The sequence below is a fragment of the Haliotis rufescens genome, unplaced genomic scaffold, assembly GCF_023055435.1.
Source record: "Haliotis rufescens isolate VD_foot unplaced genomic scaffold, xgHalRufe1.0.p SCAF_62, whole genome shotgun sequence".
NCBI lineage: Eukaryota > Metazoa > Mollusca > Gastropoda > Lepetellida > Haliotidae > Haliotis > Haliotis rufescens.
In genome coordinates, this window is record NW_025964353.1 from 290,967 (window position 1) to 355,739 (window position 64,773).

The window sequence follows — 64,773 nt, forward strand, 5'->3', positions numbered from 1 at the left end:
CCACAGCCTTAATCCAGGCTATTTGGTCGATATGAGAGGCACGCCGGCACAAACGTTTGGGTTAAGAGACCCTGCTTACTCTGTGTCCCTCCATTTCCATCGTTACAATAAACTGGCATTGTAATTGTCCGCAAACTCGCCTATAGCGCAGATGTCAACGTGTGGTAATATGTTTAACAAAAGCTAGAAATTTGTTAATTTGTTGTGTGTTGGTCAACCTTCGTTTGTAGACGCAGAAGTCACATGCCGACAGAACAGACGATTCTGAGTACGCCAACGGATGTTTCTAGTTGTTCTCAAGATCAGAGGTTAATCGCACCGAAGACTTCCCCAGCAGTTTTGTAAGAAGCGTTTGTTAAGGGAGTAGAACTTTAGCCTGCCCAGTGTGCAATATGCATAGGAGTTAAGACGGGCATTGGATGCTAGGAGGTAAAGTAGGTGGGTCTTAACTCGGATGGGCTCATTCTTGGCAGGGGTAGAGCTCTTCTTCATCGTCAGGTTCATTCGTAAATTTTCGCTTTGCAATTCTTTTAATGTTTGCGGAAATCAAGCAGGCACAAATTAAGTGCGGTCCAAAGTAAATATAACGAATGCATGTTAAGCGTCGTGGTATTACGAGCGTATTTCCACTGTCGTGGAGATAGAGAAAATTGAGCAGACGACAACTTGTAAGCAGCAGAACTGACAGTTGTGAGGTATTCCCGCCCTCGTCCGGTACTCCCAATCAAGAAACTTTGTTGGCTGAGAGGAATTGATGAGACAATTGTTTCCTCAATGGCTTTACGCTCGCCGAATTGTGTTTTTGACTGAACAAGAATTTTAACGCGAGCAAGCATCGGTTTCACCGCTACTTTCTCTCACACATTTCAGCTGTATTGAAGGATTACTTTGTCAGACAAGTGGCGCTTTTCATAGCGGAGGGATACATATCACATCAAAGTCGTTAACAGGTGAGTTGTTACTATTCACACATATTACTACTCGGAAATTAGTTTAGAAAGTTAAAATAAATTATAAACGGCTTGATTAACATTGTTTGATGTAACTTTTACCTGCATACTGTGTTTTTGTGGCTCGGTAGTATGATTTTGTTATTATGTATTTGATACATGCTCAATCGTGATTTTTTAGTTGCGATACTTTCGTAAGTAAAAGGCGCTTGGTTCTTATAATACAAACACTTTTGTTTCCACTATCTTCATATGACGAGTGTATGTGAATCTTAACGTGAACCATGAACTTACATGAATAAAACACTAGCGTCAACCAATTCAAATAAACTAGGGTTTAGTTCTATATTCATATTCAAAATCATGTCTGAATATCACATCCTTTTAGAAATAATAACGCGATTCATAAAACAGCAATATTACCGTATACCTTAAAATTGAAGATGAACATAATTCTAAACACACCAACCAACACGCCATGAGATTGAACGCAGTTGGGCGCATTCTCATATAGGCAAGGCAAATTCATTTCGAAATATCACACAGAATATTTTTTTACATATTTGTGGTTCAGTAAGTACATTATTTTAATATTTCGCAATAAATAAATAAAATATCTTGATCAAGTTAAAAGTAGTAATTGTGGTTTCAGTGTCATATAAAAGCTATGTATAACAGAGATATACATTCAGAACTGGTGTACACTTAAATAATCAAAAGTTCTATAAGTGACATCACAGGGAGTACATTAAACTGAAATGAGAGCGGATCTTAATCTCTCAAGGTTTTCTGAAGCAGGACTTTTTAAGATCGGGGTATTCTGTCTGGGGCTGTGATCGCACTGTTAAGAATCCGGACTTCCTGTTGGACGTGTCTTGCGATTGTTCTATGCGAATGTTCTGTGAGAACCGAGGTAAAGACAGAGTCCTTCCTAGCTGCAACATAATTTAAATGTGATTCACGTTGAGTCGAAAGAGAGATGTCGTAATCCCTTCTACATAGCGACATGTCGCAAATAGGATCAAGGCCGTTTGAAGTCACTGAGTGACGTCAGAACAGACACCATTTTCGGCAACACGTGATGAATTGTTTCATGGGGGGCCTTCTGCTTCACCCCCTTTTTTCACTCACGACAAACGGAAACCAGCAGTTTACACATTGAGAAGTGTTCCACGATCACCTGCTTCGTGTCCATCATCATCTCAGCCGCGCATGGCTTCTCAAAGAGCAGTTTTTGTCCTTGAATCAAATAATTCTTGAAATCAGAGAAGAAACGCTGACCCCATCTTGCCTTTTTTCGGTCCATTAAACAATCTTAATCAAGCGATCCCCAGAGCTACCGCTGTAAGAAATATACATGTCGGTGGCGATAAAGCAATTTTTTAAAACTGTCGATTGCTTCTACAATACAATACTTGTGACCCGAGCTACAACACCGAGTGTAATGATTAAACGTGTATCTTCTGTGTTAAACACGGAAAATTGTCCATTGATATCTCCCTCAAAACATTTTCAGTTGTGCCACAAATAATTCATTACTAATGAATATATATTTCCCTTGGCTTTGTCATCATAACGATATTAATTTTACTTTCTTATATTTGACTCTGACCCATGTATAAAAAAATCAAACTTAACATCGACTCACTTAACTTAACTTAACGTCAACTTGAATTTAGTCCTGTTACATGTTTCCTGGGAAGAGCGTTATATACTCGTCCCAGAATGTTGTCGTGCTATGTATCTGATCTCCAAAGATGCAACATTAACAAACTGGAAATTCCAAGTTTTGGTTAACTTTTGTGGTGGTTGGGTGTTGAAGGTGGAACGCTCGTTCCACAACCGATAATCCGAGACCGTAAACGTTATCGCGAAAACCTGGTAGCATCACAACTGGATAGTGATTCATTAACACATGCTTATGATATTGTCGGAATCGTAAAACGGACTCTTTTAGCAGATATTTATGATTATGGAAAGGGTTTTCGTAGCTATTATTATTATTATTATTATTATTATTATTATTATTATTATTATCAAAGCTGTGTTGGACCAAACTCACTCACGTGCATACCTTTCAGACTGTTAGTGCTGACATTATAGATATTGTGACTCGAAAAAGTAAATTTCATCCTGCTTCTAATACTACTACTTCATTTTCTTAAGACATTTTCAGCGGCACACAACATTTCCTCGCGTGATTAAAATGAATGTCTGGAAAGCAATCCCTGCTGCCATCCATTGACATCTTCAGTGCACATTGCGTGATGGACATACAATTATTTCCTGTACACCTAGTTTAATGTAACTGATCACCGCAATGATTCAACGCGAATTAAACAAGGCCCGTGTCTCTCAAGCATTAAAACATCTACTCCGTTTTCCCTTTTGGTGTTGCATGGACGGTTCATAAAACACATCAAGTACTGTCCTTTTTCTCACAGGGGAATATTTCATCGTCTCCATGTCACTGGTATTTGTGAAACACCTTCGTCAACTATTCACTTAATCACATGACAAAATGCAGATTCTTTGAATTCCCCATGTACATCCAGGCTGGAATATCATACAATAGATCTGTTAGTTGTTACCAGAACCAAATATTCCAACCGATGGATGACCAGCCAGTCGCATATCGTGGTGTATGTTAGACATACGTCAGTTATCCATGTAATATGTTAGGCTGAGTTTAGGTGCGGTGTGTGTGCGGTTGGAGTCGGTTTTACACGCCTTGCGATATCACACATCTGTCATAGTGATTGTTTCCTAGCTATTGTCTCCTGCTTATCCGAGGGTCGACGCCAGAAGCAGCCTAACACGTTGCATCCATTTTCCTCACCATCCATAGAACGACTCGGGCGTCAGCTGACGTCATCCGTTCGTAATTCGACATGCTCGCATTTCCTGGCTGTAACTTTATAAATCTAGGGTTAAAATCGGGTTAAAGGTTTCAGGTTTCAAATCGATAAACTGTTAACACAACCTTAATGTGCACGTTGAACTTTAGTATATAAAAAAGACTTTTTGTTTCTATTTTCTAAACTTTTATTGTTCCCAGAGTTGTAGAGTAATACAGTTTCCGTCAAAAACATATTTCGGACTGCATAGAATGACACGATACACTCACTCATTAAACATTCAAAGGGTTTGAAACAAACACTGTCATATTTCAAACCAAAAAGGTTGCAACACACAATCAGACTCAAGCATAGCATGTATCAACAGAGAGGTAAGAATCAAATACTGCGAATAAAAGTGATAATATTTTGTTAAAGTTATTTTTGTGATCCCTTTTTTATAGCAATAAATTTCTCGATTGAATATATGTTTTTAAGTAGTTTTGAAAATATATCTATTTTCGGTTTGTATAAAAATGACTTAGTAACGTATCGCCTTCGATATGCTTAATATCCTTTGTAAATTCACACTTTTCTCTCAAGTACGACTGTTGTAGTCTGTCCTGTGATTATTATCCAGTAGGTATTCACCACAGCAACACAGTGTCCACGTCAGGTTGATCGACTCGAAGCATCCCAAAATGCGAGTCAAGACTCCTTTAGATAGTATTTCATTGATAATACTGTCTGTGTTGTGTCAATGTTGTACAGTCACGGCATAAAGGGAATATCTTTTCAAATTGGCATGTATAATGCACCTACTTCACTACAGACGTGTAAAACTGTAACCAAGCTCACTAATTGTCCGTAGAAGATGCGAAGTGGACCACTATGCGTCAACAGCACAACGCCCGCGATGGTTCAAATACGCATATCAATAAAGTCACAGTCGAACACATATCTCCTCAACTCGATGTTTATTTTTAAAAATTTAAAATCTTACGTGTACTGTTTCCTGTGAAAAACAATACACTTTCATCCCCATCAGTTTCAGTCAAAGACTAGCAAAACCTTCGTTTAGTCAAAGTATTTTAAATTGAATCGAGTTGATTTAAAATTCTTCATGTTGTCTTATCGCATTTGATCAAGAAACTAATCAAATAATCCGAATGTCTCTGATAATTTTATTCCGATCCTCAATCTTATATTATACGAAAATCGATTTTGTGCCAAAAATTCCAAATAAGAATAATTTGTATTTTTTATGTTACTTTTGTATGTCTTGTCTGGTAGGCAAAAACAAGTTTATCCCTGAATACACGCATCCATTTAATTTATAGATTGTGTTATTCTAAAGATAGCAAATACTTTGATTAAAGTAACATACATGCAATGTATGTTTATCCGATATACGTATTACATAGTTAACTATAATTAGCCGGATCCCTCGTGAAATACTCAGTTGATACGGCCTAGCATCTCTGAGGGTAATCTTTAACCCCTTAAACAATCATCAGTAAACAATCAAGTACACTCAATCTGCCGGCTCTAACTAGGAGAGAGTACAGGAAACATGTCTCACAGTGAAGACTCGTGGAAGCCAGTCCCGAACACCTGTCTACTTCTCACAGATCTTTGAACTGGCGCCAGACCCATGCACGTAATTCTCTTCCATAGCATCCCGGAGAAGCGCGTGTTTATTGTGTACACATAAAGTATGCCACAGCACACAACGACGACGGACTATCACGCTGCTTAGCCGTTACTGTAGCCGTCGCAGTTACTAAGGGCATCGGACGTCCGTGACCCTTCGCTGCACAGAGATGGCTCGAATCGTTAATCGTTGCAGGCAACTCAAACTTCTACAGACGGGAGAGTAAGGACTGAGATTTGAGGATTTGATCGGAGATAAAGCACAGTGGTTGATTGATTATCGTTTAATCTGGTGATTATGGAGGCTGCCCTCTTTCGGGTCGTGCTACACACCTGAATGTGAAAATATTATCCCCTAGATTAAATACCTGCTGTCAATAGGGTACGATTGTGTTACTGATTGGAGAGCCAACGTGACCAGTTTGGTTTTTATGACTTCCAGGAACCAGTCGCAGACTCGAGGATGAAGACACATCTGACTACAATATTAGCACTCATAGCAACTTTGGAATATGTTCAAACATTCCCGATGAAGGTAAGTCCTAAGAAATATGTTACTATTAAGTGTGTGTGTGTGTGTGTGTGTGTGTGTGTGTGTGTGTGTGTGTGTGTGTGTGTGTGTGTGTTGTGTAACGCCTCACTCATCAATATTCCACTACTGCTAAAGAACATTTAATACCAATATATAAAACTTTAAAAAAGTTAAAAAGTCACATAAAGAATATCATACCTGTTCTGATTTTACATATTCACAATAGTCAGTATATCAAGGAAAGAGAATGTAAACATGTTTAAGGAACGTATAGAAGGTGAGTGTGAACTCCATGTCGGCACACTAGTACGCCGCGTACAGCTATAGGCCTCCCGCTTCTGAAAGCACTCACTGAATGTTATTTCATTGCAAAGTTTTCTCAAGACATTTTAAGTCACACTGACTACCCTTGAATTTCCGGAAATAACTTGACTGTTAAGCAATAGGGCGCTGACACATTGTGTGTGGTATGTCTGCTACTGACAGAACTATGCTGAAGGATTCCACTCCCCATACGCAGTTGGTGTGTAGTTTAAGTACAGGATTAAATTCTCTGGAAATATTAAGGATTTATGTATTCATATTGTAAGCTGGCATTTATTTTTAAAATCACGGCGAAGGTACTCAGTACATCACGTGTTCATCATGAACGAGTGGAGAGGCATTCACCCGCATGTACTGTAGAAAGTGTTTTATGAGATAAAGGTTGAAAGAATGTGGAAAAGAAATAGAACAGAAATGGAGGAAAAGTATTTTAGTGTTAAAGGCTAACATTTCCTGTCTGTGTAAACTAGCACATATATGTGTGTATGACTGAAATATCACGCATATACCAATAATGTTTTAATGGTATGTGCCAGCAACCAGCAACCTACAAGTACTTCGTACTGAATGAGATGTGGCTAGTACAGTTGTACTGCGTACTAAGCTACATGGCAACTCTCCCCACGCTCATTGCTCCAAGCAGCTGATTGCAGTGTTCACGTGGTAAGGTACAATGAGGTGGGATCAGCACGGCAGTTGTCCATGGGAGGACTGCAGTGCACGCATCTATAATAGTCGTTGACGCAAGTGTCTTACTGAGTAATTTGGTTGATCTCATCCTTGTAGTTGACCTCAACTCACTGTGTCGTATAAACAATAGTGTGCCTAAATCTGCTCCTGTCTAACGCCTCCTTAATCTTGTGGAGCATTTCATTTTCTCTTAGTTCGTTCTTCTTTGATGAAGATGAAGTTGAGCTGACGTGAAACTTTCACCAGGGAAACACTGTCGGGAGGTTTCTCCCAAATTACCCTCTGACCTCTCGTCGTGGTGCCAATGGGAATCTCCCCTTTACCAGATCGCGGGAGATGTACTTGGTACATAAACACCTGGGGAATGAAAGTATACACCCATATTTGACGCTGTCTAAAATGAAACAAGAAATGGTTATCCGATGGTGATGTGTTTGATACGGGTATCATAGTTGTGTTTTAGACCTTACATTTGCTGTGTTTCGGAGTTTTTTTAGCCTAGTTACTTTTTGTCACGGTTCTTATTTTTTGGTCAAATCCAGTTTTCAGGTGTATGCTTTCTTTTGTCCGACAGTTGATTACTATGGCCTGTTATAATTGGCATGTTTTAAATACGAATTTCTATGTTGGGAGGTCGGGTAGCCTAGTGGTTAAAGCGTTCGCTGGTCACGCCGAAAAGACCAGGGTTTGGTTCCCGACATGGGTACAATGTGTGAAGCCAATTTTAGGTGTCCCCTGCCGTGATATTGCTGGAATATTGCTAAAAGCGGCCTAACCATACTCACTCACTCACTGTCGTCAATGTCCAGTGCAATCAATGTAATGCAACGTATGCACAAATACGTATAAGAAGTTCAAATGAAACTATAACCACATCATTATCATTTTTTTTTCTTATCCCATATCATCCAAAACCAAATTATCATCTTATTTGAGACATAAGATGAAATTAAAACTATTTGGCAAAGGAAAGTATACATAAGAAAATTGGATTTGACAAAACAATTACAAACGTCATCAAAACGTTAGTAGCCTACAACCAGTCTCCGAAACACTGCAAACCTAAAGTCCAGATCATTATTATACCAGTATCAAATACACCACCATCGAATATCCATTTCTTGTTTGTTTCAGTTTTAGCCGCCATCAAACATAGGTGTTTATCCTCTTTAGCCAGCCAGTAAATTCTACACTGATGCAAATGTGTGGTTCATTACACTGTAGTATGTAAAGAAAAAAAGGCTTCCCTACATTATAGCCTTGCCGCCAGAGTTTGTCAGTTGTCAATAGTTTTAACTTAATTCCAGCTGTAATTAAAACAAAATAATAGTGTTTTGAGTGTATTAAATGGTGTTAGTTTCAGCTCAATTTAGCACATTTTATAAAGCAACAAGTACACACGGTAACCCCCTGGATACTGCTAGCACACGTGGCGCGTTATGTAAGATGTACCTCAGAGAACAGTGTCCACACCTCCGATTCGCTTTAAAATTCAAGGCTGTCATGCGGAATGGCCGCCAGAGCTCCCAATGTAAACATGGGTAATTTTCTCAACTGTGCGAACCAAACGAACTATTTTGTCCACTGTGTTTGCGCGAGCCTAATCACGACCTTTACAGCCATCGCAGGAATACCTGCATGGGGGACCCGAGGAATGAGTGGCTTGGGCAATGAGGGATACGAATACTCCGCATTGTTCACTGCATGTAACACATGTCTCTCACTGATAGTTAAATTGTAAAACGTAGTCAGATCTCGTTTACATTGCATGGTTTGAACGACTAGTTTGTACACATCTCGCGTAAAATACATCGTCGAGGTTAGTGTGGTGTTTATGTATTGAGTACTATTTCTAATACATAATAATATTGTGTATGATAATGCTGATTTGCATTTACCTTTTTTAGAATGTCCATAAAATTGTCTTATTTGTCAGTACCTTTTGTTTTAAGCGTATGTGATATCATTACAGCCTTACGTAATACTGCTCAATGTCACTGTGAATGCTGAATTGTACATACACCCTCACGCATTGAGACACGCAAACACGCAAGTATAGAGACACGCATACACGCAAGCACGCAATCATAGAGACACGCATTTACGCAAGCAATACTCGCACGCATTCAGACACAAATACGCATGGATACACGCACCACGCATGTTCCGTCATATTGACAAGAACAATTCCAAATTATTTGATTCCCCTGCACTGCATAAAGAACATACCAACGACGAACTATTGACATGCTAATCAAATGCTTCAGACACCTGTTCTATGTAAGTTACCCACGCCGCTATTTGTGCCTTCCAACATGTATTTACTTTCAATTACTTCACAATTGAGATCGTTGTTTTTACTTGTCTTCATTTAAAACGACACAGTCTATACAAAGAGCGACAGCGCTGTTGCATTCAATCTAGCCATACAGTTATGTATTGCTGGCTTGTCCCACATTTCATACCAAATGTAGTTTTTGTCTTGTACAGAGTTAGGTATACGGCTAACAATGAAGTAAAGAGTTAGTGTTTTTTTTATCAGAAATACTATCAGCAACCTCTGCTGGTCGTGAGGATCGGGTGGTCAGGCAGGGTGACTTACAGGCCATCATATCCCATTTCCGTGGATCGATGCTCATGGTGTCAATCACTGGGTTGTCTGGTCCAGACTCGAGTATCCACATATCGCAATCATCCGGCTGGAACATTGCTGAGAGCGTCGTTAAACAACACTCTTACATCTAAGCTAGGTCTTACATTATATGGTGGAACTCCCAAACTCATTGATATTGTTAGCTCGAATACGTTGATATCGTTAAATCGAAAACGGGACAACGTAATTATATCGTTTAAACCTTTGTAACTCTGTAGTCCTGACAGCATCTTATGAATAATATGACCAAACATCGGCATTCCTCTTGTCCTGAACTCCGGGTACCTCGCCATCGTATAGCTGGACTATTGACGCGTGTGGTTACCAACAAACACACACACAAAAGTACCACATCAGTACTGAGTTCTGTTCGAGATATTTTCTGAAGGTCTATCATGTCAGTATATTTTAGTGGCATTTGTTGGTAAGAGAGGCTTTCATCCACATTCGACAAGACCAGCCTGTTTCATTTCCACTTTGTTGTTATCTCTTGTGGCTATAAAAAACAACAAACAACTATAACTTTGAAAATGTATAGATTTTCTACAACATTTCTGAATATGTTTCTAGGTATTTTTAATGCCCATAGAACATTAAGTAATTGTTAATGTACCTTCCGTGGCTCATACACATAAAACAGAGTTACGAGTGACGTTAATTATTAGTCCATAATACAGAAGTAGGAAATAACAGGTATATATGAATATCGGAATTGTAATATACATCTGACATGTATTCTTCTTCCACATACATTATATATCCATGTATGGCGATTTGTAAATGCTCTACACACGCACACACGCACACGCACATGCACACACACCTGCGCGCACGCACGAGGTGAGACACTCTCGAAGTGACGTTACAACCAGTAAGACACTCGTGGGTGATGTTACAGTCAGTGAGACACTCATTAGGTGATGTTACAATCAGTGAGACACTCGTTAGGTGATGTTACAATCAGTGAGACACTCGTTAGGTGATGTTGCTGTCAGTGAGACACTCGTGGGCGATTTTAGTCAGTGAGACACTCGTTAGGTGATGTTGCTGTCAGTGAGACACTCGTGGGCGATTTTAGTCAGTGAGACACTCGTTAGGTGATGTTGCTGTCAGTGAGACACTCGTGGGCGATTTTAGTCAGTGAGACACTCGTTAGGTGATGTTGCAGTCAGTGAGACACTCGTGGGTGATGTTGCAGTCAGTGAGACACTCGTGGGTGATTTTAGTCAGTGAGACACTCGTTAGGTGATGTTGCTGTCAGTGAGACACTCGTGGGCGATTTTAGTCAGTGAGACACTCGTTAGGTGATGTTGCTGTCAGTGAGACACTCGTGGGCGATTTTAGTCAGTGAGACACTCGTTAGGTGATGTTGCTGTCAGTGAGACACTCGTGGGCGATTTTAGTCAGTGAGACACTCGTTAGGTGATGTTGCTGTCAGTGAGACACTCGTGGGCGATTTTAGTCAGTGAGACACTCGTTAGGTGATGTTGCTGTCAGTGAGACACTCGTGGGCGATTTTAGTCAGTGAGACACTCGTTAGGTGATGTTGCTGTCAGTGAGACACTCGTGGGCGATTTTAGTCAGTGAGACGCTCGTTAGGTGATGTTGCTGTCAGTGAGACACTCGTGGGCGATTTTAGTCAGTGAGACACTCGTTAGGTGATGTTGCTGTCAGTGAGACACTCGTGGGTGATTTTAGTCAGTGAGACACTCGTTAGGTGATGTTGCTGTCAGTGAGACACTCGTGGGCGATTTTAGTCAGTGAGACACTCGTTAGGTGATGTTGCTGTCAGTGAGACACTCGTGGGTGATTTTAGTCAGTGAGACACTCGTGGGTGATGTTGCTGTCAGTGAGACACTCGTGGGTGATTTTAGTCAGTGAGACACTCGTTAGGTGATGTTGCTGTCAGTGAGACACTCGTGGGCGATTTTAGTCAGTGAGACACTCGTGGGTGATGTTGCTGTCAGTGAGACACTCGTGGGTGATTTTAGTCAGTGAGACACTCGTTAGGTGATGTTGCTGTCAGTGAGACACTCGTGGGCGATTTTAGTCAGTGAGACACTCGTGGGTGATGTTGCTGTCAGTGAGACACTCGTGGGTGATGTTGCTGTCAGTGAGACACTCGTTAGATGATTTTAGTCAGTGAGACACTCGTGGGCGATTTTAGTCAGTGAGACACTCGTGGGTGATTTTGCAATCAGTGAGACACTCGTGGGTGATTTTAGTCAGTGAGACACTCGTTAGGTGATGTTGCAATCAGTGAGACACTCGTGGGTGATTTTAGTCAGTGAGACACTCGTGGGTGATTTTAGTCAGTGAGACACTCGTTAGGTGATGTTGCAGTCAGTGAGACACTCGTGGGTGATTTTAGTCAGTGAGACACTCGTGGGTGATTTTAGTCAGTGAGACACTCGTGGGTGATTTTAGTCAGTGAGACACTCGTTAGGTGATGTTGCAGTCAGTGAGACACTCGTTAGGTGATGTTGCAGTCAGTGAGACACTCGTGGGCGATTTTAGTCAGTGAGACACTCGTGGGTGATTTTAGTCAGTGAGACACTCGTGGGTGATTTTAGTCAGTGAGACACTCGTGGGTGATTTTAGTCAGTGAGACACTCGTTAGGTGATGTTGCAGTCAGTGAGACACTCGTTAGGTGATGTTGCAGTCAGTGAGACACTCGTTAGGTGATTTTAGTCAGTGAGACACTCGTGGGTGATTTTAGTCAGTGAGACACTCGTTAGGTGAAGTTGCAGTCAGTGAGACACTCGTTAGGTGATGTTGCAGTCAGTGAGACACTCGTTAGTTGATTTTAGTCAGTGAGACACTCGTGGGTGATTTTAGTCAGTGAGACACTCGTTAGGTGATGTTGCAGTCAGTGAGACACTCGTGGGTGATGTTGCAATCAGTGAGACACTCGTTAGGTGATTTTAGTCAGTGAGACACTCGTGGGCGATTTTAGTCAGTGAGACACTCGTGGGTGATGTTGCAGTCAGTGAGACACTCGTTAGGTGATTTTAGTCAGTGAGACACTCGTTAGGTGATTTTAGTCAGTGAGACACTCGTGGGTGATTTTAGTCAGTGAGACACTCGTGGGTGATGTTGCAGTCAGTGAGACACTCGTGGGTGATGTTGCAGTCAGTGAGACACTCGTGGGTGATTTTAGTCAGTGAGACACTCGTTAGGTGATGTTGCAGTCAGTGAGACACTCGTGGGTGATGTTGCAGTCAGTGAGACACTCGTTAGGTGATGTTGCAATCAGTGAGACACTCGTGGGTGATTTTAGTCAGTGAGACACTCGTGGGTGATTTTAGTCAGTGAGACACTCGTTATGTGGTAAAATAATATGCATCTCTATCAGAAACAGTGGTGCAGTGATGCTATATATCTATATCAGATACAATACCATACAAATTGTACGATATATAATCAATTAAACTGCTGGGCAAAAGTAAGCACTTAACACTTGGATTTGACCAACAATTACTAACAAAGGAAAAGAGAATTCCTTTCGGAGTTTATGCTTACCCCATCATCAGGTGAATTCACATTTCGGAGTTTATGCTTACTCCCTCATTAGGTGAAGAATGTGATTATTAATACTGACCATATAACAACAGTATCACCCATTCCTCGATACAAATTAATCGACCAACATGCTCTGAAATATAAACAATTACTACAGTCTATTGATATATTTGAAGAATTTTACACAACTTTACAAACAGATGTAAATACTGCAGTCAAGACATTGGGAGATATACTGATCCACATTGCTTGTTCTTCTGGAGGTTTTTGTACACTATTCAACAATAAATCCAGAAATCAACCAATTTGGTTTGACCATGAATGTACTCAACTGAAAAAGGAAAAATATAGGTATCTTAATTTATTTAAGCAGTTCAAATGTAATGAAAATTTGCAAAAATATGTTATAGCCGAAAGAAAATTCAAAATATGCTGTGGTCAGAAAAAGAAACAATTTGATGGTAAAATAGTTGAAGATTTGAAAGATGCTGCAAAACATGGTAATTGTAAAACATTTTGGAACACCCTTAAACGGGTTTTATGTAGCAAACACTCTAAATGTGCAATATCTCCTGATGTTCTTCAGTTATATTTTAAAGATTTGTTAAACTCTAACCAAACAGATGTGAATGAAGATTTTAATGTACTTGTAAATGAATTCATTGACAGTCACTCTTGTGATAATTGTGATAGCTTACCCATTACAGATGAGTTGTTATCAGATATTATTACTGATGAAGAAGTAGCTGAAACGTTAAAAAGATTAAAACTCGGGAAATCTCCTGGTGAAGATGGTATCCCTCCAGAATTTTTTAAACTTTCAGAAACAATTCTTATTAAATACTTGAGACCTTTATTTAATAAAATATTAGATACCGGTATATTTCCTGAAGCATGGAACATTGGACTTATAATACCTGTACATAAATCTGGTGTTACCTCTGACCCCAACAATTATAGAGGAATATCCCTGCTAAATACTACTGGGGAATTATTCACGTCAATACTTGAAAAAAGACTACGATCATGGATGGATATAAACGATTTAATACATGAAGCACAAGCTGGATTCAGATCCAACTATTCAGTAACAGACAACATTTTCACACTCCAGGCTCTTTGTACTAAATATTTAACAAAGCGAGGGGCGATTTTGTTGTGCTTTCATTGATTTCAAGAAAGCCTTTGACTTTGTGGAAAGGAAAGAATTATTAGCTAGTATGTATTCTGCTGTTAAGGCTTGTGTAAAAACAGACAAAGGTAGAACAGATTTGTTTACAACTAGCTCCGGTGTAAGACAAGGCTGTATCTTAAGCCCACTTCTGTTTATCTTCTTTATTAATGAGCTTGTAACTGACATTTATGAAACGTGCTGTCATGGTGTGTTTGTTTCAGAAAGTATTGAAGATATTATGCTACTACTTTTTGCCGACGATGTGACTGTGTTCTCATATACAGTTATTGGTCTACAAGGACAATTAGATATCTTAAGAAAATTTTGCATTACCTGGGGCCTAAGTGTGAATCTTGATAAAACAAAAATAATTGTTTTCCGAAACGGTGGCATTATACGAAAAAATTAAAAATGGTTCTATGGTTCTATAAATGTAAAACTTGTCACTTACTACAAGTATCTTGGAGTATTTTTCTCCTCAAGGCTAATCTGGTCAATGGCCTGTAAAAGCCTAGCATCACAGGCCTCTAAAGCCACTAGAGCTATTTGTCATGCTTTCAAAAGAAATAGCTATATAACATTCGAAACAGCTTGTACCATGTTTGATTGTAAGATTGCTCCTATATTACTTTATGGGGCTGAAATCTGGGGGGCAAAATATTATGAATGTATAGAAAAAGTACATACGTCCTATTTTTAAAAATTATCTTTGTATCGGAAAATATGCCTCTAATAAAGCTATTCTTGGTGAAACTGGGCTATTAAATATGTTCGTGTTTAGAAAAATAAGGGTACTTTAATACTGGTTGAGATTGCTACGTATGAATCAATGTCGATATCCAAAACAATGTTACAATCTACTTAAACAGTTAGATGATAATGATAAACACACCTGGGTGTCTGATATATTTTGTTTTCTTCAGGCTTTTCATTTGTATGGATCTCTCAACATATTGGCGATGAAAATCTCTTTTTACTAAAAATAAAACAAAGGCTGAGTGATATGTATTCTCAAGAGTGGCATGACTCAAAATATCTGTCACATTATGCACATTTGAAATCACGTTTACAGCCAGAATTTTACATCAGTATTCTCACGAATAAATCACTCAGGAGAGCATATTGTAAATTCAGAATATCGCTACACGGTTTTAAGATTAACATGCTACGAAAGTCAAAACATACAAATGAAGACTTGAGTCTATATCTATGTACCCACTGTAAAGGGAGGCAATTAGAGGATGAATTTCATGTTTTGTTTATATGTTCAAAATATTCTTCTGTCAGAAACCACTATTTGCCTTGGTCATCCAATGTCCATTATGATAATCACAGTTTATGTAATCTACTCAACACCAAAAATATCAACATTGTAAAGGCTTTGGCCTTATACTTAAATCATGTATTTAATGTGAAATAAGACTACTTGTATTTATTTTCCTGACATCACGTGACGCACCAATTATTGTAATTGTAATTGTACTCTAGGCCACATGGCCCAAAATACTGAATAAAGAATCTTGAATCTCTTGAGTAGGCATATACACCGAAACGCTGTGTTCCTCATAATAAAGAGGTTGACATCCATAAATTCCCTTTCTTATGTGTATCCCTTCTTAATGCCTTTCAAAGCCTTGATACAACAATTACTAACGTTATCAAGACGTTACTCGGCTGAAAACAGTCTCCGAAATACTGCAAACGTAACTGCCCAAACACAACTATGATGCGAATCATCACCATCGAATAACCATTTCTTGTTCATTGTTTGCCACCACCAAACATGTGTGTATACATGCTTTGGCCCGGCAGTGTGTGGCAGAAGCAAAGCGATTGACAGACCATAGATGAATCTTGCTGCAAATACTGCCTCAACTGTATGTAACAGATATACATCATCTGTCTGTATCAAGTAACAATGTGCAATTTCCAATGTTAATACAACGTGATTAATTTCATATCCGTTGGGCTCACCTTATCAACAAATAGGTCTAAATGTGCTAATTAAAAGGCGAGTCTTTACAAATAAAGTACAGAGAGTATAGAGTTTGATTATCATGTTCAAATTAAAATGACAAGCCACTTTAACTAGATATAGCAAACACAATACGATGACCAAATGTGATTTACTGTGATCGTGACGAGAATAAGTAATTGTGTATATCGTATTATATTACATTGTCAAGTAATCGGTCAGCAACGATATTAATCAGATTCAATTATTCACACCATTCGTAGGCCACACACCAACTGTATATTTCCCTTGTCGGTCTATAATCTCTGACCTCCGCGTTACATGGTATGACCTGACCGAAACACCTCTCTGGCATGCAATGGACCATTTTACTTACAATTTATATGCCAACGTGCATGCACGTGTGTGTGTGTGTGTGGCTGCTTGTACTAGTCCGGACTTATGTCGGTTTTAACGTCCGAACCCACTGAGACACCATGCCCAAGATTAACATGGATACCCCGAATAGACCAGTCCTTGTTTTATGCCCTTAATGCCGAACGCCAGGCAGGGTAGCAGGTACCAGCTTTTAACGTCGATAGTTAGGACATGGCGAGGGGATCCAACCCGCTATCTATCTCTCCAGACAGAAGCTGAGATACAACATACTACATAGGTCGACACTGTTTAATGAAGAAATAGGACATATTGGTATGATACAGGCAGTGTTAAATTTAACCCGTTTTAAATATGTTTTGTCGTTTAAGATTTGATGATTCACTTAAAGTCTCTCAACATAACACATTTCCCAGGAACACTTGTTATTTGATTGGTTTACTGCATAACCAATCACCAAGCAGGGTAATTAAGAGGAACATGCAGTGCTCGTGTACACTCAGACTTCCTGTTTAACGTCATGACATAAACAAGCTTCAAGCTGGTGGACCTTCGGACCTGTTAGTGATATCCATAACTGTAGGGATGCCGCCTATACATTACAAATGATTGAACTTGTTTTTGCACGTTATAACTACAGGGTATAAGAGTTTTATCCTCACTTTGCCACCACACTGTATGATATTTACAGTTACTGGGTTACGACAAGCATCAGAGCAACAGCCTACGCAGCACGGGTATGCACACGCCCACCTTGGGTGTCTTTGCAGATGATGATTTATTTGACACTGATGCTCAATGTAGTTATTGCAGTGAAGCTGATGAAAGTCCGTCCCTTTGTATGTAAACGCATCGATCAACGTCTTGCTGCATCCTAGACTGTAGGCTTTTATTAACGTTGATTAACTGTATGACGTCGCTGTACAATGGCTTGCATTATGTGTCCTATTGTGCACGTCATCCATCTTATGTTGTGTCTTATGTCGGTGGGGCAGAGCACCGGGTGTCATTACCTGTTTTCAGTGATCCATCCATATGGTTTTCTTCACTGTTTTCAGTGATCCATTCATATGGTTTTCTTCAATGTTTTCAGTGATCAATTCATATGGTTTTCTTCACTGTTTTCAGTGATCAATTCATATGGTTTTCTTCACTGTTTTCAGTGATCCATTCATATGGTTTTCTTCACTGTTTTCAGTGATCCATTCATATGGTTTTCTTCAATGTTTTCAGTGATCCATTCATATGGTTTTCTTCACTGTTTTCAGTGATCCATTCATATGGTTTTCTTCACTGTTTTCAGTGATCCATTCATATGGTTTCTTCACTGTTTTCAGTGATCCATTCATATGGTTTTCTTCACTGTTTTCAGTGATCCATTCATATGGTTTTCTTCACTGTTTTCAGTGATCCATTCATATGGTTTCCTCACTGTTTTCAGTGATCCATTCATATGGTTTCTTCACTGATTTCATTGATCCATTCATATGGTTTTCTTCACTGTTTTCCCTCGTACTCCTAATGGAATCAAGACTGACTATGCTATGACGTTGACATTTCATGTGTATACAATTGTGTATTCCAAATGTTTAAATGTATCTAAATTACAAAATATTAGGATTTAACCGAAGACTTATCATGATGATGAAAAATACGTTCATGTTACGTTCATGAGACACTGTGTGTTTACTTATGTTAATTCACTGTAATCGATTTTAGGAATGCTAATATTCTGTTTTTAATAATAGTTTTAATAAAAAAGAAAGAAACCTTATTAGAAAATATGTTCTCGAAATTAGCAATATCGACTTGTAACTCACATTTATGGAAGTCAGTACGTTGGTGATGTTTTTGGTGCATATGGAGGATGATGCCTATTGATTTGAAAATTATTATAATTACAACCAGTACATAAGAAAGACCATTGAATGAAAATGAATGAGTAACCAAGACAGTGCCGCTGTCAGCAAGACATGACACGTGCGCGCCTTTCTGTGCCTATCCTGTTGGACTTACACCCTGTGGTCAAAGGTGACCACACACGCTATGCATGGTGCTAGACATGGTGCATGAGAACTCCACACTGCCATCTGTACCTCTTCACACCGATGTCTCAGTGTTAAGGCAGTCGTTAATCTAAGTTAACCCTTTATAGCAGATTTATTCTCTACAACAACAGCAGCTTCATGCGTACATTTCTCTCACTGTGGTAAATTCTGAAGCCTGTTTAATGGATGAGTATGTTGTTTACAAACAACTGATTACAAATGTGAATCTATATTCCCTCCTTTAAATGGACCCTTTGTTAGTAGGAGAGGTGATGTGAAATGGGGTTTAACGCCGCGTTCAAGACCATTGCACTTATATAGGGGCCCTCACGTGTGTGCGTGTGTGTGTGCGACTTATGCCGGTTTTAAAGTGCTAGCCATCTGGGATAACGTGCCAGTTTAAACTGGATACCCCACTTAGACACAGAAATCTTACTTCGAACCGACCAGTCCTTGTTCCATCCCTTATAATGCTGAGTGTCAGCCAGGGAAACAACATGCAACTTCTTTTAACGTCTTTTTTTGATCGACCACCGAGCTTCCTCTCTCCGAATTAAAGACATTATAATGAAGATGTGAAGAAACAATCATAGACGGCTAATGCCCACCTGTCCAAATATAATTCATGCAATCTTTTCTGGGGGCAAGACTGGCCTAGTGGGCCAAGGCGCGGCAATTCGCTGTGCAGTTAGACGTGCCAATGTTCCTAGGTTTGTCAGCACCAAAGCGGTAAACGTCTAAGACCTGCATCACTTTTGGCTTCCTCCAAAATCAAGCTCACACGCTTTCAGGGTGATATAATAGAAATTAAACTCATCGTTAAACGCATACTGACATTTACATCCCGCGACACTGACGTAGAAACGGATATCTGCTTCATCAGCAAGTCATCACCTCTCGAAGAAAAGTAACTGATAAATACTGCCATGTTCTCATACATATATACGCAAAGACATAAATAACCAGAGTCGTGTGTTATGTTCCTTTCTGTCAAAGGCATTGATGTTTTATTTGGATGAAGATGAATCCCCAAGGTTTTCTAAAGATGTTTGATTGTTATTTTGTTTTCAGACTTATTACGCTTTAAAACGACACCAATCCCCCCCTGTAAAGCAATATTATTATTATCCTCACTGTTAGTTATCAGTTAATCAAAAATTAATATGTATGTGATCACAATTACTTTTGCCCTTGAGTATAAACAAAGTGTTAAAAAATACAATAAGTTTCGAAATAGAGTGATGTCATGTACAAAAATTCTACTCTGTAAAGACTGTATCTTTATATCAAGCAGAGGCTGAACAAGGTCAAATTTTAGTCTGAAGATGAACCCTGTGTTGAATGTAGAACAACCTTCACCAAACAATATGTCTCAGAGACTGAAGTGAAGGTATCATCCTTTTCAAATGGTCACGGCAGATAAGCCCCCCCAGATTACGTGTATTTGACATTCAACCCCTGATAATAACCAAACAAAGCATCCGTGTATTTATTAACCGTCTGTACGCTGAAGTCGTTTTTGCGGTTTGTCAATGAGACATATTTTGGGAGATCAGCATACAAAGGCCTGACTAAGTGCATCTTCCAAGCTATGTCGCAGTGCCCTCTATGAAATAGATAGTCCAGTATTCCTGATGTAAAATCGTGGTTTGTGTTACGTGGGTACGTGCCAGAGTCAGTTTCAGGGCTGTATGTGTGCATGGGGCGTTCAAAACACGGGTGTGGAATTTCAACTAATATTTACACAACTTAAGTTGAATTTGCGAATGAAACTTTGCAATGTCCATCATATACTTGCAAAACTATAATACAATTATTTATTCCATGAATGACGATTTCTCCTACTTTAACAGTACATGAGAGTTGTGTGAATTAGCAACACTAAATGACTGTGATAGGGTTTCTCTCGGTGGTCTTACTGGTATTGTAATATACCAAGATGGTCATCTCCCGTTTGTCAGACACCCCATTTGTCGGACAGCTTAACATAACAACTTCTATGGTTGAGGGTACATCAGCTGCAGGTGTGTGATATATTCCCTTAAATCCGACTAAACTAGTCCTGTCGTCAAATTCATACAAATCAGTGTTTATTCTTGATAAATTATTGCTTTATACTTTGTAATTTATTGCTCAGTTAAAGGAGTTTTACATTATATACATAAAGTATCATTCATAACATATACATAATATATTATGACCATCAATCATTATGAATATAGTTATATTGTGAATGTACTGTCAGTCATTCAACTTAACAAATAATGGAATTCATCACCCATGTCAGATAGTTTACAAAGGACATTTCCTTTCGATCAAAGGTATTTTTCTCCATTCCCCTGTTCCAGTGGTAGATTATGGTTACAAGGTCTAAACTTAAGTAAGACTCGTCAAACGTTGTCCTGCAGTACATTTAATATTTAAAAGTTAGGCCATCATTTTTTATTATTTATTATGCACTTGTCCAACACTGTGGGTTAAAGTCATTTAATGTTTCATTGACTAAATGTTTTAGGTAAATAGGATTTGTGAAACTGTCTGAAAACCAGATGTAACTAAGTCCACGTTCGTCAAAAGTTCGTTTGATATATGTAATCCATTTATGTTTACATTTTCCAAATAGGTCGTCATTAAATAACAACTTGTAAACAAGAAAGGATAATTTAGATGATTTCCCGGAGAGTAATTTTGCCCCAAAACGTATTATTCTCATTTAAGCGTTGTTTGATAGATGGAGTCTTCCATGTTCCCCATGTACAGGGGGAATTGGAGTACATTTTCTTAAAGCTAAAAATAAATATTTTAGAAACGCAAATAGACATCTTCTGAAGTTAAGATGTTTTCAAATGCCAATACTTCGCATCCACAGAGAAGAACTGGTACAACCATACTGTCAAAAAGCCGCAGTTGACATTTAATGAGAAAGTTAACTTCGACGACCCGGGTTGTGTTCTGATCACCGTATCACAAACTTCAGTGAAAACAAACAGTTTAACTAAGCCGTTTAAAACTTCAAATCATTATGACTAAAGGGGTGTGTGGCAGTTAAAAAATATTCCACTGTCTGGTGTCTGACAACTGGGTGTCTGACATCTGGGAGGACCCCACCAAGATGGAGGTCCAGAAAGTAACTGTAATACTTCACACTCGGCCTGACAGGTGCTCGCTGTATGGGTATGCCTGAAAGTATTAATGTTGATTTCAACCATTTAGTCACGTGACAAAGCCTCAGTAATTTATGAATTCTATTGATATTAGTCGCATTACAAATTACATGTATTGTTGATATGTGACAGCTATTCCCATCATCATCATATAAATCCTACCAAAACTGAAACCTTTGTAAGACATGTCAAGCGACAATATCCATATTATTAAATGTTTGATAAAATGCCTTTGTTGAGTACAAAAGAATAGAGGCAAATCGACTATCCCTCTAACATAAAGTGTACTTTCCTCCAGCCCTTTATTCAGCATATACATTAAATTATTTTTTTCATCTTGTTTATTTTATTAGGGTAAGGTCTACAGTACTGAATAACATGTGTCTGTCTGTCTGTCTGTCTATGTTAGCAAGTCTTGAGGGATGTTCTAACACAATTTCACATTTTCTTTACACACTTGGACAGAAGCCGCCTTTTCAAAACAACTTCTAAACTGATGTTTTGCTACCTTGTTGTTTATGCATACACTAGACATATGTGCATGGATGATTGAACGTGAACGAATGGTGGACAGGGACACGAACGTGTTTATTCTGCGAGATGTATGTAGGAATGAAGGTTTGGTTGCTTTTGGGTTTTCAATGCGAACGTTTGATAAAATGTATTTTTACAACTTAATTCCCGGTTGGTTTCAGAATGGGAGAGAAATATATCCAGAAGAAAATGCAGGTAAGTAATACCATGTGGTACTTAATGGATAACAGTAATACGTCTTTGTTAGCATCGGACAACATCGGGTGATCTGAGTTCGGGGCGAGGGGACTAAGACAAGGTTACACAGCTGTAAACGGTATATTAACGTTTTCGGGTTAACGATATTAACGTATTCGAATCACACGTTAACGATATCAACGTATTCGAGTTAACGAGTTTCACGGTATAATGCATGGGCGGATACAGCTTTTTTAAAAAGGTGTGGGGGGGGGGGGGGGGGGGGGGGTTGCACAATTAAGATCGATTTAATGTCTTTGGTGGTAATTTATACAGAAATAAAAAAAAAATCGAAATTAAAAAGGGGGTGCGCACAATCAAGTGATGGACATTATGAGCATCGATTCACGCAACTGGGTTACGCTGACATGCATCAATCAAGTATGCGAGCCTGACCACCCGATCCCGTTGGTCGCCTCTTACGACAAGCATAGTCGCCTTTTACGGCACGCATGGGTTGCTGAAGACCTACATGTATTCTACCCCGGATCTTCACGGGTCTGTACTGTTTCAGCGAGACATTAATATTACCTTCACAGAAAGAGACTCGTGAGCTCACATATGTATCATGGTTTAGACGTTATCGTGCATTTTTTATTTTAATGGTTTCGTTTGTTTTCACCGTTTCTAGAAGGCTATACGATGCTATATCCTTGGTAACGTTACCAGCATCTGTACCAAAACGTCGTGTGGAAACAATACATAAGATACAATCCATGAGTCCCCCCCACCTCCCTTGATTCTGACTATCTCAAGAGCATATGTTCCTTGATCACTAAGGAGATAAGCATACTGTGTTTTCATTGTAGGGCCTAGGTTACCTATAGATTGAACCGCGTTAAATTGAATTTGGACCCGACAACGCAGCGTGAGGATTCCAATGTTAAATTTAGCGCGGTTAAATCTACAGTTAGCCCAGCTCTACATTGAAAACACAGTATGTGTTTCTCCATTCTACCATGACTAAATGAAATGCGAACTCTTTGGTGTTAGCAAATATATTGGGTGAAGCGTCATGGGTTGAGTCCAGTGTTTTGAGTGGGTTGTCGATCTGAATTACGGAATCACCGACAACAGTCTTTAAACAAAATATGGCGCTGTATATGCTCAAGCAGTTTGTTTACACCGTAATGCTTCACTCGAACATATGACAGTCATTAAAATCATATAAGCACGGCAATTTCGTAAGCCAGCATGTGGCGGGCACCCCTAAAGAAAACTAATCAAACCTTGCAAAGGTTTCGTACTACACCGCACGCCCCATTATGACGTCGTATCGTATATTGTGACGCAGAAGATATGACGTCAAAGTAGTATATAGAAAAGCGCCAAATTCCAAGCTCTCTGTTGTCCCAAAACTTGAAATACATTCTCTTTGCAGATTTCTATCGTGTTTTCTGTAAGAAATGTGGTACCACAATCCTTTGAATATTGTAGAAACCGTAACTTTGCATTTTGAATCCTATAATTGTACGTATAATTATTTAAATATGCCTACCGACAATAACTTAAATAAGTACTATTCTATGAATATTAGTTACCGCGTTGAAGCGGCCGTCAAATCGGTTGTTTCAATCAGAGGGGGTTTATTGTGATTTGAAACCTCTGATTGACGAATCAAAATCGCGAATGTTCCAAATTCATGGTAGAATAACAAAAAGTGATGATACCAGGTGTTCGCGAAAAGGTGAGCGTATCCTGCTCCACCGATGGAATCCGTCACAAACACATGCAAAGGCAAGTCAACTGATCACCTGAAAAAACAAACACTTCAAGCAGGCAGTGTGTTTCCCTTAACCATGGACTGTAGTATATGGGACTACAATGACCTGTTCCAACAAATGAGACTTTACTGTTTTATCACAATTATCTGACAAGTCACAACCGTTAATTAAGTATTGTTAGTCATTGTTATCAATATGATCTATTGTACAACATATTGTATCATTTCATGAACCCCAAGATTGCTCAGAACTCCCGTTACTAGATAAGTGGCCCCCTTTGGTTTCTTAGATTGCACACTGTAACGTACGTTGATGTGTACGCATGCCTCATGGACACGTCTTCCATTAACATCATGTCTACTCTTCATCATGTCTACTCTTGCTTTACTTCCAGGCATTGACTCTGTGATACTGGCTGAGGGAGACATTGTCCTCGACTTGGTAAGTAGGCCCTATAGTCAATATTCTGGATTACAATCCGTCATTTCGTTTCAAAGATACGTCATACGTTAATGTCTTTATAAATACTTTTACCTGTAACACCATACAGTCGAATACAAAACACCATTTTGGATGCACAACTGCATCTGCAACTATCTATTAATTAAGTTATTTAATTTATGTTTTTTTTCTCTAAGATGTCTCAATAATCACGATTATAAAAGCTTCTAGTATGACGAGTTATGACTAGTAATGACTAGTAATGACAAGTAATCACACATGTTGCTATACTGATGTTGAAATATTTGTTGGATCTCTGAAGCCGAATGACATGATCGGAATGGTCCGGAAAAGAAGACAACCTAAGGTGCTATTCTGTAAGACTGGCCTGCAGTGCCTCTCTTGTCCTGCACGTCACGTGATATTCAGCATCCAATCAGCTTGTCTGTATTAGTTGTAGAAATAATGTCTTTTAATGTTTCCTGTTGACTCAGCATGTTTACTTTCAAATCTTTATCTACAGAACACCATTGAAAAACTGGAGCATGTCCACCGTGTGATTCTATTCGTCTCTGGAAATTATACTGCTCAAAAGAATTTAAAGAACACCCGATTTGATCTGTAACGTCTTTTGAGTAGTAGAACAACACGTTATGGCACCAATCTGAACAAATCATCCATCTCTTTAATATTTATAAACTGTCCCTTCAGATGTTAATTCTAAGTGGTCTGGAAATAATAAATGTAGTTTTTGTACCTCCCATTCTTGTGTCACCATTGCCGTGACCTCTTCCTGTTTCCATTCTGCACATGCCACACAGAATGGCGGTATTCCACGCCTCCTCCCTCCTCCCTTGTGTTTTATGTCCGTGGCCTTGATCTTTAATGTTTTGTGATTTTTGTTCTGTCTTGTGCAAGACTCATACAGCTGCTTCTATGCATGTTCTGTTTAAACACGATGCACTTGAAATTGTGTTAAGTTTAGATATACATCGCGACCAAGAACCCATTAGCTCATTCCATGTCTACTCAAGTGGAATTTATTACGCTTGCAGTAGTAGACCACGGTCCCGCATTCCTCAGTGCGCCGTAATGTGAGCGATGCTTACAACGAGAGATGTAATCTTCATGTATGATATTCCTTGAAACGTCTCCCATGAATGGAACCAGGTTTACCTTATGAATGGTCTTTTAAACCACAATGTCAGTCCGACCTTGAGCCACGTTAACAACCTTATTACCATAGTTTATGTCTGTTTCTGACATCCGACTACTACGATGCTGGCAGTGACAGTGTTCGCGGTATACCATGGGCTACTGACGTACATTCCCGTAGGGGTTCTTGAGTTTAGACCAGACGTATGTCGGCGGGTAGTGACAGTGGTGATTTCTTAACGAAATTAAATTAGGTTTAATTGTGCAACAGTTCCACTTATGTGGCAAGTATGTCAGTGTCAGATTGAGACCCAAATGGTGAAAGTGCCAACTTATTTCAATACATCTATATCAACATTCTTGTATGTCACGGCGAAAGCATTGTGAGATTCATTAGAAACTGTTCTTTGCTAAATCAGCACTTTAGATGTGAATGTGCATGTATTATAACGTATATAAACATATCTATTAATGAAGTAAACATTAAAAAAGAACCATACATATATAGAGAGAAAAAAATTATTGAATGAAGATTTTAAACACTTTGAAATTAATGATAAGTAAATCGTTGAATAAAAATGAGTTCTATTTGAATCTATGTTTACAACGCGCGGTAATTAGCATGACCGATCCAGGATCTTACAGCTGAAATGTAAGTTTGATCTCATAATCCTGTGTACAACGTAGTGTTATTGCCGCCCTAGTTTCACGCAATGTACGGTTTCCCACAAGATACATTCTGAGGCGCAACCATCATTAAAGCGGGTTAACTGTTCCTATTGTATATTCGAGTAATGATGAATCGCTATATCCAATATATACCATTATCATTTACAGAGGCGCAACGCAGTCCGGGATCTGTATGGAACATGGCTGAACAGGACCGTTCCGTATGAAATACAGAGTTCCTATGGTAAGTGCATGTGTACCAAGGGGGTAATCTAGGCTGCTCAGAATCACGCTCTCACAACTTGAGCTTAAAATACCAGGAAGGGGTATGGTAGTGCTCTTTTCATGTGAACTGAGCTCCAATTACACGCGTAAATGCAAGTCGGGAAGGTGTGTGTGTGTGTGTGTGTGTTGGGGGGGTGTCAGCAGAATAGCCGCACGCGTGGGTTTTACCAAAGTGGTAAACACCTAATACCTGCATCACTTCGGACTTTCCTTCCACATCAAGCTGACAAGCCGTGATATAACTGGAATACTGTTAAAAGCGGCGTTAAACCCAACTCACTCATTCACGCACAATCTGCTTGTATTGCTGTTAAATCGTACCCCAACTGTCATTGTCAGTTCACTTTCACCACAACCTTCTAGCTGTCGGTGGCAAGTACTTGCAAGTCTTCTATCATCATAATCTTTGTTATTACAGATGAAAATCAACGCCGTGAAATGCGAATGGCTATGGAGGAGTTCGAGCAAAAAACGTGCGTCCGGTTCCGCCCCCGGACAATCGAGCCTGATTACATTCGAATTCTGCCCGATGGAGGGTAAATTCTTTGTTTATAAATTACTCTTCGTTACAATGTGTGAGAACTGTGGTCTACCAACGGTGGAGACAACACTGCTGCCATTTGTCAATTGAATCTCCACGGTTTGCCCCGATTATGTTTCTGGGTTTGTCAGCACCATACCCTTGCTCGTGGGTTTCACCGAAGTGGTAAACGTCTGAGACCTGCATCACTTCGGGCTTTCCTCCCACATTAAGCTGACACGCCGTGATATAAATAGAATATTGTTAAAAGCGGCGTAACTCCCTCCCTCACGCACTCGAATCTTCATATTCATTACCTATACTTGTAGGTATTTCCAATTTGCTTCACATTTCTTGATAAATCGGCATCATAAGTTGATCAGTGCTAAATACTGTTTTTTTATGAAATTAAATCGTTTTTTAATGTGTTCCGTGCAATACAGACACACAGGTATATTCGTTATGGTATAGTCCCGCGAAGATTCCGGGTTAGAATTTATCTTCAGCAACCAATGCTTGTCGTAAGAGGCGTCTATGCTTGTCATAAGAGGCGACTAACGGGATCAGGTAGTCAGGTTCGCTGCCTTGGTTGATGCATGTCATCGTATCCCAATTGCGTGGATCGATGTCAATCACTGGAATATCTGGTCCAGACTCGATTAATTACAGACCGACGTCATATAGCTCGAATAATGCTGAGTGCAGCGTTAAACACCAAACAAACAAATAAATAAACAAATGATACAGTACAAGTCACGTTATTAACATGGAGGGTTTGAGCCGTTATGTGTCAACCAATGTCAACCATCTTGACTGCATATTGATGTGTCACCTACAGCTGTTCCAGCTCCGTGGGTCGGAAGGGAGGGAAACAGAAAGTGTCCATCGACTCCAACTGTGACAACAAGGGCACCATCATGCACGAGCTGATGCACTCCCTTGGCTTCTGGCACGAACATAGTCGACCTGACAGGGATCACTACATCACCATCATGTGGGACAACATAGCTAAAGGTGAGTATCGTCGACCTGACAGAGACCACTACATCACCATCATGTGGGACAACATAGCTAAAGGCGAATATAGTCGACCTGACAGGGATCACTACATCACCATCATGTGGGACAACATAGCTAAAGGCGAGTATAGTCGACCTGACAGGGATCACTACATCACCATCATGTGGGACAACATAGCTAAAGGTGAATATAGTCGACCTGACAGGGACCACTACATCACCATCATGTGGGACAACATAGCTAAAGGTGAGTATAGTCGACCTGACAGGGATCACTACATCACCATCAGGTGGGACAACATGGCTAAAGGCGAGTAAAGTCGACCTGACAGGGACCACTACATCACCATCATGTGGGACAACATAGCTAAAGGTGAGTATAGTCGACCTGACAGGGATCACGACATCACCATCATGTGGGACAACATAGCTAAAGGTGAGTATAGTCGACCTGACAGGGACCACTACATCACCATCATGTGGGACAACATAGCTAAAGGTGAGTATAGTCGACCTGACAGGGATCACTACATCACCATCATGTGGGACAACATTTAAAAACAAAAGCCCTGTCTGGACATTATTGAACATGTATTGCGTGGTAACTCCTTGTATTTGTAAATGCCATCCAACATGTGCATTACAAGTCATTAACGGGAGGTCCGGTTCCTCTTAGTTGCGAGGGACATGATGCATTTGGAATGTCAAGAAAATGAAAATGAGGTCACTCACATAATTTCAAATAACTGTGTTTGATTTAAGGACGATATTATTATGAAAAACTGGACATATTATCATCCCTAAAATGTATTGCGGTATAAATCTGTTTATTTCATTACTACATACCCTCATATTGAGCATTGAAGATGACATCCCGGTGACCAACATGAGTTCATCATTTCGGGTTGGTCTTTTTAATAGTTCTGATGTTGACTTGTAGGGAATAAGATCCGAGTTCGATATCTCCAATGGTTATATTATCTGAACATCATTCTTAACGCGATAGTGGCGAAATATTTATATCAATAATTGCCTGAATAGCCAAAATTCACACACGTACTCGTATTCCAGAACACGAGGACAACTTCAAGTCCTACTCCTCCGACGACATCGACACCCTCGGAGCCCCCTACGACTACGGCTCCATCATGCACTACCGCAACAACACCTTCGCCTTGGATAGGTCCAAGCCAACCATTCTGTCCAAGTTCCCGCTCCCCAGGGGCGTGGTCATGGGGCAGAGAGAGCACCTGTCTGCCATCGACATCTTCAAGATTAACAGACTGTACAGATGTAGTGAGTATAGAAGTTTATCCTCAAAATAACAGCGCAATGTAGTGTGAGTATTGTGATATTTATAAAGTGGTCGATGGTGCTGCAGACTGATGGGAGGGACCCCCGCGACAGAGACAAAGGCAGTAATAGGACAATGACCGACGTAAAGTGTAGTCTCACAAGGTTCAGTTAAGTTAAATTGAAAATATGACTTAATAGTGAATAAACATTAATTCATGTTTTATTTTAATGCCGTTTACGCCCAAATGAATTTGTTTCGTCGGATAATCCAGACTGGTTATTCTCTGGTGTGGACGTTTTATATACTTGTATATACATTAACATAACACGTATTACATGTTAATGGCAGAGCTGAAACTAGGCTTTTACGGGAGTAGAATGTTACGCTGTAATTCTTTTTCAAATTTAAATTCTCGTTATAGTGAAGAATTGACTTACCTTTGCATGTGTTGTGACGGGTACCTTTTCGTAAACACGTGGTATCATCATTATTTGATCGTGATTCATAAATACATGCTCATGATATAGTCGGAATCGTACAGTCGGGTCTGCTTTTGGCAGGTATGTTTTATGAATATCGAAAGGGGTTGGTCGCTTATATTGTAATGTATTAACTTTGTTATTTTGTTCGATGGCTTCAACCTGTGTTCTCCACTTCCCAGATATAACCCACTGCCCCGACGCCGGCATCCCAAAGAATGGCGTCCGTGTGGGCGACGACTTCAAGGTGTCGAAGACGGTGAAGTACAAGTGTCAAAGTGGCTATACTCTGGTGGGAAGTAACGCGCGGTACTGCATGGACCTCGGGGACTGGACCGGCAACTTCCCTGTCTGTCTGCGTGAGTAGATCCGAGCTGATTTCTTACCATTTTGGAACCTCGAACTCGTAGATTTTCCCTTCAGTCGTCCGAGTTCATTGTTTCAAAGACAAGCATTCAACGGAAAAGTTATATCCTCCATGCAATTTCCCGGGTTGTCCCTGCACCTTCATGTTGTGTGACTTCATATGTTCATCTGTCACTTGTTCGTTCGGGAAGCAGACCATTACATGCTTGTAACCCCTTCTTGTGTCCCTTGCCCTGAAATGGCATAATGTTGATGCCCACAGCGGTAAACCTAACTCACTCACTCACTCTTGTGTCCCTTGCCCTGAAATGGCTGTAATGTTGATGCCCACAGCGGTAAACCTAACTCACTCACTCACTCTTGTGTCCCTTGCCCTGAAATGGCTGTAATGTTGATGCCCACAGCGGTAAACCTAACTCACTCACTCACTCTTGTGTCCCTTGCCCTGAAATGGCTGTAATGTTGATGCCCACAGCGGTAAACCTAACTCACTCACTCACTCTTGTGTCCCTTGCCCTGAAATGGCTGTAATGTTGATGCCCACAGCGGTAAACCTAACTCACTCACTACTTCATCATCGCTACCTGGGCACGCTGCCATTGGTTTCAGCTTCGTACAAAGGGGGTTACCTGCACTACTGCAACCTGGACCAGGGCACCCTGTGTGGCTGGAAGCAGGACTACACAGACGAGCAGAACTGGACCCTCCACAACCGCAGCACGCCGTCAGACTCAACTGGACCCAAGGCTGACCATACCATGGGGACGTCAGAAGGTATGGCGAGGGCACCTACTTGTCAGCCTGACACATTTACGTGTCACATATTACAGGAATAAAACCATGTTTATATAGAAATATACTGAAATATATTTACCATGTCGAGTTGTTCATTGCAAAAAGAAACAGAACAACAGTTTCTTTCATTAGAACATGGAGTTTAATGGGGAAAACCATAACACATATATCACATCCTGTACATATGTCTCATGATATTTACCATGTAATTTGATACCTCTTATGATACAATGACTATGTACCCCTGGGATGAATAAAAAGAAATACTTGTCATCCTGAACAGTGAAAACTCTACTGGTCCACGATGCACCAAACTGATTACAAACAATAAATACTGTATAGTATGTTAATATATATGTCACAGACACTGAGGAGGTGATCGAGAATTATTCGACCATATTGTTTCCATTATATAAATGTGAACCTTTGTTATTTCTGCCTTGAAAGCCATTATGTCGTGGTACTGAATACTTGTAGGTCAATGCTGTATGTCTCATGGTACTGTATGGGGTATTTGTAGGTCAGTGCAGAACGTATCTCTAGCACTGTATGGTGTGTATTTGTATATCAATGCTGTATGTCTCTCGTGGAACTGTATGGGGTATTTGTATGCCAGTGCTGTATGGGGTATTTGTGGTGTCAAAGCTATACGTATAAAATGGTATTGTGTGTGGTATTTATTTGTCAATTCTGTATGTCTCTCATGGTACTGTAAGGGGTATTTTATGTCACTGCTGTATGGCTTTCGTGGTATGTAAGTAACATGTGTGTGTCAATTCTGTATGTCTCTGATGGTACTGTAGGGGGTATTTTATGTCACTGCTGTATGGCTTTCGTGGTATGTAAGTAACATGTGTGTGTCAATGCTGTATGTCTCTAGTATTACTGTATGTGACACTTATGTCAATGATGTGTGTCTGTGTGCCCCAGTGCTTGTATGGTCCTATCTCTTCAGGTTACTACATCTACCTAGAGAGCTCCACACCCTGCAAGGAGGGTGACCGGGCAAGGCTTATCTCCCCTACTTTCAGTTTCCTGGGAACCAAGGCATGTCTTGCGTAAGTGTGTGACGGAAACGCATATTTCATAGCTACAATGCACATGCAATACATTCAAATGTAACATCACATGAACATGATAATACCATAAGGTTATTGAGAAAGAAATTTAAAACTAATTATGTATAAATTACTGTTAAACATATTATAAATGATTCATCTGCCTAACTATACATGTATTCAGATGCACATTTCATCGAAGGCCTGGGTGTATATGTATTCATGTATCTATGACACTAGCATGTTGTGCTGATGATTAACTTTAAATTTTATTGGCGTTATATACATAAAAAAACCTTCATTTTGAACACTGAAGAAAGCATCAAAGTATGTGTATATGAACAAATGCACTGTTTACATAGCCACATAATGACTGGTGACCAGAGACCATGCCTAGAGTTATACAACGATACAACAGCAGTACACACTAATCTACTTCTAAAATCAACATGATATTGTGTTTCTGCCGTGACAGGTTCCACTACAACATGTACGGCAAGACGATGGGGACGCTGAACGTCTACCAGCGGGTCGGGGGCAAGAACGTCCCTAAGTTCTCCCTGTCCGACAACCATGGCACCAGCTGGCATATGGCGGTCTTCGTCCTCGACGACTCAAGCAGCTTCCAGGTATACAGCATCACACTGAGTGGACACAGACTCAGATAGAACACTCGTTATAAGCATATGCTAGTATACAGCATCACACTGAGTGGACACAGACTCAGATAGAAAACTCGTTATAAGCATATGCTAGTATACAGCATCACACTGAGTGGACACAGACTCAGATAGAACACTCGTTATAAGCATATGCTAGTATACAGCACCACACTGAGTGGACACAGACTCAGATAGAACACTCGTTATAAGCATATGCTAGTATACAGCATCACACTGAGTGGACACAGACTCAGCTAGAACACTCGTTATAAGCATATGCTAGTATACAGCATCACACTGTGTGGACACAGACTCAGATAGAACACTCGTTATAAGCATATGCTAGTATACAGCACCACACTGAGTGGACACAGACTCAGATAGAACACTCGTTATAAGCATATGCTAGTATACAGCATCACACTGAGTGGACAGACTCAGATAGAAAACTCGTTATAAGCATATGCTAGTATACAGCATCACACTGAGTGGACAGACTCAGATAGAAAACTCGTTATAAGCATATGCTAGTATACAGCATCACACTGAGTGGACAGACTCAGATAGAAAACTCGTTATAAACATATGCTAGTATACAGCATCACACTGAGTGGACACAGACTCAGATAGAAAACTCGTTATAAGCATATGCTTGTATACAGCATCACACTGAGTGGACACAGACTCAGATAGAACACTCGTTATAAGCATATGCTAGTATACAGCATCACACTGAGTGGACACAGACTCAGATAGAACACTCGTTATAAGCATATGCTAGTATACAGCATCACACTGAGTGGACACAGACTCAGATAGAAAACTCGTTATAAGCATATGCTAGTATACAGCATCACACTGAGTGGACACAGACTCAGATAGAACACTCGTTATAAGCATATGCTAGTATACAGCATCACACTGAGTGGACACAGACTCAGATAGAAAACTCGTTATAAGCATATGCTAGTATACAGCATCACACTGAGTGGACACAGACTCAGATAGAAAACTCGTTATAAGCATATGCTAGTATACAGCATCACACTGAGTGGACACAGACTCAGATAGAAAACTCGTTATAAGCATATGCTAGTATACAGCATCACACTGAGTGGACACAGACTCAGATAGAACACTCGTTATAAGCATATGCTAGTATACAGCATCACACTGAGTGGACACAGACTCAGATAGAAAACTCGTTATAAGCATATGCTAGTATACAGCATCACACTGAGTGGACACAGACTCAGATAGAAAACTCGTTATAAGCATATGCTAGTATACAGCATCACACTGAGTGGACACAGACTCAGATAGAACACTCGTTATAAGCATATGCTAGTATACAGCATCACACTGAGTGGACACAGACTCAGATAGAAAACTCGTTATAAGCATATGCTAGTATACAGCATCACACTGAGTGGACACAGACTCAGATAGAACACTCGTTATAAGCATATGCTAGTATACAGCATCACACTGAGTGGACACAGACTCAGATAGAAAACTCGTTATAAGCATATGCTAGTATACAGCATCACACTGAGTGGACACAGACTCAGATAGAACACTCGTTATAAGCATATGCTAGTATACAGCATCACACTGAGTGGACACAGACTCAGATAGAAAACTCGTTATAAGCATATGCTAGTATACAGCATCACACTGAGTGGACATAGACTCAGATAGAACACTCGTTATAAGCATATGCTAGTATACAGCATCACACTGAGTGGACACAGACTCAGATAGAAAACTCGTTATAAGCATATGCTAGTATACAGCACCACACTGAGTGGACACAGACTCAGATAGAAAACTCGTTATAAGCATATGCTAGTATACAGCACCACACTGAGTGGACACAGACTCAGATAGAAAACTCGTTATAAGCATATGCTAGTATACAGCATCACACTGAGTGGACACAGACTCAGATAGAAAACTCGTTATAAGCATATGCTAGTATACAGCACCACACTGAGTGGACACAGACTCAGATAGAAAACTCGTTATAAGCATATGCTAGTATACAGCATCACACTGAGTGGACACAGACTCAGATAGAGAACTTGTTATAAGCATATGCTAGTATACAGCATCACACTGAGTGGACACAGACTCAGATAGAAAACTCGTTATAAGCATATGCTAGTATACAGCATCACACTGAGTGGACACAGACTCAGATAGAAAACTCGTTATAAGCATATGCTAGTATACAGCATCACACTGAGTGGACACAGACTCAGATAGAACACTCGTTATAAGCATATGCTAGTATACAGCATCACACTGAGTGGACACAGACTCAGATAGAACACTCGTTATAAGCATATGCTAGTATACAGCATCACACTGAGTGGACACAGACTCAGATATAAAACTCGTTATAAGCATATGCTAGTATACAGCACCACACTGAGTGGACACAGACTCAGATAGAGAACTCGTTATAAGCATATGCTAGTATACAGCATCACACTGAGTGGACACAGACTCAGATAGAGAACTCGTTATAAGCATATGCTAGTAAACATCATCACACTGAGTGGACACAGACTCAGATAGAACACTCGTTATAAGCATATGCTAGTATACAGCACCACACTGAGTGGACACAGACTCAGATAGCACACTCGTTATAAGCATATGCTAGTATACAGCATCGCACTGAGTGGACACAGACTCAGATAGAGAACTCGTTATAAGCATATGCTAGTATACAGCCCCACACTGAGTGGACACAGACTCAGATAGAGAACTCGTTATAAGCATATGCTAGTATACAGCACCACACTGAGTGGACACAGACTCAGATAGAGAACACGTTATAAGCATATGCTAGTATACAGCACCACACTGAGTGGACACAGGCTCAGATAGAAAACTCGTTATAAGCATATGCTAGTATACAGCACCACACTGAGTGGACACAGACTCAGATAGAGAACACGTTATAAGCATATGCTAGTATACAGCATCACACTGAGTGGACACAGACTCAGATAGAAAACTCGTTATAAGCATATGCTAGTATACAGCATCACACTGAGTGGACACAGACTCAGATAGAAAACTCGTTATAAGCATATGCTAGTATACAGCACCACACTGAGTGGACACAGACTCAGATAGAAAACTCGTTATAAGCATATGCTAGTATACAGCACCACACTGAGTGGACACAGACTCAGATAGAAAACTCGTTATAAGCATATGCTAGTATACAGCACCACACTGAGTGGACACAGACTCAGATAGAAAACTCGTTATAAGCATATGCTAGATTACAGCATGTATACAACATATTGCCGGGATAATTTGATATTCGGGGGTAGGGTTGTGGGTGAGGGGGGCTTTTGTATAGATAATGTTTTCTATTTTTCTATTTTTTCTGCTTAAGCTGCAAAACCATTTATTTTTTTACGTAAAACTATGAGCTTATTTTTTTAAAAAGAAAAACACCTTGCAACAATGTCATTTTTGTGGCAGGCATTTTTTTCGGCATTCTGAAGCTTAATTATTTTTTTCAAGAATGTTTTTGTATCACCGAGGTTTGGTTTGAAACTGTTGTGTCTGTTTTATCAGCTGGTATTCGAGGCGGTGGCCGGGAGCAGCTTCAAGAGCGACATGGCCGTCGACGACATCGTTGTTGGATCCTGCGACAGCCTGTCAACACTTGTCAACGGTACTGATACACATATAGACATGTAGATCTACGCTCGGCTGCAGTGTTGCACTATCATATGTTCATAATACTCCAAGGTTGCTAGGACCATAATCCACACCCAATCATTAGTCGAGCTCTTGAAATAACAAACACGAATGAAATATGTTCCTGCTGCTGTGTATAATTTAATGCATACTATATATGTGTAAGAATCAGATCTGTGGCATGGTGTCTAGTTATGTCTGATGTTACCATGACATGACCAGGAACGTAATAGAAAGACCTATACATACAGTACCATAAGTATAAACCACCCCACGTGGTTTGGACTAAGGCCGCTTTGATCAGCATTTCAGTTACATCCCGGCGTGTTGGCTGAATGTGGGAAGAGAGTGAGGCAGGTCTTACACGTTTTCCACTTCAGTGCAAGCAGAAAAACGGTCACGGTGCTGACAAACCTAGAAACATTATCAGGGAGAACCGGGATTCGAACCAACAATCATAGGTTTCTGGCATGCCCAAAGGGACGCAACTCTGTACGGTGGCTATGACGAGTGAGACATTCGTGCCCCCAAATTCATCCAGAGGTTAACAAGGGGTGTCAAAGAGTTAAAATAATGAAGGGGAACAAGCAGGAATCACGGGAAGCATCCATTTACATTCCTTCAGAATGAGGCCGGGGTGGTCGGGTAGCCTAGTGGTTAAAGCGTTCGCTCGTTACGCCGAAGACCCGGGTTCGAATCCCGACATGGGGACAATGTGTGAAGCCCATTTCTGGTGGCCCCCGCCGTGATATTGCTGGAATACTGCTAAAAGCGGCGTAAAACCAAACTCACTCACTCACTCAGAATGAGGCCATCGCGTTCATGGCGTCATGTGTGTATCTCACCCTGCACATGACAGCATGTGACAATCATGGACATGTCCTTCACGAATAAAACGATGTCCCAGGGATTAGACCGCCATAGATCTGATTCTCACATTGTCATACAACCAGTCTCATTGGCACCAACAAGAAGTGAGCCTTCAAAATTTATGAACTTCAAGCTCTCAGCATGTTGAACTGTCGACAGTTTCAACACTGTATTTGTTGAATCCGTTGTGGTTGGCCTACATAAATGATACCGTACTTTGATATCGATTGTGCTTAGCAATCGGAGAGTAGTATAGACACTGCTGTAATGTTCCTGATAATGCAGCTGATTGTACAGCAAAGGTTTTCAGTTTTGCCGCCCTACCGACAACCATCATTCAGATACACGTGTATCACTAACAACACAACACGGCCGCTCAACTGCGTGTACGGATTGCATTTGGCCTCCAAGCAACAACTGTGGTATGCAGGCAGTGTTTATAATAGCGGGCATTTTCTTCGATAGGAATGACGGTTTTACATGGCCGAAAGAGAACGTTATAACTCGAAATCGAGTAAACCGAAGTATAACTCATATCTTTGCTATAACGGGGTATTGAGAGGTTGGGGGGATGAGGTTGGTTCATGGATGTATACCCGTGTGGTCTGACCAGCATGTTATATCAGACATAAGCCTAATGTTCAGATACAGTGTATGCATTTCGTAAAGGTGTCTGTGAGCTACCCGCAACATTACTGTGATAGTATAGTCATGGATGCTGTATTTTCCAGTGACAGAGATCCACAAAACAATGCATAATATGATGCAGATGCTTCTGCTTTGAATACTCCTCTGTTCCCTGTGATTTGCATGTGACAAAATAAATACTTGCGAATAACTCTGTGTCATTGTTCTAAACAACATAACATGGCCGTGCCTACCATAACTGTCAGAGCCACATTGTCATGGCTGGTGGGAGAATCTCTTCCAGATCTGATGAACACTACCAGGTTTATTACCCATGTTATATGTTTCACATATTGGACAACATCTATGTAATAGATTAATGGAATACCTCTGAGTCATGATGTGTTCAAACTCAGGAAGGATATCGGACACCTGACAACAGACAAAGCATCACACAACACGCGTGGCACGATCCTGGCCACGTGTCCCAGCAACCGAGTTGAGGACGCACATGGTGGGACGAAGTTCGTGTTCGCTCATACTCCTCATAACAAGTAATGCACAGGCGATGTAATATCTTCAGCGCTGATGATCTCAGTTGAGGATGAAACAGTTAAGACTTCAGATGGTGCCAGATTTAACGACATGTAGTAGTGAAAAGTAAATATTCCCGCAATGGCCGATATTTCATTCGGAGATGAATCTCCTCAAACAGTGACAGTGTCGTGGTTGATGCCATTGAAGATGGGGCTTCCTGTTGCTTGTATATCCAATGTTTGCCGGCGTCTGTCTGCTCTAAAGGTCCTCGCATCGACTACTGTCGAAAATGAACCACAAAATGATGAAGACGCCGAATATGTTTTTTCGCTCGAGTAGTGGACACACCAGCCGCACCCCCACCCTCATCCCACCCCTCACCCCTAACCCCACCCTCACCGCACCCCCACCCTCACCCCCACCCTCAACTCACCCCACCCCCACCCTCACCCCAACCCTACACCACGCAACTACACACATTTGTGGAAAATCCTGGATCGGCCTGTGCAAATTCAGTGTGCATGTCTGGGATTAGGCCTTCACTGCAGGTACTTGCACGACGTCATGCGTACACGTATCTCATGGCCATACTCTGACAACACACAACCAGTCGCGCCGAAACTTGGCCCTTTCCACAGTACATGAGTCATACATAGAAATACCATAGAAGGAAATGTTGTCACAAATTACTTCGTACAAGTCTAATATGTTTTTGTCTATCCTGTTAACGGTACATAAATATATAGAGCAAGTTATGAAGTTAAAACGGTTGTCTCAATATCAAATGCCTGGAGAAAATAGAGACACAAACCAGTGACAATATATTCTGTACATGACATACACGAACTCTGTACATGACGGACCGTCTGATCTGCTCCCCTGCCTTTTTTGCGATCATTAATATGTCTTTAACAACGTCGATGTTGCAGCTGCTACACCGGAGACGATGTCGTGCGACTTCAACAGCGACACTTGTGGCTGGATACAGTCTAAGGACGACGTCTTTGACTGGACATTGGAGAAGGATTCCACCTCTACTTTCAACACCGGACCCGACTGTGACCCCACCGACTGCGCCAACGGTGAGATACTCGGTGCAATAGTTCACATCCAAGCTGTAAGTGAATCGGTCCGAGGTAGTTATCATACTGTAACTGAGAAGATCCATCTGTGAATTTGATATTAATACACATCAATACACAATAAGTCCCCCACAACCCAGTAATATGTGAACAGGATGTCAATACGCTTTCACGTCACACACACACACACACACACACACACACACACACACACACACACACACACACACACACACACACACACACACACACACACACACACACACACACACACAGAGTTCACAGAGATCATAATATGAATATGACATCAGTACACGCCCAAAGATCATAGATCTATATGAGAATAGAGTATCTGTATATTTTTCCCAATTTCCCACTGAAGGCTCACAGAGTAATGTATATATTAATGTATGTTTGGATAAGCGTATCATTGGAAGCTGGGCAAGTTGATCATTTTTTACGAATATCTAGGTCAATGATTCCTAACGATAATGATGAAAATACATTCTTCTGTTCAACGATAATATATTATATATACAATAATATATAATGATTGTCACATGTTAAAATTGCTGTTGTAATAAATTACAGGCACATATCTGTACACGGAAGCATCGAGCCCAAGGAAGTCGGGCGACACAGCCAGAATAGCCACTCCTGTCTTAAAGGTATTCGCAGTCTCAGAATATCACTGCAATCTTTAACTTTAACATGCATCATTTTTAAAAAATTTTCTTATGTTCAACCCGAATAAGCCCTGTAAGGAGAGCGCCTGCATATGACGCAAAGGTCCGTGTTCAATTCTCCATATGGGTACAGTTATTGTTACTTTATTGGTGTTCGTATCTGTATCTGTGGCGACAAAGCGCATTCGCCGAGCCAGGAGGTGCAGGCTGCAGTTAGGTCTGTTATTTTGTTACTTACGTCTGTGTTTATTGTACAAGCAGGGAGGTGGACCAAGATGTCTCTCGTTCTCATACCATATGTTCGGGAGCTCCATGGGAACTCTGCGAGTATATAATGTAGAGCTGGGAGCAGAACCTCAGCTGCTGTGGCAGAGGTCTGGTGACCATGGAAACCTGTGGCATCGAGAACAGATCGACCTTGTCCCCAAATCGCCTTTTCAGGTTGGTAAAATCAGAATGAGAACCTTTATTTATAATTCACAAATCCCCCTGAAGCCGCATTCAGCGCCATCATGGTGTAATCCCGTTAAAATACAAAATGCACAAAATGGATAACGGTTGCTCCAATTATGTTGGTAAAATCCCTTGGAATGTAAGCTGACATCTCTGATACTCTCTGAAGTATTACTCTCTTGTAATACAACTAAGTGTTCGGCACGCGTGCCTATTGTAAAGCAGCTAACATCGGATCGTTAACTAGACAGGAGATCGCGTTGTAAGACGGACTCCACACCATCGCCTGGCTGTACTAGTATGTCATCATACCCGTGCATTATTGTAACAATATCATGTCCAACCTCAGCTCGTCATATTGTGACTTCTGATAGCTTAAACCAAATTTTACCATAACGATAAGGAACATTCACCTATGCAAACTGCAAGCTACAGAATAACAATATAATATAAAATCAGTGCAGTTTAATATGTAAAATAATGCAGAGAGGTAGAAGTCGTGACCAACTAATCCCTCCTTACACCGCAAAATGGTTCATTATTAGAATTGTTTGTTTGTTTGTTTGTTTGTTTGTTTGTTGTCTAACGCCGCACTCAGCAATATTCCAACTATTCGAAGGTGGTCTCTAAAAAAATCGAGCCTGGGCCGGACAATCCAGTGATTGACATCATGAGCATCGAGTATCGATCCCGTTGGTCGCCTTTTACGACAAGCATTAGTTGTTGAAGACCTATTCTAACCCGGAATCTTCACGGGTCAATATTAGAATTGTCCATATCCTTGATTGTTGATTAAATTAGTCAACATCCTTCACGTTGTGTACACACAGTAACTCTTCTCTACATTATTTAATAGTGGGTATTGTTAACGTTGTCAGTTTAACTTGGTTAAAACTGTTAATGCTGTTTGATGCTTCAGATTGTGTTTGAGGGCGTCCGTGGGGCCAGCTGGAGGAGCGACATGGCTATAGACAACGTGGACATCACCAACGGCGAATGTGCAGGTATTACCTATCCCCACCATCCTCCCAAGGAAGGAGAGTAGGCTGACTATAAGAGTCCAGTGTCCACCATTGGCGAACTAGGCTGGTATCATGGAGTTAGATTTTGGCTGGACTAACCAGTCTATGCATAGTCCAATCAAAATCGCGCAATGAAAATGAAATGCGATTCGTAAACTGTCATGCAGATTTCGGTCTATTGCAGAATTTGCAAAGCATGTGCACCACCTCGGTGTCAACAGATATTTTCCTGTTTTTAATCTAGGTGCTCACGTATTCTGATGCACTTTGCGATATAAGACCCGTTTCATCACAATATAGATCTTGATTATCGATCTGATCGTCTTGACTGGGCGCCGCTATTTCATTTGAAGCAAATGCAAGTGATACCAGGGGTGGAATCTGATTAGTCCATAGGAGGGACACAAAAGGGACGTAACTCGTAATAGTGGGGAGGGGGTGGGGTGTGGGGTGGGGGGTGGGGGGGGTGTCAAGTGTGTGGTAATCACAGGCAATGCGATACCTCTTTTAAGACTCAGTGAGTGAATGAGTTGTGTTTAACGCCGCTTTGAACAATATTTCATTTATTTCACTCGGTGATGAAGGGTATGGTCAGGGAGAATGCCCAGCCCAGAGTAGGAATACAGACAAAACCCGTCCCATATCCAATAGATATCTCTGCATAAAGCACGGTCGATTGTACGAATCCGAGCTCTATCATGAGCATTTGTTTATGAATCACTATCAAATAGTAATGATACCAGGTATTCGCGAAAAGGGGAGCGTATCCTGCCCCACCGGTGGCACCCGTCATAAACACATGCAAAGGCAAGTCAGTTGTTCACCTGAAAAAGCACGGGAACACATGGTACAAGTGAAAATAGGGAATTGCATCGCACATCATGTTTGTCACTGATGTGTCAAATTAGCAAATGTCCTTCACGTCTACCATAAAATTCTTTTGAAAGCTTTACTGAGGCCATGAATGTTGTAACCTTGATCAAACAACTTCTGAACAAGAGTTGTAGACGCTCTTTGAAATCTTGAAGTTTCATTTATGAGTACTTCTACCTCTGGTGCTACCGATGAATCATCCATGAAGACTGGACGTTACTAGTATTCTATGACCGCCTCCGTGGTCTAGTGGTAGAGCGGCCACCCAGAGAGCGGAAGGTGCGGGGTTCGATCCCCGGCTGCGTCGTACCAAAAGACGTTAAACGAAAGTACTTGTTGTTACCCTGTTACCCTCAGTGGGCTAGCACTTTAAATCGGCATCGGTCCTGACTAATACAAGCAACCACACACACACACACACACACACACACACACACACACACACACACACACACACACACACACACACACACACACACACGTGCATGCACGTCGCTATATAAGTGCAATATTCTTGGACGCGACGTTACACCCCATTTCACCTATCCTAGCTGTCTATAAGTCTAGCCTTAGTGTGTCTAGCGTGATGCGCCACACAGTGTTAACAACATACACGATACATAACTAAACACCACACACATGTAGTGTTAAACAGTGACAGTAGAGCGGAGGAATATGAACACCTGTGTTCATTCATATATTCCCCTCTAGTTTGCCTGTCACCCTTGATAAGATTTGATAGTCGAGGCTGCTTGTTCACTCTCTTTGACGTATTTTAAAACGATCTCATATAAGTTTAGATACCCTTATTGGAGTTTAACCCATTTAGATATCTTTCAGACATGGTACAGTTCAACTGCAAGTTTGACACGGACTGGTGCGGATGGACAAACGCTCAATCCCCCCTGGACACATTTGATTGGGAAAGATCTAATCATTCAACATGGACGCCAGGCACAGGACCAACTGCTGACCACACGACCAGCACAGGTGGGTAATATGTCTCAAACACTTACTGTCAAACCCAGACTTGCTGCAAGAAACCTCTACATATAAAATACGGACATACGCCAGATTGTGTCACTGGGAAACACGTTAATGTTATTTATCTGCATCAATGGTGTACATATATTGTTAGTCTCTCGTACAGAAAAAAAGTATGTGAAAATCCCCAAGCAAGTCTACATTATTTTGGCAAATGTGGATTTCTTCATGTTCAAAATGAAAAGATAATCTAGCTTCCTTTCTTTTATATATTAAGAGGCAAATGTAACAAAACAAATCTCAGATTGAATGTAAGTGTATTATTTTATTGAAATGAATTATGTTATCCCATTTTTATCAGTGGACTTAGCAATTGATTTGTTGTGGGGTTGCGAAACGGTGAAGACTGCTGGGATCAGCAGGGCAGGGGCAGCTACTTCACGCCAACCCCTCGGCACACGTAGTCCACATTACACACATGTTGTAATCTTGCTATCTTATTGCAGGCTTCTTCGTCTACATTGAAACGTCAGGGCCCGTGGCCCCTGGCTCCGTCGCCCGTCTGGTGTCCCCCCGCATGACAGACGAGTCCTCGGGCTTCTGTCTGGAGTTCTGGTACCACATGTATGGGAGGGACGTCCGCACCCTCAGCGTCCTCCACTACTCGCTGGAGGGGGGTGGCATTGTCTCGCTCTGGTCCCTCACAGGCGACAAGGGCAACTGGTGGAGACGTCATCGCCAAACTGTCACAAGCACCGAGCAGGACTTTCAGGTGAATATGTGAATCCGTTAATAGTTGGAAACGTCATAGACAGACTTGACCAGCTTGGTCTCAGCGCTCTTATCTCCCATATTTCAAACCAGACATTGGTTGGAGTACCGATGACCTGTTCAGATGAGTGTGGTGTAACTGTTGAGATATCATTTTTGTAGGTGTCACTGAGTAGGTGGTAGATTTGTCATTGAGTAAGTGGTAGATTTGTCACTGAGTAGGTGGTAGATTAGTCACTGAGTGGGTGGTAGATTTGTCATTGAGTAGGTGGTAGATTTGTCACTGAGTGGGTGGTAGATTTGTCATTGAATAGGTGGTAGATTTGTCATTGAGTAAGTGGTAGAATTGTCATTGAGTAGGTGGTAGATTTGTCATTGAGCCAGTGGTAGATATGTCACTGAGTAGGTGGTAGATTTGTCATTGAGTAAGTGGTAGATATGTCACTGAGTAGGTGGTAGATTTGTCATTGAGTAAGTGTTAGATTTGTCATTGAGTAGGTGGTAGATTTATCATTGAGTAGGTGGTAGATTTGTCACTTAGTAGGTGGTAGATTTGTCATTGAGTGGGTGGTAGATTTGTCATTGAGTAGGTGGTAGATTTGTCACTGCGTAGGTGGTAGATTTGTCATTGAGTAAGTGGTAGATTTTGTCATTGAGTAGGTGGTAGATTGGTAGATTTGTCATTAAGTAGGTGGTAGATTTGTCATTGAGTGGGTGGTAGATTTGCCATTGAGTAGGTGGTAGATTTGTCATTGAGTAGACCAATTCAAACCCGGATCATCACGAAGTAGCCTTGATCAATATTGTGAAATATCAGGAACAGGGGAATGATGCTAACTACTAAAGATCATAACTGGGATAAAACTCGGACACCAACCCATGATCAGAGGTCTACAACACCGGTAGCCCTACTAATTAAGACATAGGCCGACACCTTATACTGAGTGAGTGAGTTGGGTTTAACACGACTTTGAACAGTATTTCATTGATATTTCGGCGTGCTATCTTGATGTGGGAGGAAAGCTCGAAGTGATGCAAGTCTTATTTAGACGGTTACCACTCCGGTAAAACTCGATACCACGGGTATAGTGCTGACACCTTCAAACATGAGCAACGCGAATCTTGGATTCAATCCCTCGATTACAGATTTCTGGCACGCCTGACGGACGCAACTCTGTGTACAATGTTACTTTATTATGCTTCAGATCGTATTTGAAGCAGTGGCCGGCGGCTCCCTCGGAGACATTGCCATCGACGACGTGTCCATCACACCTGGCGCATGCTACAGCTTCGACGCCCAGGTGCTGTCAAGAAGGCATTTTCCGTTTTTGCAACGCTCTGGGCGCTGATTGGTTAGAAGGATCATTTGAGCTAATCTATTGGCTAGATTCACTCTTGGAGTGGAGAACGAATGTGATATAGTGAATTATAAAGACTTGTGTGATCTTCAAGAAGGACCACAGACGGACAACGTATTTTGTGTATATATTTTGGAAAGGAAACGCGGGACTGCAGCCATATTGGAACTATATTTTTGAGAGGCAGCAGCGGAGGGATGCGTTTGTAAATATGGTTGTTTGACATTCTGTTTCCCATACTTAAGGGTACTTTGTTGTCTGTTTGCTTAACACGAGTATTATACATTTCAATGCTGAGTGGTGTATCATGTAATAGTCTGAAGCTCTGTAATGTTAAGTGCGCGATGTGTAATGCGATTATGATGATGTTTTGCTTTATTGCCTCACCTAAACAAGATTTTATTTAACTTCAACAAACCTGGTACCTGTGCCAAAACCTACAAGTAACTTCAAAAAATATATTTCGTCATTTACTTTCTGTTTTTGATCTGAATAAAACCAAATCATCACAGTGATTACAGAGATATATAAAACAACAAAAAGCCGGGAACAAATAAGTAGAAACAGTGCTTAGCTCTAAATATAGAAGCTCGATGGCAGGAGTTCGATCTTCATGTAAAGTGACATCATTTCGGATGAGTAAAAAAACAAATCAAATTGTCCATTTCGTCCAGTGTTTCCGTGGAAACTTTTTATCCGCATTTGCGAATAAGCGAGGCTCCAGGATATATTTTAGCCAACTCAGTGATATGCAACTGATTCGATGTTCTTCGTGTTGTACATTTATTGTTTGTTATATTAGATTTGTGTATTTATGTTTATTTAAAGCTTCCATTTGAAATCATTATTCACACATAACAGTGTTCAGTAGCAAAGTGATTTATTCTCTATAAAACGTACATCAACTATGAATTTACCATATACTTGAATCTAGGCGGTGGTATAGCTCGCTTGGATGTATTCTACGTGTAACTGTATCTAAAGTAAGCATGCATGACTTTCCAGTAACAAACAGCTAACACTAAAGCTAATCCCAGAAAGGGAACGTTGGTATATTCAGGGCGGGTCTGTCACTTGGAGGATGGAACAAGTCTTGTTGTCATGGCAGCCTGGGACAGAAACCACTGTGAAGTATTGATGGAGTGTACGAGGGAAGATGAAGACATTGTATGAGCGCTTCTTTTTTTAAACATGTTCCGTTTTGATCTGGTTCAATGTGACATTCAGCTTAATGAAATTGATTGAAAGGGATTTTCAAGACATGTTAAAAAGATACCACTGCAAAAAAGGAAATAAATATTTCATCCTGATCATGTAAATGCCCCAGTTTGCTCTGTGTTGCCCCCAGTGTATACCATGCAATAGTTCGAGGAATTCTGCTGCTTGGCACTGGATGTGTCATTTGTGTCACCATATCATTTAAAAACATAACCATCCACGACACGAAATGCGAAAAGTTTAACATTCACGTACATTGTCTAACTTGGGTGGCATTCAATGCACTGACTCCAGTGGCGATAATCCATTTTGTTTTGTCTCAGATGAGTAATATTTGTCTTCATCAACTTGTCTTCTTTTCTGTAAATAATAAATGTGATTTGCCAAACACGTGTCCCGGTGTCTGTATTGTAGCCGTGTTGATTCTTTGTGTCATTAAAGCAAATATTAACATACTGTGTACTGAACGTTTAGCTCTGTTATAACTTGCGGCCTTTCACGCAATGATTATCATGTGCAGGGGAGTAACACACATATATATTTGGGTCATGTGAAAAGAAAAAGCAATCCACTCGACACTCGGGACTGATGGATTATGTTCCTTCATAAATTAAGAATGCGCGTAAGGTCATTGAGTGCATGAGTTACGTTGACCAAGGCTCGATGACGAACATAAAGTGTCTTGTATCGTTACCCATCCACCTCAACTTGACTTGTGTAACCTAATAGTTCCTGTCAGGTAACACACATTCGTCATCACAGATACAGGTAACACATTAATCACCACAGTTACAGGTAACACACATTCATCACTACAGTTACAGGTAACACAATCATCATCACAGTTACAGGTAACACATTTATCATTACAGTTACAGGTAACATATTCATCACCAGTTTCAGGTAACACACTTTCATCACCACAGTTTCAGGTTTGTTTGTTTGTTGTTTAACGCCGCACTCAGCAATATTCCATCTATATGACGGCGGTCTGTAAATAATCGAGTCTGGAACAGACAATCCAATGATTGACAACATGAGCATCGATCCACGCAATTGGGATACGATGACCAAGTCTGCGAGCCTGACCACCCAATCCCGTTAGTCGCCTCTTACGACAAGCATTGGTTGCTGAGGACCTATTCTACCCCGGATCTTCACGGGTCACAGTTACAGGTAACACCTTCATAATTACAGTTACAGGTAACACACATTCATCACCAACAGTAGAGGTAACACATTCATCACCAGTTACAGGTAACACATTCATCACCACAGTTTCAAGTAACACATTCATCATTACAGTTACAGGTAACACACATTCATCATTACAGTTACAGGTAACACACATTCATGATAAAACTTACAAGTAACACAATCACCATAGTTACATGTAACACATTTATCATTACAGTTACAGGTAACACACATTTACCATCACAGTTAGAGGTAACACACATTCATCACAAATGGTACAGCTAACACATTCATCACCAGTTACATATAACACATTCATCACCACAGTTACAGGTAACACATACCCACAGTAACAGGAAACGAACCTTCATCATCGCAGTTACAGGTAACCACATTCATCATCACTGTTATAGGTAACACATTAATCACAGTTACAGGTAACACATCATCACAGTTAGAGGTAACACACATTTATCATCACAGTTACAGATAACACACATTCATCACCACAGCTACAGGTAACACATTCATCATCAAAGTTACAGATAAAACACATTCATCACCACAGCTACAGGTAACACATTCATCATTACAGTTACAGGTAACACATTCATCATAACAGCTAGAGGTAACACATTCATCACCAGTTATAGATTTTACATTAATCACCACCGTTTCAGGTAACACACTTTCATCATCACGGTTACAAGTAACACATTAATCATCAAAGTTACAGGTAACACACATTCATCACCACAGTTACAAGTAACGCATTCATCACCACAGCTACAAGAAACATATAATCACTGTTACAGGTAAAACACATTCATCAGCACAGTTACAGGTAACACACACTCATCATCAAAGTAACAGATAACACACATTCATCACCACAGCTACAGGTAACACATTCATCACCACAGTTACAGGTAACACATACATCATAACAGCTAGAGGTAACACATTCATCACAGTTACAGGTAACACATTCATCATCAAAGTTACAGATAACACACATTTATCACCACAGCTACAGGTAACACATTCATCATTACAGTTACAGGGAACACATCACCACAGTTACAGGTAACACATCATCACAGTTACAGGTAACACATTCATCATCACAGTTACAGATAACACACATTTATCACCACAGCTACAGGTAACACATTCATCATTACAGTTACAGGTAACACATTCATCATTACATTTACAGGTAACACACATTCATCGACACAGTTACAAGTAACACACATTCATCAAAGTTACAGGCAACACACTTTAATCACAGTTACAGGCAACACATCATCACAGTAAGAGGTAACACACATTCATCATCACAGTTACAGATAACACACATTCATCACCACAGCTACAGGTAACACATTCATCATTACAGTTACAGATAACACACATTCATCACCACAGCTACAGGTAACACATTCATCATTACAGTTACAGGTAACACATCATCACAGCTAGAGGTAACACATTCATCATCACAGTTACAGATAACACACATTCATCACCACAGGTACAGGTAACACATTCATCATTACAGTTACAGGTAACACATTCATCATTACAGTTACAGGTAACACATCATCATAGTTAGAGGTAACACATTCATCATCAAAGTTACAGATAACACACATTCATCACCACAGGTACAGGTAACGCATTCATCATTACGGTTACAGGTAACACATTCATCATAACAGCTAGAGGTAACACATTCATCACCAGTTATAGATTTTACATTCATCACCACAATATTTTAGATAACACACATTCATCATCACAGTTACAAGTAACACATTCATCATCAAAGTTACAGGTAACACACATTCATCATCACTGTTACCCTATAACACATTCATCACCACAGTTACAAGTAACATATAATCACTGTTACAGATAACACATTTATCATCACAGTTACAGGTAACACACATTCATCACAACATTAACTGGTAACACATTCATCATCACAGTTACAAGTAACACATTCATCAGCACAGTTACAGGTAACACACATTCATCATCAAAGTTACTGGTAACACACATTCATCATCACAGTTACAGGTAACACACATTCATCACAACAGTAACTGGTAACACATTCATCATCACAGTTACAAGTAACACATTCATCAGCACAGTTACAGGTAACACACATTCATCATCAAAGTTACTGGTAACACACATTCATCATCACAGTTACAGGTAACACACATTCATCACAACAGTTACAGGTAACACATTCATCACCACAGTTACAAGTAACACATAATCACAGTAACAGGTAACACACATTCATCAGCACAGTTACAGGTAACACATAATCACAGTTACAGGTAAATAAAACACATTCGTCAGCAATGTTAGGTTACACACATTCATCACCAAAGTTACTGGTAACACATTCACCATCACAGTAACACATAATCACTGTTACAGATAACGAACATTCATCAGCACAGTTACAAGTAACACATACTCACAGTTACAGATAATATACATTCATCAGCACAGTTTCAGGTAACACACATTCATCAGAACAGTAACTGGTAACACATTCATCATCACAGTTACAAGTAACACATTCATCACCACAGTTACAAGTAACACATAATCACTGTTACAGGTAACACACATTCATCAGCACAATCACAGGTAACACACATTCATCATCAGCGTTACAGGTAACACATTCATCATTACATTTACAGGTAACACACATTCATCGACACAGTTACAAGTACCACACATTCATCAAAGTTACAGGCAACACACTTTTATCACCAGTTACAGGTAACACATCACCACAGTTACAGGTAACACACATTCATCATCACAGTAACAGGTAACACATAGTCACCATCACAGGTAACACACATTCATCATCACAGTAACAGGTAGCAACATCAACATCAAACGAAAATGTATGACATATTCAAGATTACAGGTATGTGTATGACACATTCAACATCACAGGTATGTGGATGACACATTCAACATCAAAAGTACGTGCATGACACATTCAACATCACAGGTATGTTGATGACACATTCAGCATCAAAAGTACGTGCATGACACATTCAACATCACAGGTATGTGGATGACACATTCAACAACAAATGTACGTGCTTGACACATTCAACATCACAGGTATGTGGATGACACATTCAACATCAAAAGTACGTGCATGACACATTGAACATCACAGGTATGTGGATGACACATTCAACATCACAGGTATGTGGATGACACATTCAGCATCAAAAGTACGTGCATGATACATTCAACATCACAGGTATGTGGATGACACATTCAACATCAAAAGAACGTGCATAACACATTCAACATCACAGGTATGTGGATGACACATTCAACATCAAAAGAACGTGTATGGCACATTCAACATCACAGGTATGTGGATGACACATTCAACATCAACAGTACGTGTATGACATATTCAACACCATAGTTGCAACTCTTGAGCATCTGTCATGAATAATGTTCTATATTTACTGTAGACAAATATAAAAAGAATTAATACAGGTGAAGCATATATCAAAGTGGCTTGGTTGCCTTCAGTAAACACAGTTATCAAGGTAGGTTGAATAATGAATGACCCAAACATTTGATACTTTTACTCAGTGTTCAAAAGTGCTGCACATACGTACATGAATATTGCGGAAATCTAACGCCTAGTAAATTACAATTTAAAAACAGGACCTTTAAATTGCCTCCACGTCATCTATAAACCAGAGTTGCATATCAAAGAATCAACTAAGAGATTCTATTCAGTGTCTGATGTGGATCTGTGCATAGAGATGCAGATTGCTGGCAGTCTCTGTACCATGTTGTTTGAAAAGGGGGATGATTTCGATTTGCCAATCGCGACATTTCTCTTCATGTCGATCAATATTCCATCTACCGTCTACATTTCACAATTGTCCCGGTTGTTTTAGGTAAGTACATTTTACTAGAATTTCCTGGAGAGACACATCTTGTTTACTAGTACGCGTTTCATAATAAATGGCCTGGTTAAGTCGTTCAAGAAATGTTATGGTAGGCATTCAAATGGATTTCCAGAACATGAGCAGAACATGCACACCCTTTTTGTGAACACCTGGTGTCATCAATGATTTTCGGTGACATATTCATACAATTGTCTTCACTATTTAAATACCCCCCCAATGGAATCTATTTCAACAGATATTCAGAACGGACGATTCTCTGGCGTGGACGTGTTGAATAACAAACTCACAGGTACATGCATTAATCAAAACAAAATATGACATGCAATATTATCTCTCTGGGTATCAGTAACACGGTACTTGGACACAGTACCAACTATCTGTAACTGAAGGTAGGTTTCTTGCAATGCCTTTGTCCATGGTAACCAGCTAACACAGAAAGAACTACGTGGGTGAGTGAACCTTGAGCAATATTCCAGTAATATCACTCGAGTCTGTAAATAATCAATATTGTACCAAGAAAATCAGTAACTTTTATGCAGGATACAGTACAGGTAACACAAATCATCACACCTGAATCTTTAGCAATATTCCAGTAATGTGATCAATTTTGGAGAAAGAAACCAATAATTTAAAGCAGGAGCAACGAGCCACGTCCTTGGGTCACACCGACACACACACGGCCATATTACCTTCTTTAATCAGTAGGACCAGCATTCTGCAGTGGAGGCCTCTGTTCGTCTCCAGAATCACCACTGGGAACAATTCACATAGGGTCACATTCTGACTGGGCCTCCCACGTCTGCTTTAGTCCACCCACAATGCAAGTGATGTGATGGTCCAGTGATGATCAGACTCCAACTAACACACACGGCTGGCTGTACAGTCAGGCGGTTGAATACCGGTCGCTGAGACGTCAGACCGTTGGGAAAGATGCTGGCAAGCTCACGTGGTATTTTCTCGGAATCAACACTTTGCGAGTGAAGACTGTGAGCAAATGTTACTGGCCACTCTGAATGTGTAACATTTGCATGCGGAGTGTTGCCACTTAGCGTATGCCATCTTCTTGCCAGTTGACAAGAGCTTTGAAACTGAAGCAACGGTCGCTGTCCACTGTTTTATCAACTAAGCTACATCGAGGTATATAATAAGGTCTATTTAACACACCACATACGTATTGTGTTGTAGTGACTTTCAGACACATTCCAGAAATTATATATAGAGGTTATCGCGCGAGTGTGTTTGGGGATGGTAAATATCCTGCATTAGGAATAAACATTGTATTTAGCGAGCCTTGGCGATCTAAATACATAGTGTTTATTCCTAATACAGGATATTTACCATCCCCAAACACACAAGCGTGATAACCTCTTTATCATATAATGTCATTCTATAATTCTGTGCTTGAAAATCACTTCCTCTCTCTCACAAACATTACCGAAACATTGAGTTTTCCTGGAATGCGCGCATTTATATTTATTACGTCACAGGGTAAGTGATGTGTCAGTCGGACAGTGACAGTAGCCAATATAGTTCCAACTGATATCTGTTTCTTATACAGTAGCGAAGCAACATATTCGCAAAACAACAATTGTTTTTACTTGTCTTTCGCGACAATCAATCGGTCTGTCCGCTAGAGTAACTGCCCTTTGTCAAAGGGAAGCTACTCTAACCCTAGTCTATGAGACGTCATGGCCACATTCAGACGTTGTTGACAGTCGGCCTGTCCTGTCATAACGTAAGAAGTGCAGTCAGATGTACACACAGCGCCAAAACGAAACAAGGTAACAATTCAAACATATTTCGGCTACATCCAACTATTCTAATTTGTGGAAAAGGTTTCAAGCCACAGAGGTCTACAAGCACTGGTATGGGTACTGTATCCGCATGGCTAGGCCTAGTGCCCTCGCAAAATTGTTTCGAAATTTATATCTCCAAAGTTGCCCAAACCTATAAAATGCCTTAGCTACGTCGCAGTTAGACACTGATTTTCAGTATATTAGACTGTTCTTTTGATAATGATAGCAATTATCCCTGTAGTTTATCCAGGATCCCGGTGGTTTATTCTGACTCGATCGCCGAATGACAAGTGCGACGCCATGTTTGTTTATAAACACTGAAAGTAGTCCCTACTTGACCTTTGATATTTGCATCTCTATCCGCATGACCCAAACGGATATAGCTTTTATCCGTTGGCTTTATCCTGCCGAGAAACCTACCCATTATATGATAAACATGTATATGTAGTAGTTTCACATTATCTTCTTTTAGGATCATGTGCATCATTTGTTCAATCTTGCTGCAAATAATTATTAGTTAAGTTATGCTTTTTATGATTATATATCGGAGTGGGAAAGCGGTCTAAAGTGCCAGGCTAGCAGGTTGTTATATGGTCTATGGACCAACAATGTTCACAGGTCTTTACGGTGTTGTCACTACCCCTAGTGTACAGTACATACACCCTGTGAACTCTAAAGTACCCATTGGGGAAGTGACTCAGTTCAAATGTACCTCTGTTCACCCAGCAGTGAATGGGTACCCGATATGTGAGGTGGATGTGAAAACTTCCGAAGCCCGTAGGCAGCTGGGGTTGTATAGTCCCCAGGGAGTTGAGAATGATAACTGGAATACATATGGATCTACTGGTCGGAAACAAATAAAGCGCATTTGATCAGATTCCAGTACCTGGATAAGTGTGGCATATAAAAGTATAATATAGTGATAATAATCTACGAGTAAACCCCTGGGTCTCGTGTGTATGTGTGTGTGTGTGTGTGTGTGTGTGTGTGTGTGTGTGTGTGTGTGTGTGTGTGTGTGTGTGTGTTTGTTCGTTTGTTGTTTAACGCCGCACTCAGCAATATTCCAGCTATTTGACGGCGGTCTGTAAGTAAACGAGTTTGGACCAGACAAACCAGTGATTGAGATCAAGAGCATCGATCCACGCAACTGGAATACGATGACATGCATCAACCAAGTCAGCGAGCCTGACTACCTGATCCCGTCAGTCGCCTCTTACGACACACAGTCGCCTTTTACAAGAATGGGTTGAAGACCTTTCCTACCCCGGATCTTTACGGGTTGTATATAGGTGAGGTATTGGTAACCTCTATGCGACTAGATCGCCGTAATGTTCGCGACCAAGAAGAGAATGTTCTGAGATCAATGATAAGCCCTTACTGATAAAGATCTTAAATTCTTTTTGAATTGAAGAAGTTCAATGTTTAACGTCTTATACAGGGGTTACTGTTCCCAGCAAATACAGGATCCTTCTTTCGCTAGAGGGTTGTAAGGCATGCGACTTGTGCCCAGGTCAGTATTGCGCATGTGCTTGTCGCGTGTCTACCAGATGGTCTCTGTGCATTTCCATATCCGAGGGTAAGGGGGTGATTGGTTTTTCAGTTGTGGAAGCCTCGGTGGCTGAGTGGGTTAGATCGCTGGCTGTGTGTGCTGTGCCTCATTAGGAAGGTTCGCATCCCGGATTGGACTCAACCCCTACAAATACTAGAATTTGTAATTTACTGATGAAATGTTATCCCAAATATAACATGTGTTACATTTAATCACTTTCTAAAAGGCATTGCGTATTCATTGTTTTTGCGAACAGTAACAACTAGTGTCTTGTGTGTAAAATGATCAGTTTCGGTGGCAGAGATAAATGATGTTATTTGATTGTGACGTCGTGGCAACCCATGGCGTTACAATGGTCTGCAAAGCCCTGTGATGCAGGTTTATTGTATATACTTCCCAGGATATATCACTTGATAAGCGACATCTTTTGTGGAATAGTCTCTCACTTTTAACCTCATCCCTCCAAGTTATGCCTTGGCGCCACAGTCAGCTCCACAGAGAAGAGCGTTCCATCGACTGATACCTCCATCTCACAGCTTTTCAGTCTCCACTCCGTGTCGGCGCTAGATACGGCTACCGATCACGGCAAAGTCGAGACAGTTGCCCGGTGTCAACACTTATAGTTCGTTGTTTTTGTACGTTTTTGGTCAGTAGAATGTTGCCATTCAAAATGCCAGACCGTAAATACAACGCACCTTGTCGGTTGAAGGTTATCCTAACAAGAAAATAACGAACATTATTTCAAAATTCCTTGACAGTGTATCCTTAATAAGCTTCACAGCAGTGATTCATAACCTCTACAAGGATTCCTTCCTGTTAAAATGCCCCCAAACACTAGTGCGGTTAGCATAAGTTAATCACATAAATATGGCTCTTTATATTCACTTCAGTACATATACACTCTTCAGAAAAAGAAACGCATAAGTAGTATGTAGTTCATTGAACCTGCTTACACAAAACTCCGGTATATAAATTGGATAAATGTTGTTGGGAAATGTGGTGGCCTGATTTTCGACAAACGGTGCCTTAAAACGCAGCCATTGTCGATTTGCAATGTCTTAAACGGCATTATTTTCACACTTGTTCAAAAATGTCATGAAGGAAAACAGTAAAGCAAAATGCACGTGCAAGTTATGGCGTTCGAAACTCGTAGTAGTGGCTATAAAAAAGCAAGCATAAGCCAATAATTTGTCATTCAGTTGTCAACATTTTTCAAATGCCGAGACTCAGCGCTGCCGATCGGAACATCGCCATAGGACGTATCCAAAGAGGGGAACTGCAGTCTTCTGTTGCACGCCACTTCCACGTCCACCACAGCATCATTTGCCGCCTTTGTGACCGATACACACAGTTCAATTCTACTGCAGACCGTCCGAGAACCGGCCGACCAAGAGTTACCACCCCTGCACAGGATCGCTAAATTCGACAGTTCCACCTACTTCATCGCAATGCCACAGCTACGGTAACTGTAGGACGCATCCTTTGAGGAGGATATCGTACCAGACTGTCAGGAACCATCTTCGCGAGGCTGGAATCCGACCCAGAAGACCAGTTATCGTCCCTGTTATGCAACAGATCCATCGACAGCGACGCCTGCGTTGGTGCAATACCTTACAGCCTTGGAATTTGAGAAACTGGAGAGTGTGGTTTAGCAATGAATCACGATTTTTTCTTCACCGGCGAGATGGAAGACAACGTGTTTATCGTCGTGGAAATGAGCGTCTTGCCCCTCATTGTGTACGTGAATTCGACATATTCGGTGGCGGTAGTGTCATGGTGTGGGGGCCATAGCCTACACCACGAGATCTGACTTGGTTGTGGATCAGGGAAATTTGACAGCAAATCGCTACATGATTCAAATTCTTCAAACTCACCTTCTTCCAATCATTGACCACCAGATGGAGTTGTTTCAACAAGACAACGCTCCACCCCTCACAGCTCGTGTCACGGTAGACTACCTTCATAATGCCCTGGCCGTCGAGATCTCCAGATCTCACCCAATCGAACACCTCTGGGATGAACTCGATCGACGTGTACGTCAACGTCAGAACATGCCGCAGACACTCCAACAACTTGCCAACGCGTTACAAGCAGAATGGCGCAGAATTCCGTAGGACAGAATTCGTACACTTATCCAGTCAGTGCCGAGGAGATGCAGAGCCGTGATTACACGAGCTCCAAAATGTTATATTTGTATCTATGATATTAAATTAAATATATCGACTTTATTAGGCACAATCAATTTACTAAAAATCTACCTGTGGGGTTTCCTTTTTGAAGAGTGTATTCAAGATTGGAAATATAGCAGAAAGCGAAAAAATTATATTCCACATTTACTGCAAAAGACAGAGGCGCTTGAGAAATGCGCAAAGGTAACCTTCACAAGCCACTTTGTATCTAAAGTTCTAAACCGGCTCAGAAGTTGTATGATCAAAGTTACAATATTCAAGCCCCAGTAAAGCTTACAAACATGTTTATGGTTGACATGCTGAGGACATTTCCAATTGTCAGTGACAAGAATTATGTCCGTTCCAATTCCTTAGTTTAACTTGTACCATATGTTGCCCTGTTTTATTTCAGGTGGACAATTGACATGCCTTAGCATGTGTTTGTGACGGGTGCCACCGGTCGGGTATGGTACAGCAACAGCCGGTATCATCACTAACACATGCTCATGTTATAGTCGGACTTGTACAGTCGGCCCTGCTTTAAGCAGACTTCTTATGAATATGGAATTCTATTTTTCATTTTTATTTATTCGAATGAAATTGTCACAAATTCTATTTATATGATTTTTCTACTGACAAGAATGAGCTTTCCTGAATATGACACGGGTCTGCATTAAAGTCCCCATTACAAGTTAATGTAATCCCGACAAAACTTGTTTCAGTGTCATTTAGTCTGTTGTTATTAGTCTGAGTCTGGAAACCTTCCACCTTGAGGCCCTTCGACAACTATGGAAGCGTTTTAAAATTATCCTCTTCGAAGAAGATATTTTATTGGGAATTTGGCAACTTACGTCTAGGAGAAGAAGAAGAACATTTATTTGCATGAAGGCCTCGGGCCCAGATACAATTACAGTTCACAATATACCAGTTGTTCACAGATGCAACGGTAAAGTAACGTGACACATGACTTATGTCATAATTGAATTGTACTACTTGTTCTTTTTGCATAAGCGTATTATAGGAAACGTGATAAACTATTTAAGACTGCTTCATTGTTATTACACATAATAGATTTGAAATGGTTCCAGCTAGGATATCGGCAAAGTTTTGCTGGTAAGTATTCTTTTCTGAGATCATTATAACATGAACAAATGAGTAAAAAATGAAATTCATCCTCTATACCATTATTACAGACTGGACATATTCGAAAAGACTTTTCTATCGACAGATATCTGCCTTCATTATTCTTAAATTTTAAAAGACCTGCTCTAAATCTTACAATTATGTTGATAAATTTTCTTTCATACAAAACTGAAAGATATTTTTCAGGTTCTAAAAGACTTTTACACTTTGCATATAAATGATATCTTGAACTAGAGGTTAAGACTGATCTCCAGTTTTGGTAAAACATGTTTATACAAGTATCCTTAAAAAGTCGTAGAAATGAAAGCTGGTTCCCAACTGTTTGCGATATCCATACAAAACCAAAGCCATGGGAAAAAAAGAAGTAAACGAATGTTAGAAGCCCATGTATGGCGTCCACTGTTATATAAATACAATAACATATTATAAGCCTTTTTGGCCTTTTCATTCATATAAATCAATTTAAGCCAAAACTTATGTGTTTTAACATAGGAGTTGATGTACAGTTGAAAGCGACCCGTTTCCCCGTAGATTATAGCATTTGGGGTTTGTTGTCCTACTTGCAGGAATTTCTTACAGGCTCATAAATGAACTTTTTCCAGTTTGTCATATTGCTGAAATCCCCACACTTCCGAGCCATATAAAAGTATAGGTTGTATTTGCGAATCAAATATCTTCAAGAACACTGACTTTGAAATAAGATCAATTTTACTTAAAGTTGCAATCAATTCGACCAAAGCTCTTTTTGCTCTTAGTGCTAGATCAGATATATTATTACTGAATTTTCCTGATGAATAAAAAGGTAAACTAAGATATTTGTAGCTTGACACTACCTTCCCCCTATAATACCAAATATCCTTTTTTGAAAAGCACCCCACCTCGTCTGAAAACAACAACTTTTGTTTTTTCCAGATTTACCGTCAAATTCCTTTTTTCTGTGTGGGTTTCTAGAATAATCAACTGAGTCTGTAGCCCCGTGACACTATCTGATGTTAAAATAGCATCGTCGGCAAACAACAATAACAGTATCTCTATTAAATCCGGGAATAACTGTACACCATGCTTTCCATTAGAAATAACTTAATTGGTAATTCGCTTATGAAAAGTGAAAATAGTAATGGACTCAAAATACATCCTTGTCGTAGACCAGTAGGGCAGTATAAATAATCTGTGAAACCTAGATCACATTTTACACACGATTTAACACTTTTATATAAACTTCTTAAAGTTTTTAACATTTTACTACTTATACCATAAGACATTAAGAGATTCCACAACTTATCACGGTTAACAAAATCAAAAGCCTTTCTAAAATCTACAAATGCCGCATAAAGTTTTGATTTCTTTTTACATAAACATTTCTGAATAATAGCATACAGAGTAAATATGTGGTCAGTGGTTGCATAACCCTTTCTGAAACCGGCCTGTGTTTCTTCGTTGTCTGCGTTCGATGAGGAGACATTCTGATCACATAAGATATCAGCATTGAACACATTGCTAAAATGGTTAATCCAAGCTTCACTGCTTATATAATTTTGTTTACTACACGGCTTAGATATACCTCGGAGAAGTTTCCAAAAATGTTTTTGATTGGATATAACTGCTGTCAACGCCTTCGCAGTCTTTGTCTTAAATTCAAATTTTGACTTTCCGGTGACAAATTTATATCTATTCCTCAAAGTACAGTTTTGTCTTCTGAATAAGTTTGATTTATATCTCCGAAATAGTCTAAGATATTTCTTAGCTTAACGCTTAGCTATCCTACACTCATAACTGTAAAATCCATTTCTAACATTTTTAGGGTAAACTGTTGTTTTCATACAACTTGCAGCATCTAGCAAAGTGGAAACAAACATATCAAGAGCTGAATTGATGTTGACATTAACGCTAGCCATGAGATTAGCAGAAGTTGCAAAATAGATAGATTTAAGGTTTTCAACAAATGTATTGATATTTTCCACATTCCACTGGTATTTGGATGATCTACATTCTGTTGCAATTGAATCATCTACTTCTACAGTACTAATGGGTGGCCTGTTAAAATATAGCAACAAGGGCATATGTTTTGAATCTAGCCTCTGTTCGACTGTGAAGCGAGTGAAGTATTCAAAAAGAGCAGGAGACGCAATAAAATAATCAACAACACTACAACCTTGCTCAGATGCATAAGTAAATTCACCCTGCTCATCCCCCTTGAACCTCCCATTTAAGACATACATGCTGAATGCGAAGCAAAAATCTAACAACATTTTACCAAATCTATTCATAAATGTATCCTTTGAAGATCTCTCCCCGACATGCACAGGTTCCTCCTCGGGGAATACACTTGTTTCCTCATCATTACCCGGCTCAGGGGGATTATTGTTATTACCAGTACGTGCATTTAAATCACCGCATACCAGTACGTGAAAATCTAACAGTTCAGATGAATGTTCAATCAACCACTGTTCCAGTTGTTCAAAACTTGTTCTTTTTCCTGAGGTATCATAGTAGTTTGATCCATATGGCGGTATGTACATTCCAAATAAAAGAACATCTTTATCACAAACGAATAGGCATTTAGATAATTTTATGCAAATGGCATTATCAAAAGACAAGGGGTATTGAACGCAATAAGAAGATAAAGCTCTCTTCACATACATATATACCCCACCTGACAGTCTACCGTAATCTGCAATTTTATGAGCTTTGGCAAAGTAAATATCATAATCATTTAGTTCAGGAGCATCAACAGTTTTATCAAGGAAAGTTTCTAGTAAAATAACAATATCAAAGCTTCTAATATATTCAATGAATTCATTGTCCTCTAACTTCTTACGAAGACCTTCAGTGTTCCATGACAAAATTGTGCAACACGTATCCCCATTGTTACCAGATCCAGGCTTATTATAATCATCAGTGTTATTAGTTGAGACGGGAGATGGGCCCTGGCCATACCCTCAACTTCCCATTGTGCTCGATCGTGAAGCACTCTTAGAATCTCTAACTTACTCTATCTCTAACTTAAGTCTACGTATACAGTACTTTCATCTACGTATATATAATCTACTTGGAGGAAAGTATCATCGACTATCGACCAATCACTGTCTGAGTAACGATACTCATGATTATAATACCATTTTCGTAGATCAAAGGTTATTCTTAGTAGATGTGAGTAGTATCATCTACGTCAGTATCATCTACGTAGATGCAAGTATCATTTGATCAGATGATATTGTTTTTGGAATGTGGCACAAATACGGTTTCATAGTTCACAGTGGGTGTATCAAACAGCCTACGCTTAACACTGTCAACAAACAGATACTTACATAATGTAACCGAGGCATGTATGTCGCAGCTTATGAAAACCACCCGTTGTTTACATGGTCAAAGGAGGACTTCTCTATGACAATGTAAAATAATCTTTCGGCATAATGCAAGCATTCATAAATATTCCAGACTGATGTACATGTCGCACACTCCGGCCAATGGGTCATGTCACGGGGATACTTCAAACTATAAGCGACAAAGCCCTTTCAATGGTCATAAGAAGTCTGACTATAAGCCTCGTTCTGCAAATGACTGTTATAACAATGAATAAATATCAAGTAGACAAATACATAGCATATTCGGACTCTTACTATCAACAACATTCATGAATTTCTGCACTTTACCCTTTGACTAACATGAAAGCTGAAAAATACAGATAATCTCGGGGGAGGGGCCAAGGATTTTGTATCGAGATTAGCTAATTTTTCAACTATAGCTGCCAAACCACATGATTTAAAACTATTTAAAACTACAAGCCCGAATTATTTTTCAGTAAAACGCCTTGAAACAATGTCATTTTTGTGGCATGCAATTTCCATTCTTTTTCAACAACCTGACACATTCAAGCCCCTACTCCCCACTCCCTTACCTAAAACATTGGAACCGGCATATACACCATGTATATCACTGCTGTTCGCATACATAAAAGAAACAGAATAATATAAGGAATGTTCAAGGTCTGTTAAGATGGTAACTTTATGGTTAAGCCTGTCAAGGAATCTACCCTACACAGCGCCTACAGAATGGGTTAGGGTTAGGGTAAGGGTAAGGATTAGGGTAAGGGTTAGGGTTAGGGTTAGGGTTAGGGTTAGGGTTAGGGTTAGGGTAATGGTTAGGGTTAGGGTAATGGTTAGGGTTAGGGTTAGGGTTAGGGTTAGCGTCTATAGAATGGGTTAGTGATAGGGTTAGGGTAAGGGTTAGGGTTAGGGTTAGCGTCTACAGAATGGGTTAGTGATAGGGTTAGGGTAAGGGTTAGGGTTAGGGTTGGCGTCTACAGAATGGGTTAGGGTTAGGGTCTACAGAATGGGGCGGCTGCATGGTAGGGTGTACAGGTCAATCAACCATGAATTAAACTGCACTGTTGTTCAACGCGCACTCTCACTTTCTACACGACCCTCAGTCAGGCAACTCCTGTACCTGCATGGTAGGACGTCAGACTGGACGCGGGTTCGGTGTGTTGGATATAAACAATTGGTGACTAATGGGTCTATGTAAAATATATGGCCATGACAAATGTTGGAGATTTACATGTGGATGACTGTTACTCGGTACATGTCACGTTCGTACATTTGTAGCATTCACTTCTGCACAGACATTGCAGTGTTGGGTATTACATGTGTATGCTATGCGTGTAGAATTGGTGACTTTGTTTCAACGCCACTTTGAAGAGTATTTACGTTATATGACGGCGTGTTTGCTTCATGTGGAAGGAAAACTCGAAGCTGGTTTAGACGTGTGTCACTTCGGTTAAAGCTGGTTTAGAAGTGTCACTTCGGTTAAAGCTGGTTAGGACGTGTGTCACTTCGGTTAAAGCTGGTTTAGACGTGTGTCACTTCGGTTAAAGCTGGTTTAGACGTGTGTCACTTCGGTTAAAGCCAAGAGCAAGCGTATGTTGCTGTCAAACCTAGAATCTCGGATTCACACCAACGATCATAGGATTCTGACACACCCAAGGAACGCAACTCTGCCCAGCGGTTTGCTTTGCCTAAGGCGACTAGGACATCGTAATTGCCGTGAGAACAATAACTGGCGGCGACTCACGTTTATAATCTGTCAGTGGAGGACTGTTACCTGGTACATGTCCTGTCTTTGACATTCGTCACATCCCTTTTGACACAACAAACATAAAAAAATGTGGTCTTTGTATTCAATATTTTTATTGTATTTATATATTTGATCATATGTTCTAACATTAACATTTCCTCTTCAACTCAACAGGAAAGGTTGTGTACGAACGAGGTGTCGCAGTCGTAGCACAGCACCTGTTACAATCAGTAGAGTAAGGTTACAATTCAGACTGCTTTGTGTTCAAAGCTATATCATTTCCTGGCTATGATACTGAAACACAGGAAGAGTTCAAATAATATCACAAAGAGAGAATTATATGTTGCCATCATTTGCAGTGTTCGTCATGTGAATGATTCTTCCACCTGTGTGAAGATGGCGTAGGTGATACTGATACATCTTGGGCACATGTCCCTTCAATAATTGAAACCGTGGCAAGTGCTGATGTATAAGAAATTACAGGGCGCATTCATGGAAGTCATGAT

The 64,773-nt window shown here is 40.3% G+C and overlaps 1 protein-coding gene across 8 annotated transcripts; it reads left to right on the forward strand.

The window, feature by feature from the left end:
- The first annotated feature begins 485 nt into the window (after window positions 1-485).
- On the forward strand, window positions 486-47,737 carry LOC124114023 (MAM and LDL-receptor class A domain-containing protein 1-like). Of its 8 annotated transcripts, none has more exons than XM_046474553.2 (21): window positions 486-950; window positions 5,883-5,975; window positions 22,594-22,627; window positions 24,788-24,834; window positions 25,157-25,201; window positions 26,827-26,902; window positions 27,362-27,479; window positions 28,302-28,477; window positions 29,554-29,778; window positions 30,441-30,617; window positions 31,234-31,398; window positions 32,375-32,477; window positions 32,953-33,106; window positions 36,743-36,842; window positions 39,832-39,984; window positions 40,576-40,652; window positions 40,929-41,111; window positions 42,043-42,127; window positions 43,859-44,008; window positions 44,509-44,774; window positions 45,979-47,737. In XM_046474553.2, the coding sequence occupies exons 2-21, from the start codon at window positions 5,904-5,906 to the stop codon at window positions 46,120-46,122; spliced, it is 2,550 nt and encodes an 849-aa protein (XP_046330509.2). In that variant the 5' UTR covers window positions 486-950; window positions 5,883-5,903; the 3' UTR covers window positions 46,123-47,737. The 8 variants fall into 8 exon arrangements, with proteins under 8 accessions (XP_046330509.2, XP_046330510.2, XP_046330512.1 ...); XM_046474554.2 differs by lacking the exon at window positions 486-950 and adding an exon at window positions 5,312-5,663; XM_046474551.2 differs by lacking the exon at window positions 486-950 and adding an exon at window positions 5,316-5,447.
- Window positions 47,738-64,773: the final 17,036 nt, after the last annotated feature.

Excerpts from the sequence above, each read along its gene's own strand:
- LOC124114023 (XM_046474551.2), top strand. Across the intron at positions 22,628-24,787 it reads ATATCCAGAAGAAAATGCAG|GCATTGACTCTGTGATACTG; the intron begins GTAAGTAATACC and ends CTTTACTTCCAG. Across the intron at positions 44,775-45,978 it reads GCACCGAGCAGGACTTTCAG|ATCGTATTTGAAGCAGTGGC; the intron begins GTGAATATGTGA and ends ATTATGCTTCAG.